The sequence below is a fragment of the Pseudorca crassidens genome, chromosome 1, assembly GCF_039906515.1.
Source record: "Pseudorca crassidens isolate mPseCra1 chromosome 1, mPseCra1.hap1, whole genome shotgun sequence".
Lineage (NCBI taxonomy): Eukaryota > Metazoa > Chordata > Mammalia > Artiodactyla > Delphinidae > Pseudorca > Pseudorca crassidens.
The window spans coordinates 10742488-10813554 of NC_090296.1; the positions used below are offsets into that span (position 1 = coordinate 10742488).

Sequence of the window (71067 nt, forward strand, 5' to 3'; positions counted from 1 at the left end):
AGCAAAGGAAACAATAAACAAAATGAAAAGGCAACCCTCAGAATGGGAGAAAATATTTGCAAATGAAGCAACTGACAAAGGATTAATCTCCAAAATATACAAGCAGCTCATGCAGCCCAATACCAACAAAACAAACAACCCAATCCAGAAATGGGCAGAAGACCTAAATAGACATTTCTCCAAAGAAGATATACGGATTGCCAACAAACACGTGAAAGGATGCTCAACATCACTAATCATTAGAGAAATGCAAATCAAAACTACAATGAGGTATCACCTCACACTGGTCAGAATGGCCATCATCAGAGAATCTACAAACATTAAATGCTGGAGAGGATGTGGATGAAAGGGAACCCACTTGCACTGTTGGTGGGAATGTAAATTGATACAGCCACTATGGAGAACAGTATCGAGGTTCCTTAAAAAACTAAAAAAAAAAACCTACCATATGACCCAGCAACCCCACTACTGGGCATATACCCTGAGAAAACCATAATTCAAAAAGTCATGTACCACGATGTTCATTGCAGCTCTATTTACAGTAGCCAGGACAGGGAAGCAACATAAGTGTCCATCGACAGATGAATGGATAAAGAAGTTGTGGCACATATATACAATGGAATATTACTCAGCCATAAAAGGAAGCAGAATTGACTTATTTGTAGTGAGGTGGATGGACCTAGAGTCTGTCATACAGAGTGAAGTAAGTCAGGAAGAGAAAAATACCATATGCTAACACATATATATGGAATCTAAAAAAAAAAAAAAATGCTTCTGAAGAACCTAGGGGCAGGACAGGGATAAAGACGCAGACATAGAGAATGGACTTGAGGACATGAGGAGGGGGAAGGGTAAGCTGGGACGAAGTGAGAGAGTGACATGGACATATGTTTGCTACCAAATGTCAAATAGATAGCTAGTGGGAAGAAGACGCATAGCAGAGGGATATCAGCTTGGTGCTTTGTGTCCACCTAGAGGGGTGGGATAGGGAGGGTGGGAGGGAGACGCAAGAGGGAGGAGATATGGGGATATATGTATATGTATAGCTGATTCACTTTGTTATACAGCAGAAACTAACACACCATTGTAAAACAATTATACTCCAATAAAGATGTTAAAAAAAATTTTTCCTACTGAACTTCAGATCCACAGAGCCCATGATGTATTGGACTTCTCTTCATATACAACCTACAGTCATCTTAAACTTCACATGTCCAAATCAATGCTTATCATCTTCCTGCAAAAAATGTTATTCATTTTGTAATCCTTAACTCACAGGACAATGTGGGAATTCCAGTTTCCCAAGCCTCCAGCCCAGCAACCTGGGGGTCATCTTTGATTTCTTCCTGTCCTCTTCACAACCAAGCACTAATTCCTGTCGATTATATATGTTAACATTTCTCCAATTTGTCTCCTTTTCTCTACCCATCTTCCCAATTCCTTGGCTCAGACTAGAAAAGCTGGTCTTTCTGTTTCTCCTCTTCTTATCCAACCCACACCCTACCCCCCCCCCATCCATCTTCCCCTCCTCAGCCAGGGTGATCTTTCCAAAGGGTAATCTCATCAATACATTACCTGTTTGTAATATTTCACCGTTACCCACCTCTTTGAATAATCTAACATCATGGTGGGTGATGCCAATAAGACGACCAAATAAACATCCCCTGATTGTACCCCCAGCCTGCAACAACAATACTTTGGCGTCCATCAGGCTGTGGGATCCAGCGCCATACACAAGGGACCTGGGAGGAATCTTGCCCTCCTGTGTGTCAGGTAACATTCATTCAGACCTCAGTCCCAGCTGTGGACCCTGAAGTGACCTGTCAGCTGGCTTCAGTCCCTCTTGACTGTGGTCTGGGATCCCCTGGAGAACACTGACTTAGAATATTACCCACAGACAAGAGAGCCTTGTGAATGTCCGTGAGTCTGGTGGAGAAGTTCCGGTTCACCCTGGAACAGAAACAAATTCTAAGTTTGGATGCACCCGAGAGAGTAAGAGGAACAGTTTGACTTATCCGTCACCGCTCTCCCAAGACAGCACAGCTTGATGCCCAGAGAGCCCTTCTCAGCCCGTGGTTTCTCCCACTGGGGAAAGTAAGAGCATGTGAGTGATTGCCTACCTTCCCCACCCCTGTGGAATGCTGCCAAAGAAGCCCATTTCTCTCTTGTGGCATCCAGAGTACTGATTCCTGAGCTGCACCACCTGGGAGCAGTGAGGGGTTGGAATAACATCAACCAGGGCTTGGAACATATCACAGCGTTGTGTAGCCTACAAACTGTGTCACAGACTCCATCAGGATGGCCACAAGCCACTGGTAAGCCTTACCCACGAATCCCCCCAGCTTGTCCACAAGGTACCCGCAGTGCTCTGCATGCCCCACTCCTACCCCATGGCCAGCTTCCTGTGCACACTCCCAGTGGCAGCAAGAGTGAGCTTTCTGGAAGAGTTTGAGAAGGATTGGTGTTAATTCTTCTTTAAGTGTTTGGTAGAATTTGTTACTGAAACCATCTGGTCCTGGGCTTCGCTTTGTTGGGAAATTTTTGATCATTGCTTCAATTTCCTTAATTATATTGATCAATTCAGATTTTCTACTTCTTTGTCATTCAGTCTTGGTAGATTGTATGTTTCTAGGAATGTATCCATTTCTTCTAGGTTATCCAAAATGTTGGCATATACTTGTTTATACTAGTCTCTTATAATCCTTTGTATTTCTGTAGTATCAGTTGTAAAGTCTGTCTTTCATTTCTGATTTCATTTATTTAAGTCTGCTCTCTTTTTTTCCTTAGACTAGCTAAAGTTTTGTCAATTTTGTTCATTTTTTCAAAGAAGCAGCTCTTAGTTTCATTGATCTTTTCTGTTGTTTTTCTGGTCTCTGTTTCATTTTTTTCTGCTCTTTGTTTTCTCCTTTCTGTTAACTTTGGCTTAGTGTGTCCTTTTTCTAGTTCCTTATGTGTAAAGTTAGGTTGTTTATTTTGGATATTAACTCCTTATCATCTATCTGATAAGGAGTTAATATCCAAAATATATAATGAATCCACAAAACTTAATAACAATAAAGTAAATAATCTGATTTTTAAAAGGGCAGACCTGAATAGACACTTTTCTACAGAAGACGTACAAAAGGGCAACAGGTACATGAAGAGAGGTTCAACATCACTAATCATCAGGAAAATACAAATCAAAATCACAATGAAGTGTCACTTCACACCTGTTAGAATGGCTATAATGAAAAAGAAAACAGATTAACAAGTGTTGTCCAGGCTGTGGAGAAATGGGAACACTTGTATACTGTTAGTGGGATATAAACCAGAAGAGCCACCATAGAAAACATTGCAGAGATTCCTCAAAAAATTAAAAGTAGATTTTCCACAATGATTCAGAACTTCTATTTCTGGATATATATCCAGAGGAAATGACATCACTACCTCAAAAAGATATCTGCGTTCCCATGTTGATTTCAGTATTATTCACAATAACCAAGTTATGGAAACAACCTAAGTATCTGTTTAAGTGTGAATGGATAAAGGAAATGGTACATACATGGATGGATAGATGCTTGGATGGGTGGATGCATGGATGGATGGATGGATGGGTATAGATATAGATATAGATATATATGAGCATTATTCAGTCATAAGAAAGAAGGAAATCTTGACATTTGCTACATCATGGGTGGAACTTGACAGCATTACGCCAGGTAAAATAAGTCAGACAGAAAGAGACAAATACTGTAGGATATCACTTATATATGAAATAAAAGAAACAAACTCATAGAAGCAGAGAGTAGAATGTTGGTTGCAAAAAGCTGAGGAGTGGTGAAATGAGGAGATGTTAGTCAAAGGGTAGAAACTTCCAGTTGGAAGTTGAGTAAATTTTGGGATCTAGTGTACAGCACGGTAACCACAGTTAACAATATTGTATTTATGCTTGAAAGTTGCTGAGAGAGTAGCTCTTAAATATACTTACCACACACAAAAATGATAATTATGTAGGGAGATGGAAGTATTAAGTGACCTTATTCATAAGATATAAGTGTATGAAGTCACTGCTTTGTACACAATAAACTTACACCATGTTACAGGTCCATTACATCTCAATAAAGCTGGAAAAGAAAGAAAATTATTGACATGCTTTACAAGACATGGTCTTGTCTCTGTTGGTCCCCTGAGTTCAGGAGGTACCCGAATTTCCCCCAGACGCTGTGATCCAGACCATAGGATCTTCTTCTGCTCCAGGAACACAGCACACTCTCTCTTCTTTCCTGACAGCAAGTCTCCTCCTCGTGTCTGTCTTCTCTGTACAGGACAGCATTTGAAGACAGTGCTTCCAGGAGGCCAAACTCAACTTCCCCAGCCTGGGCTCGATCCCTGAACTCACCAGCTATCTGTGTGTGCCCATCAGAGTGGCTGCCGCATCCACATTCACCGTCTCCTTCCCATCAGGCTGTGGGCTCTATGGAGGCAAATTCCAGCTTGACCTTCTCTACCCAGAATGTCCAGCGCCAGCCCAGTGCCTGCACGTGGAGGACTTTAGATGTTGGCTGAATGACAGAGACCGAAGACATGTCTTTTCTTGTGTTGGTGCCTTTTCAGCCCTGGATTCCTTTCTGGTTAGTGATGGAGGGAATGGATGACACAGGAACCAGGGAGTCGTTGCAGGTGGTCAGTATCGGGAGGCCCGTCAAGGCCAACAGTAGGCGACCAGCAGGTAGGTGACCTTTTGGTCCCATGGGAAGGAGAAGAGGAACGCTAAGCCCGAGGCTCAAAGATCTGGAGCCCAGGTGTCCCCTCAGAGGAGGGCTCAGCCTTTCTCCAGTAACATCCAGACCCAGATGAGGATGAGCCCTGGGCTGAGGCACCAGCTCCTTGCACACCTGGACCCAGGGCAGGAGGGATGCAGCCCCGAGCCTCCTCCAGGGCGCTGCTAGGCAGGCCCAGCAAAGGGGCGAACAGCCACGAGCACCTGGGCTCAAGCAGGTGAGGAGTAATTCACACAAAAAGACGCTCTCAGAATGTACTGCCTCTGGAACCATCGGACTCGGAAGAAACATCTCAGTGACTTCCTGTCTTCTTACACATGTTCATGCATGTACACACACACACACAGAGTCTATCATTGATTCCACGGAACCACGCACCTGGGGTCCGAACCCAAATGTGTCCCCTTCCTGCTCCTCCTGCGGGGGGTCCTTCCTCAGGGGATGCTCTGTCATCACCCAGGAGCCAAACCCAGATGCCCCCTTTTACTGCCATCTCCCTACATCCACTCACAGAAACATGGGTTCTCCTCCCAGCCTTCCACTCATCCCTGCTCTTCTGCTCCAGCTGGACCCACTTTGGCCCCATTTCCTGCAGCATCCCCTTTAATGTCCAGCCTGCATCCCTGTCCTGGCCCTGAATTGCTTGTCTACACAGCAGCTGGAGTCATTTTTCTACTATGCCAATCTGCTCAGAGAGACCCTCTGTTCAAATTCCTTTAAAGCTGCCCAGGGGTCTATGGAACCTTTCCAGCATCCTTACCGAGCTGCCAGGCCCCCAGTGGTCCAGCGGCTCCATCATGGCCCCATCACCTCTGCAGGCCCTCCGCTTCCTGCTCCAGGTCTGCCCAGCTTCCTTCGCGTTCTTGAAAATGTCTTTCTCCTGCCAAGGACATTCTCCTCTCTGTTTACCCTACCGCATTTTATTCTTCCTCTGATGGCAGCACAAAAAGCACGTCCTCCAGGAATGGCTCGCCGACTTCCCAGGCTGAGTTCGATCCTCTTCTGTCAGCCTCCAGAGCCTTGTTTCATCACCCATGTTTCGCATCAGTTCCTAAGTCCCATGAGGGTCACTGCTGTGAAAATCTTTGAGGGCAGATTCATTCTGTGGTTTAGAGTGTTTCTCTGATCCGGGAGGTTGGGATAACATCCTGCCGGCAATAATTAGTAGCTGTGTGGCCTTGGGGGAAATGACTGAGCCTCTCTGTTCCTCAGTTTCCTCAGCGGTAAAATGGGATGAGTAACAGCCAGTATCTCATGTGATCATTTCAAGGACTAAACGGGTTATTCCAGGCAAAGGTCTGAGCAGGCTGCCTGGCAGAGAGATCTCAACCGTTCAGTTGTGGGTGACGTCATCATCTATGCCGGGAGCTGACCTTCCTGGAGATGACACAGCCCCTGATCACATCAGGGACATGAAGAACCAAGTGGGTTCCTTTTATTGCAGGTGTGTGTTTATTGACCTTTTGCTCCCATACCCCCGTTCTGGCTGCTGAGGGGATCCTCTGTCAGGCGAGTATGTGGAACTCGTCAGGTGGTGGAGTAGCTCGTCTGGGAACCTGGAAGTAGTTGGTCTCCCAGGTTGAGGTGCTCGGGGGCAGCAGGGGAGACCCTGGGGGGAGGCCCAGCTCAGCTGCAGGAGTGAGGGGTCCAGGGGCTGTGCCAGAAGAGGTGAGGGTCAGAGCCCCTGCAATGTCAGCACAAGGGCACATCCTGGGCCCTGGGGGATGGAAGAGTGAACCTGGACCTGGGACCAGAGCCCCCGGAAGTGGGCATCGGGCAGCAGGGGCCCCTCCCAGCCCTGGGCCTGAGGTCCAGTGGGCTTGGTCACAGGCACAAAGCCTGCTCCTGGGCTGGCTGGTGAGGCTGAGACAGAGGGGCCCAGAGTCTGGGGTGGACTGAGAGTGTGTGGGAGGTCGGGGGGCTTGGCCTCGGGGCCCAGGCTGCCCATGGCATGGGATCACGTAGGTAAGGGTGGAGACACACGGGAAAGAGTCCAGTCCAAGGAAGGTGGCTTATTGCTTTCGTAAGGCTCAGAGCCTCTTACTGACCAAGGCACAGACTCCCTGTGCATGTGGAGCCCCCAGCAGAGTCACTGTCACCTTCCCAAGGGTGAGCAGGTGGGACCAGGCAAGGGGCTCCTCGGTGCACAGGGGCCAAGCTGCCCCCAGGGACCAGGGCTACTAGCTACTTAGCGAGGGGACCTGCCACTCAGAGGGGAGGCCCAGGCTTGACTGGGTTTGATGACTTTCCCCAAAAAGATGATGCTCTGATTATCTTTGTGAATTACGGAAATCAGAAAGGGCCTGCCAAAACTAGCAATGAATGCTTGTAAGGTTGAAGTCATCATCTTGATTCCAGTGGCAGCAGCTCCTTCCATGCCTTCCTCGCCCACATCAAGCATGGCCTGGCGGACCACCTGTGGAGACCCCAGAGCATTACCCACTGGACACAGGGGAGTAGGATGTGAGCAGCTGCCTGACCCCCACTAAGGGGACTGGCATTCATTCACCTGATGCTGTCTGTCACCGTGCTGTCAACCTGTTCAATTTGTCCTCGCAACAAACTCTCAGCTAGTTTGCAGTCATGATGCGCAGATGTGCAAAGCGAGGCTGCGCGTGCTGGGCCCAGGGTCAGAGAGGCAAAGAGCAGGGGCTCCCTGATGTGGATCCCTCTCTGTCTGAGTCCAGAGACTGTGCTGCCCCAAAGCACCCCCTGGTATAGGGGGAGGGGCAAGGCAATACATTTTCTCACAGTCCACTGTCCACAGTCCCTCCCTGTCGAAGCAGCAGATGGGTGGGCACTGCTTTTGCTCATCTCCTGCCCCAGTGGAAATGTCCCTGAGCCCTTGGCTACTTTGCGTAGGATGTGGCTTCCCATCCCTGGACCCCGCAGGCCCCTTGGCACATACGCCTCCTTTACCAGGTCCTTTGGCAGGTGGGGTGCAGGGGAGACCGCAGGGCTGCCCAGCCTCCCCCATTCACTCTGACTTCTCTGCTTCTAGGATTGCGGTACCAGGGCCTCTGGTATTCTTGTCTTGTGCTCTTAGGGTATTTCCATCACGATGGCCCTGTAGCCATTGTTAGTACCTATAACCTCCTACCTGCTCTGCTAGACTCTGCACGCTGGCTAAGAACTATCACCCTCATTTACAGATGAAAAAACTGAGGGGTACGAGATTTTAAGTATTTGACTCTATAGGCAGTGAAGAGTAGAGCTTGGCATGGGGTCCACTGCTGATTTCAGATCTTTCCCAATGATAGACTTCCGGGTCACATTAGATTTCAGGGAAAGTGGGCACAGCTCCCCACCATGATTGTAACCCAACTCTCCTGGGCTTAGGGAGTCCCAGGCGGCATGAGTGAGTTACAGGAAATTCAATGAATTTGAAAATTCAAAATTAGCCAAACATCTACCTGTCTGTCACCATTCAAGCTCCTATAAGAAGGATGAATTGTCCAAAGTTTTAAAGACTCACCTCGGAAACCCCCAGCTTGTTGACCTCTGTGATTCCTGACAGGTCAGACTCGTGGTTGAAGACTTTCTTAATACCCAGCTGGGAAAGTACGTTTCTCAGCTTATAGTCGCTGGAGATGGAAAACCTTGGCAAGTTGAGTTCATCTATCCGTCTAGGAAATGAGGAAAATAAACTGGAACTTCTGCTTGACTCAGAGCCCGCCTTTTCCCATCTCACAGCTTGGTCTTCTGTGGTTTCCTCTCCAGCTACTCCCTTCTCCCTGGAATAAGGACTCCTTTCCTCAGTTTCTAGACCCCTCGGGGTAACTCTCCTTAATTCGTTAATTATCCATCATGTCGGCAGGTATCTAACGTGCTAGGCAGAGCACAAGGGCTGGGGCTCAGGCGGTGCCCACATCTGGCCCTGCTTCTCCCTGTAAGCCCGTAGGGCATGGGAAGCACCCTCCTCCAACAGGGATTCCACAGCTTCTGGGAGACTGTGCTGGGGCGGCTGCTCCATGGGCACCAGGAAGGCTTCCTGCAGGAGGTGGCATGGAGCCTGAGTCCCGGAGGAGTGAACGGAGCTGACTGGGTGAAGAGGAGTCCAGGAGGCAGGAGGATGCACTTGCAGGAAAGAGGGAAGAAAGAAGGGCTGCCCCACAGCACAGAGGCAGCCTGAGTGCGGGCAGTGGGGAAGGGAGGGGCCGGGAAGGGGCTTGGGTGGGACGTGGAGGGCTGGGGGCTGCATTCAAGGGCCTTGGGAACCTGAATCAACCAATCCAACATCTCTATCTTGTCTTCCCAGTGAGCTCCTTGAGGGCAGGGATGCATCCGCTTCTGAGCAGAGGTGGCAGCATGTTCTTGGAGCAACAGATGCCTCCTCTCTCTTTGTCTCTATTTCCCTTAAGACTCTTGTCACAGTGTCAGCTCTTACAGATGCCAAATAGGAGGAGGCTGTGGCTCCCATTAAACGTTGAGTCCCTTGGGAGCAGGGAGGTACCTATTCCTCCTCATAGGCCATCTTTCCTCCCTCCCTCCCTCTCTCCCTCCCCCCGCCCTTTATCCATTCATCAACAGATTCTTAGTGAGCGCCCTCCATGGGCCAGGAACGTGTAGATGCTTGTCCCCCCAGTGCTTGTAAATCAAAGATGTCTGATGAATATTCTATCCACTTACAACTATTCACTGAGCCCCCGCCCTGTGGTAGCTCTTGGTACTGGAGGAAGGAAAGGGTTGGGAAGGGAGTACATGCAGGGGGAGGGTGGGTCCCGTGTCCTGGAGTCTCCTGGGATCTGCAGTGAGGAGGGGCTGAGAGTCAGGCAGCCCCAAGGCGCCCGGTCCCCTGGACAGGGGTTGGGGAAGGGACTGCAGCCTCAATGTCACGTCTAGGCAGGTCTCTCATTGTTTGAGGTTTATAACATACTTTCCACACCCGTGACCCCCTAGGATCTGCATAGCTGCCCACAACCTTCCCTACCTCCGCTGCAGCAGACACTGCGCCCAGAAGTGCCTCTCCCTCTGCTGTCCCCCTTGTTATTGGTCTCCTGTGTCTGCACTCAGTTTATCCAGAGCCTGACCCCTTCCGCCCTTCCCGGTTCCTCCTGGTGTATCCCCAGCGGCTCCCCTGGGTGAGTCCACTGGGCGCCTGGCTGGCCTCCCTGCCTCCATGCTGGTCCTCGGCTGTCTGTTCTCCACTGGACGACCTGGGTGATCCGTTTAAAACATGACTCAGATCGTTCACTCTTTGGCCCAAAACCTTGTGATGAGTCTCTATTTCCCTTAGAGGGGGGCGCGTCGAGGGGTTTGCAAGGCTCCAAGTGACCTGAATCCCCCCTGGGGTCCTGACCTCTCCCAACTTTCCCTCTCACTCCCTCTGCTCTGGCCTCACTAACCCTCAACCACACCAGGCTCCCTCCTGTCTTAACAGGTTTTGCACTGGCTGTTCCCTCAGCCAGGAACGCTTTTCCCCACCATATGCACATGACTCAATCCCTCACCTCAAACATCACCTAAGGGCCACCCTGCTTACAATCACAAGCTACTTGCGGGCCCCATTTTTTCACGATTTTACTGTGCTTTACTATCCCCACCTCCCCATTTCTCCCCTCTCAAAGTAGCAAATAATTTACTACATTTATTTCCTGTCTGTCTCCTCCAACTGCAAAGTAAGTGCCCGTAAGGCAGGGAATTTACTGCTTTATTCGCTGACCTACCCTCAGAGTCTAAATTAGTCCCTCAGACGTAGCTTAATCTTCATTCATTCATTCAATCAGTGCTGAATGGTTGAATGAATAAATGAGTGAATTAATGTTTAGCCCGTGCAAAGCTGATGCTCACGTCTGTCTCACCTGAGCCCCCAACTGATCCCAGTCCCATCCGCCCCCCTCCACCTGCAAGAGGTGGAGCCACGGAGAGAACAGCATGAGTGTCGGGGGTTGTGTGAGGATCCTCAGGACTCAGCGCATGTCAGTGTCAGAGGAACCCTCAGCCCCGCCCCCTCTGATGTCATCATCTTAGAGAAGGAACAGCTCAGGCCCAGAGCCACACAGGCAGCCAAGGGCAAGGTCAGCCCTGGACGGGCCCTCCCACCTCTGCCCCCGCCCCTGGACATTACTGAGGCCCGGGGGCTGCGGGTCCGGAGTCCTGGAAGAGGGGGAAGGGCCGAGAAGGCAGGTGGGCCCACAGCTCCGGGTCCTGGGGACAGTCACCTGGGCTGCAGGGAGTCTCTCCACCTCCTCAGCGTCTCTGGGAGCAGCTTGGCCTCCAGGTCGTGCATTTTGCCCTCGTCAGGGAGGATGAAGGGCGCGCTGTCGTCGCTGGTGTACCTGAGCTCCAGCGCGGGGCAGGCAGCTCCTCGTCCCGGAAGTAAGGCGTTTCCAGGCCCCCAGTGGTCATCATGGGCACCTCCACTGTCCTGTTCTCACTCACGTGGACTCTGACTTATGAGTATGGCTGGGATCAAAGGGCTTCTTCCACTGGGCTAGAGGTGGAGGGACAGGTGAGGGGTCTGTGGTGCAAGGGCTGCAGGCGTCTCACTCCTCTGCCCTGGTCCCTGAGCAGGGGAGACCCTCCCCACACCAGCAGCCCCCCACGTGCCTCTAGGGATGGCCCTGCTAGGTTTGCACATATACCTGGGCAGGTGGGTAGGCCCTTGGGGACGGGGGTGAGCCCAGAGGTCTGGATTGGGAAGGGGGACATGAAACAAACCTGGTTAATTGTGCTACGTGAGAAACCAACAGGAACAGGACAGGGCAAGGGAGAGACGGGGTGAGGCTGGGACTGCAGAGAAATGGGAGCTCCTGGTCCTTAAAGGGAACAGTGTTAGTGACCAGTGGCTAGTCACTGGCTTTGCAGGGAGGACACATGTCCCCACAGCCTTGTGAGCCAGGCTGAAGCAGGAGCCACATGGGTACCAGGAGGGTAGGGCGGGGTCAGCAGAGGAGAGAGCTGGGGTCTCCCCGCAGGAGGATGGAGCATTCAGTGATGGGGGCTTCTTGGGGAGATTAGGGCCCTGGGGCTTCATGGAGTGTGTATCCGCCCCCGCTTCCTGCTTTGTTTCCAGCCCTGCCTGTGTCCCCAGAGTTAGAGGCAGGAGCAGAGGGAATGCAGGGCTGGCTGGGGTGCCCCTGGTGGGGAGATCTGGGAGGAGAAAGTCCTAGACCAGGGCAGGCTTGTAGGAGAGGAAAGCACAGGAGACTGAAAGAATAAACATAGCAGGCCAGGCCTGGATTCGTTTTCCAGAGAAATGGGATTCTACGCCTTCATTTACCGAGGAAAACACAGACCCAGGAGGGCTGGCCACGGCTGCAGCCAGGAGCCCCCAGTACAGGGCTAACTTGTCTCCCCAGAGCTAGTGTCTCCTAGGCACGTGACCACCCCCTGCCTCAATGATCATTCCTTCTGTCTTTATCTATGCCGTGTCCCTATTTGCACTGCTGGCTCTATGTTTGAAATCTATCTGCCTTCTCTCTGATCCTTATGAGTTTTCAGGCTGAGGTTTGCAATCTTGAGTTTCTATCAATGGGACTGGGCACTGGGCCAGCTAGAATCTGGGAAAGAGTCTTGGCTGGATGCTGTCCTCTGAGTCTTCCCTCAGATGATGGCCTTGCCAGTTCCACCCTCATGGTCATGAAAGAGCACAACTGAAGTTCCTTGTGCTGGCCAGGCTGCTCAGAGGCTGTCACACTGTGAAGACGGCCACCAGCCTCACCTCAACCACCAGAGACCAAGTCCCCTTAGACGGAGCCCGTCAGACACAGCCCACAGTGTACACAGCTGAGGCCTTCCTGAGCATGTCCGAAAGCATCTCATTAGGGAGGAACCTGGAGTTCCCGGCCACCCCGGAGAGAGCTGAGACGAAAACTCCTTCCTTCTGGCAGCCGGGCAAGTTTAAATCAGAATAAAAAGTCTCCCTGTGGCTCAGACAAAAGGGTTAGTGTCTCCCCTGCACTTAAATCCCGCACAGTCAGCTGTGGTTTGGAAAACCCCGAAATAGACAAAGCCTATGATCGAGGCAGAGCCTTGGAGCCCAAGCCCCCCTCAGCCAGGAGCAGCCTGCTCTGTAATGTTTTACCGAACGACAGAGTTGGCAGAGGCTGGACAGAAATTGCCCCGAAGACACAAAACCAGAAGTGTGTTTCCTTCTGAATTAAACAGGGCACCCACCTTTAAAGTAGACGTAATTCACCAGGACCATCACTGTGCTCTGGGAAACATTTTTGAACAGCTCCACAATTTTCCCCTGCGTTTTATTCTTCACGTAGTCATTGATGAGCTTCTTGGCAGTGTCGGAATCCCGGAAGTCGGTGGAGAAGGCCTGGGAGGCACACAGCGCCCAGGCATCTTCCCTGAACTTGTCCAGAAGCTTCAGCTGCTCCTGGACGAACATGGCGTTGCCCACGCTCAGCTGCAACTAACTGGTCGCTGGGTCGGCCGAGCGTCTGCAGGAGGTGCTGGAAGCCCTGGTGGATTTCTGTCTCAGGGCTCTCTGTGAGGTTGAACTTGAAGCCTTCCAGGGGCTCCGTCAGGGTGGGTCCGCGGGCCCCCAGGCACAGGAAGGCCAAGGCCATGGAGACGCTCAGGGGGGAGAAGATGACATTCTCATTGGAGGTCTTCAAAGCCAACTGCTTGTAGAGGCTGAAGGTGAAGTCGGTGTTGCTGGAGACGAAAGTGTGGTCGTCCATAGGTGCCCCTTTGTGTTGGTCCTCTGGGGTCACATCCTCCGGGTCAAGCCCACCCCCTGGGAGGCAGTGGACACTGGAGCAGAGCCCAGCCACCAGGAGCCCCAGAGCCAGGAGGGGAGACATTCCCTCTGCCCTCATCTCTGAAAAGCAAAGCTCCTTTAAGTCTCGGTGTGTCAGATGATGGCCCAACCGCCACCCAGTGTCCCCACGTGGTCTCTGCTCTCTCTGCCTCTGCTGCTTTGTGACCTCCCAGTTCTAGGCACCCTCCTGGGCTCCCAACATACATGAGGAGGCTTTGGGCTCCCTCTCACCCTTTGAAGCAAGTCTTGTAATTGTTACCAATTTCCCCAATGGAGAAACTGGGCACAGAGAGGGAAAGGGGCTTTTCCAAGGTCACCCAGCAAGGAAGTAGAGGAGCGAGGGCGAGAAGCCTGGGTTGCCTGGCTCCAGTGGAGAGCTGGTGATGGGTTTGAGGTGCTTTCCAGTGAGAACCCATCCCCCTTCTGCTGGGAGAGCAGCCACCGTCAGAGGGGACTAGGCAGCAGGGGCTCCGTTTCCACTATGTCCCCTGTCTGCCCCCCAGGATGGAGCCCTGGACTTAGAGGACACAGCACCTCTCCCAGCCTCTTGATGACAAGTGTGTGACATTAGGGGGGCACTCTCATTGTGGTACCTCGTTGCAGTGAGGGTTCAATGAGAGAGGCCACCGCAAGCAGCGGGACCAGCGCTGGAGCCTAGGTGGCCCTGATAAGGGTTGCTGTAAAGATCAAAGGAGGGTAGAGTGTTCTTTTCAGCCCCTGGCAGGTGGACACATGGTGGTTGATTCCACCATAAACCTGTAAAGGCCTCCTAGTGGGGAGAAGCAGCGTGGTCTCAGAGTGCCAGAGACCTGGACAAGGATTCCATTTTGACCACTAGTGAGTGCTGTGTGGTGACAAACAAGTGACTGAGCCTCTCTGAGCCTCAGGTCCCATCTCTGTCCATGTTGAATGGCTCAGGTGACATAAAGTATGAAGGTGCTGGGTTCATAAGAGGAGTTCCAGAGGTGTCATCTCCTCCACATGCCACCGTCTCTAGGACCCTACAAGCCAGAGCTGTGATCCCTGAAGACAGGGGACAGAGGACAGAGCTACTGCATTAAAGTCCGAGAGAGGCTTAGCTCAAAGCTGGAGGCCTCAGCAAACAGGACTGCTTACCTTCAGCCTCTGGCCCCTCATCTCAGAGTTCAGAGGAGAAAGGACTGCTGGGGGGCAGGGGAGTGAAGGGGAGGGAGCTGAGCTGAGGCCAGTGGAAAGGCCTTAGGACAAGCCTGGGGACAGAGGCGATCAATTGCCCCAACTTTTAGTTTACTCAGGGCCAGTGCCGTCGTTTCTTTCAAAAAGAGTTAAACATTTTCCTCTAAAATTATTCCTGGAGAAATAGTGCTTTTGTTATTTGGCTGGATTGGAGAGCTGGCTCTGTTTCTGAGCAGTCTGTCTTTTCAGTTGCTGGACAGACGCACCTTCCTGTCTGCTTGACCGGGGACCCTATAGGGACAGTGGAGCCCAGGAAACTCCCCTAGAGGCCCCGCAGCCTCTGCTCAGAGGGACACTGTGCACTAATTCCATCCACCCGGCTCTCTGAGAGCATCACCTGTGCCAGGCAAGGAGACGCACTGCACGGCCCTCGGGAAGTTCTGACCCTGACGGTGGATGCACAGCTGTATAGGGTGCACAGCTGGCTCGAATCAGAATCCCACAGAGTCAAAAGCCAAAATGTTCCCAGAAGCCCTGGTAGCATGTCCCTCCCTTTGCAGGATGAAAACAGACCCAGAGGACTGGTCTTCAGACGGGGCAGAACACTCCCAGCATCGGACATAAGTCCCCCCACCTCCCTCCTGCCTCACGTTCCACAGGTCCCGTACAGGGTCCTAGAACCACCGTGGAAAGGGGGTCCCTTTGCTCTCAGTGTGGGAGCGTCACGGATTAACCGCCTGGGAGAGCGGGACGTGGGGAGTGGATCCAGAGCCGCCGCCTGCCCGGGATGCTGGATTCTCATGGGTGCTGCTGTCTATTTATCCCACAAAGAGCTCCTCCCCTGCTTGCACAATGTCTGCGGGGACAACAGTGTTCTGTCCTCAGACTGGAAATGGGCAGATGACCACTCCTAGTAACAGGATTTATTACATCTATTTGAACAACCTTGTTACAGAAATCGCTAACGTTTTGTCTCTTAAAAGAAAACTGAAAATAAACAAATAAAAAAAATTTCCCTTGAGAGTGTTTTCTCCTGTTAAGAAAACTCATTTAAGTATGTGTGAAAGCTCAGAATATAAAAATAAGGGACATTGAAAAATATACCTATTGATCGTTAAAAAAATATATTGGTCTCGTTAGTTTTCCCCATGTTTATGATAACTTCACTGAGAACCACATAAAAACCCAGAGAATATAGAGAAGGACATTGGGAAATATTCCCTAGAATTGTGTCACTCTGGGACAGCCCCACCAAACATTATGCTGTGTTTCTTTTATAAGTCACTTTTCTTTGATTTGTGTATGTGTGTGCACCTGTCTGTATGTGATAGGAATGTCGAAACACAAACTCAGATATGTTTTTAATAGGTAATGCGCTTTGTCTAGAGCTCGATTTACATTCCCAGAGAGGGAGTGTGAGCTGGAAGGCCTCCGTGCTAGGTGTTGAGAGCGCAAGTGTCAGGGTTCTCTGGTCTCTGGCGCCATCTGTCTTTGGAGGCCTGCTGTGTCTGGGCCTTTGTCCTTACCCCTTCACTACTAGTTCACCCTAAGAGCTGGTTAACCTTCATCCCTGGCCTTGAGGTCTCCTTAGATTTCTCTTTGAGCTAATCCCAGGCCTTTCTAGAGCTCAAGGGAAAACCCTTCCCTTTTACCCCTCTTAGTCACAACCCTCCCTCCATGACAACTCTTGACAGACCTCTGTGACCCCTGGGGGTTCCACCAAGCATAGTTTGGAAACCACTGGCTTAGTGGTGAGGGTATGGCTTTAGCCTGAATACCTGAATCAAGAAAGTACTACTCACCAGGTGTGACCTCAAACAATTTACTGTAAATCCCTCAACATTAATCTCCTTGCCTCTGAAGTGCAGGTACAAAATTTCCCTGACGGAGGTGTCTATAAATATTAAGTGTAATAATACTGAATGGAAGCTCTAGTAGGACAGGATTTGGTTGGAGGGCTGTACAGCGCTTCCCTCTTTTACTACTTAGTAAATATTTATTGACGGTAAAGCATTGATGGGACTAAGAAGATTTTGGTCCCATCCTTCCTGAAATGACAATTTATGTCCTTTCAAACACCAAATAGTTCCAGAATAGTTACATATTTTTAAGCTACACAGTATCCAAAAATATAGTGGCTGAAACAAGACTGCAGTTTATTTCCATCTCATGTAGGTCCAGATGCCGGCAGTGGGTTGACACGGTGGTCCCACCATGTCAGGATTCAGGCTTCTTCTATCTTGTCGCTCCGCCATTCCTCACGTTTATTTGCCATGTCCCAGATGGGTCGTTGCTGTGTCCACCTTCCAGGTAAGGACAAGAGGGGAAGGTAACAGCACACCCTTTTCTTTGAATGGAATGTTCTAAATGTTGTCTGTAATTTCCACTTCTGTTCCACCAGCCAGAGTTTGGTCGTATGGTCACACCTACTGCAAAGTTGCAAAGGAAGCTGCCCAGTGCAGTCAATATTCTACGTTGGGTGCCATGTCTTAGCTAGAAATTGGGAGGGGGGAGAAAATGAGAATAGACGTTAGGCATCACTACTAACATGGTCCCAACATTTCCCCCGAGTGTTCCCAAATTCTCTGGCCCCAGGAGAGCCTTCATCTTCCTTAAAACTGAAATGACTTAGTCTGAACCTCCAGTCAATGTGAAGGCAGAAAATTTTTCTACTTTTTCCAAGTAACTCTGAGGATGTTTGAAGTGGTCCCCTCCAGGTCCTCTCTGTACAGGCCACTGAGGCTACAGGATCACTGAAGGATATTTACCTCCTGAGTCAGCAATCTTTTTTGAATATTCCCTCCTGGGAGTCCAGGGGACCCTGGCAATATTTCTGGACCACACAAAAGGGAAAAAAAAAGAGAAATTAATGGCATACTTGTGTCTTAAGAGATACCCCTGCCCATAGGGATAGAGCTTTGACACCCTTGCTATATTCAAAATGTGGTCTGCAGACCAACAGCAGAGAGCTTGTAGAAAGACAAACTCTTGGGACATACTCCAGGCCTATGAATACGGAATCTCTGTCTCCTGATAATCTCCCCAAGTATTCATATAGACCTTACGGGCTGATGGGGCACAGCCATGTAGCCTAAGCAGGTTGAAGGGAGCAGGATGCGCTGACTATGAAAACACAGAAGCCTGCAACAAGACGAGTTTTTTTAGAGTCTTAGGAATTGCGGTTTGGAAGATACCAATTCAGATAAAACCAAAAGAGTGTTCCAAGGAAGAGAAAGAGTCAGGAGCTTAGGGCTTCCCTGGTGGCGCAGTGGTTGAGAGTCCACCTGGTGATGCAGGGGACACGGGTTCGTGCCCCGGTCCGGGAGGATCCTACATGCCGCAGAGCGGCTGGGCCCATGAGTCATGGCCACTGAGCCTGTGCGTCCGGAGCCTGTGCTCCGCAACGGGAGAGGCCACAGCAGTGAGAAGCCCACGTACTTCAAAAAAAAAAAAAGAGTCAGGAGCTTATAAAGACAAAACCCACAAGGCTGTTAATGTTATCTGGCAAGAATTTTGATTGACTTTGACAAAAGAAAGGAAATCATTGTCCTTAAGAGATAGGTTGTCATGATTTTTTAAGGGTAAGGTTCCAATAAGTAGATAGGTCGTCACAAATTACTTTAGGGTAAGGGTCTGATATGTATCTTGAGTCTGAAGACTGGGCAGATGTTCTAGATGTCGATATTAAGAAAATAATTGGTCAAAGTTCAGAACCCATTTGAGCAGAGACGTGCATAAGTCACAATTCTGAATTCTTGACTTTCCGTTCACATTTCCCCCTTATGTTCGAGATCTTTTGGGAGAAAGCACTGGTGATCAACCATTTGTTTACTTGGCATCAGCGTGGACTTCTTTGGTGCTGAGAAGACTTATTCCCAGAGAATCATGTCCCATGGAGGAGGAGAAGAGGTGGTTGTGCAGGAGACATGCTTTTAGAGAGCTTATGGCCACATTTGAGCAATAAGGGGCCATCTAGGAAGTAAGTCTTGGGCAGCACTCAATAGAGGAGAAATTCATGGCTCTCCATTAGGAGGAATCTTATGGGAGTCATCAGTCACCTCCAGATGTCAAGCTATCATTATTCTCTTGGAGGCTGTCATAGTACAACAGTGGGAAATATAAAACATAAGAAGTTGAAAACCAACACTGAACAAATTAGAAAAATGATTAGCATGACTAGTTGCAATCTTGATTAAAATGAGGCACCAAGTCCAGCTGAAAAAGATTTCTAGATGTCAAGGTTTAAGTCTCTTTTTGCGGTTTAAAATGTCTCTGATGATGGCATCGTGCGTTTAGGTAATCGTTCTGAGTGACTTATACAGCAACAGGCACAAGGATTGTCTATACATGAGCTATTATGGTGATTTCCCTGAGGTTTATATCAAGCTGTACAATTTTAGCTTACCTGGCTTCAGAAAAAGGGCAGTTTTATTTCTCAATGATTCCAAGTCAAAAAGATTAGAGGAAAAACTGGAAACTGTACTTTGGAGAGTCAGAGCCAGATATTGGAGGAAACTAGAAGAATTCAGGATCTAGTTCAGTTTACAGGTAAATACCAAAACATCAAAGACAGTTAACAGCACCAGAATCTATTATCCACAAAGGTACATTACTGAAACATAATTTTTCTCTCTAAAATCACCCTCATCCTACCAAATATTGCCAAGTTAAGATTAATTTTTAGTTAACATAAGTCTGGGATCAATAAACTTGTCCTGTTTATTTATCTATGTGTAACAAAAATAGCAACTGATCACATAAGCTCCTTTAAATCTGCTTTCCTGGAACTTTTCATTAGGAATCTCAGAATGAACCTTTAAGGTCCTCTCAAGCCCAGTAAAGCCAAGTCATATACTTGCCATCAGACTTTGCCTGCAATACCTATAGATTTAGGTGAATCCCTCCCTTCTTGAGATCCCCCAAATATCTTGAGCTTCCTGCAATTGCCAGGAAGTGACCTTCCTTACTCACCTGATTAGACAGCTGGGAACCCTGTGAGCAAAGCACCGGACTGTTTTTCCAAGGGGATTGTTGGCTACATAAAGTCAATCTTAGTTCCTTAAAGCTGGATGGTAATATCTGAATTTATGCATACTCTTAAATATGGCATTCCAAACAAAGCCTTGGTAATAAATCAATGTTTTTCCAATTGTGTCCTGTTCTAAAGAGAGCAGACTATTTTGAATTTATGTAAATGACTAAATTGCCATGAAAATAAGAATAGTCATTAAGAGTTTCTGAGTCCTGGAGAGTTCAGATGGGGAGAAAAAATAATGTTTCATCTTTGTTTACAAAGCTATACAATATCAAAATGCTGCAAGTCATAGATGTCTTGAGAGAAGAGGGTTCCTTAAATCTGGTAGAATGAAACATTAAAAAATAGGGAATATTTAAACCAAAAAGTCATACAAATTATTATCATCTTCATCAGTTCACTCATTCCCATGAATTTAATTCTTGATTTTGATCTTTTTCCCCAGTTTTATGAAGCCATCAGTTTCTCCATTCGAGTTCTGTAAACTCTTATCCAGTTCAGTGATATGATCTGAAAGTTTATCAGAAAACTATACTCCAGAGAAAGTATCGGAGTCCTTCCTATGAATGTCTCTGAAGGTGAAACATATTTGTAAAAGCAGCAGTGTAAACAATAACTCTCTGTAAATGAAAAAAGACTTAAAAATACCCAATATTTAAGATCTGAGAGTTTGTTATAATGAAACTGACAAGAAAATTTGGCATTTCTGTGACACAACATTGGAAGAAAGGAACTAGATTTATGACTGATAACATTATACCAGGATGTATTACTTTTCCAAGAATTTTGCATAGTTTCTGAAACAAAACATGTTTTTTTTCAAGCTATCAAAAGATTTGGTGAAACTATTTTAAAGTAGTTATACCAAAATACACAATTATTCTTAGAGTTCACCTAAAAACTCTCATCCCATTTACATTTAATTTACTTATGAAAATTTTATCACACCAAGTTATATTTCTTGCTAACAAATTTTATATTAAAATTGGGTTCACTAAAAGTATTATACTTAATGTTGATAACTCTAAAGACACAACCATATTAATTAAACTAACAAACTTAAATTAGCTTTTTAAAAAATTTTTATTGGAGTATAGTTGATCCAAATGTTGCATTAGTTTCAGGTGTACAGCAAAGAGAATCAGTTATACATATACATATGTCTACTCTTTTTAAGATTCTTTTCCCACATAGGCCATTACAGAGTACTGAGTAGAGTTCCCTGTGCTATACAGTAGATCCTTATTAGTTATATATTTTATATATAGTAGTGTGTATACATCAATCCCAACCTCCCAGTTTATCCCTTACCCCCTGGTAACCATAAGTTTGTTTTCTACATCTGTAATTCTATTTCTGTTTTGTAGATCAGTTCATTTGTACCCCTTTTTTTAGATTCCACATATAAGCAATATCATATATGATGTTTGTCTTTCTCTGTCTGACTTACTTCACTCACTATGAAAATCTCTAGGTTCATCCATGTTGCTGCAAATGGCATTATTTCATTTTTTATGGCTGAGTAATATTCCATTGTATATATATACACCACATCTTTATCCATTCCTCTGTTGATGGACATTTAGGTTGCTTCCATGTCTTGGCTATTGTAAATAGTGCTGCAATGAACATTGGGGTACATACATCTTTTCGAATTATGGCTTTCTCCAGATATATGCTCAGGAGTGGGATTGCTGGATCATGTAGTAGCTCTATTTTTAGTTTTTTAAGGAACCTCCATACTGTTCTTCATAGTGGCTGTACCAATTTACATTCCCACCAACAGTGATGAGGGTTCCAGCATTTATTGTCTGTAGATTTTTTGATGATGGCCATACTGACCAGTGAGAGGTGATGACTCATTGTAGTTTTGATTTTCATTTCTCTAATAGTGATGTTGAGCACCTTTTCATGTGCTTTTTAGCTACCTGTATGTCTTCTTTGGAGAAATGTCTATTTAGATCTTCTGCCCATTTTTTTGATTGCACTGTTTGTTCTTTTGATACTGAGCTGTATGTTCGTATATTTTGGAGATTAATTCCCTGTCAGTTGCTTCATTTGCAAATATTTTCTCCCATTCTGAGGGTTGTCTTTTCATTTTGTTTATGGTTTCCTTTGCTCTGAAAAAGATTTTAAGCTTAATTAGGTCCCTCTTATTTATTTTTGTTTTTATTTTCATTAATCTAGGAGGTGGATTGAGAAATATCTTGCTGCAATTTATGTCAAAAATGTTCTGCCTATTTTTCCTCTAAGAGTTTTATAGTATCCAGGCTTATATTTAGGTCTTTAATCCATTTTGAGTTTATTTTTGTGAATAGTGTTAAGAAGTGTTCTAATTTCATTCATTTACATTTAGCTGTCCAGTTTTTCCAGCACCACTTATTGAAAAGACTGTTTTCTCCATTGTATATTCTTGCCTCCTTTGTCATAGATTAGGTGACCATAGCTGCATGGGTTTATCTCTGGGCTTTCTATCCTGTTCCATTGATCTATATTTCTGTTTTTTGTGCCAGTACCATACTGTTTTGATGACTGTAGTTTTGTAGTATAGTCTGAAGTCAGGGAGTTTGAGTCCTCCAGCTCTTTTTCTTTATCAAGATTGCTTTGGCTATTCGGGGTCTATTGTGTTTCCATACAAATTGTAAAATTTTTTGTTCTAGTTCTGTGAAAAATGCCATTGGTAATTTGATAGGGATTGCATTGAATCTATAGATTGCTTTGTGTAGTATAGTCATTTTCACAATATTGATTCTTCCAATCCAAGAACATGGTATATCTCTCCCTCTGTTTGTGTCATCTTTAATAACTTTCATCAGTATGTTATAGTTTTCTGAGTACAGGTCTTTTGCCGCCTTAGGTAGGTTTATTCCTAGGTATTTTATTCTTTTTGATGCAATGGTAAATGTGATTGTTTCCTTGATCTCTCTTTCCGATCTTTAATTGTTAGTGTATAGGAATGCCAGAGATTTCTGTGCATTAATCTTGTATCCTGCAACTTTACCAAATTCACTGGTGAGCTCAAGTAGTTTTCTGGTGGCATCTTTAGGATTTTCTATGAATAGTATCATGTTATCTGCAAACAGTGACAGTTTTACTTCTTCTTTTCCAATTTGTATCCCTTTTATTTCTTTTCCTTCTCTGATTGCCATGGCTAGGACTTCTAAAACTATGTTGAATAAGACTGGCAAGAGTGGACATTCTTGTCTTGTTCCTGATCTTAGAGGAAATGCTTTCAGTTTTTCACCATTGAGAATGATGTTTGCTGTGGCTTTGTCATATATGACCTTTAATATGTTGAGGTAGGTTCACTCTAAGTCCATTTTCTGGAAAGTTTTTATCATAAATGGGTTTTGAATTTTGTCAAAACACTTTTTCTGCATCTCTTGTGATGATCATATGCGTTTTATTCTTCAATTTGTTGATGTGGTGTATCACATTGATCGATTTGCAAATATTGAAAATCCTTGCACCCCTGGGAGAAATTCCACTGATCATGGTGTATGATCCCATTAATGTGTTGTTGGATTTGGTTTGCTATTATTTTGTTGAGGTTTTATGTGTCTATGTTCATCAGTGATATTCGCCGCTAATTTTCTTTTTTTGTGATATCGTTGTCTGGTTTTGGTATCAGGGTGATGGTGGCCTCATAGAATGAGTTTGGGGGTGTTCCTTCCTCTGCAAATTTTTGGAAGAGTTTGAGAAGGGTAGATGTTAACTCTTCTCTAAATGTTTGGTAGAATTCCCCTGTGAAGCCATCTGGTCCTGGACTTTTCTTTGTTGGAAGAATTTTAATCACACTTTCAATATCAGTGCTTGTGATTGGTCCATTCATATTTTCTATTTCTTCCTGGTTCAGTCTTAGAAGGTTGTACTTTTCTAAGAATTTGTCCATTTCTTCCAGGTTGTCCATTTTATTGGTTTATAGTTGCTTGTAGTAGTCTTTTATGATCTTTTGTATTTCTGTGATGTCCGTCGTAACTTTTCCTTTTCTATTTCTAATTTTATTGATTTGAGTCTTCTCCCTTTTTTTCTTGATGAGCCTGGCTAAAGGTTTATCAATTTTGTTTATCTTCTCAAAGAACCAGCTTTTAGTTTCATTGATCTTTACTATTGTTTTCTTTGTCTCTATTTCATTTATTTCTGTTTTGATCTTTATGGTTTCTTTCCTTCTACTAACTTTGGGTTTTGTTTGTTCTTCTTTCTCTAGTTGCTTTAGGTGTAAGATAGGTTGTTTATTTGAGATTTTTCTTGTTTCTTGAGGTAAGATTGCATTGCTATTAACTTCCCTCTTAGAACTGATTTTGCTGCATCCCATAGGCTTTGGATCATCGTGTTTTCATTGTCATTTGTCTCTAGGTATTTTTTTATTTCCTCTTTGATTTCTTCAGTGATCCATTGGTTATTTAGTAATATATTTTTTAGCCTCCATGTGTTTGTATTTTCTACCATTTTTTTCCCTGTAATTGATTTCTAATCTCATAGTGTTGTGGTCAGAAAAGATGATTGATAGATTTCAATTTTCTTAAATTTACCAAGGCTTGATTTGTGACCCAAGATGTGATCTATCCTGGAGAATGTTCCATGTGCACTTGAGAAGAAAGTGTATTCTGCTGCTTTTGGATGGAATGTCCTATAATTATCAATCAAGTCTACCAGGTCTAATGTGTCATTTAAGACTTGTGTTTCCTTATTAATTTTCTGTCTGGATGATCTGTCCATTGGTGTAAGTGGGTTGTTAAAGTCCCACACTATTATTGTTTTACTGTCAATTTCCCTGTTATGGCTGTTAGCATTTGCCTTATATATTGAGGTGCTCCTATGTTGGGTGCATAAATATTTATAATTGTTATGTCTTTTTTTTTAATTGAACCCTTGATCATTATGTAGTGTCCATCCTTGTCTCTTGTAACAGTCTTTATTTTAAAGTCTATTTTGTCTGATATGAGTATTGCTACTCCAACTTTCTTTTGATTTCTATTTGCATGCAATATATTTTTTCATCCCCTCACTTTCTGTCTGTATGTGTCCCTAAGTCTGAAGTGGGTCTCTTTTATAAAGCATATATACAGGTCTGTTGTTTTTGTTTCCACTCAGCCATTCTATGTCTTTTGGTTGGTGCATTTAACCCATTTATATTTAAGGTAATTATCGATATGTATGTTCCTATTGTCGTTTTCTTAATTGTTTGGGGTTTGTTATTGTAGGTCTTTTTTCTTCCCTTCCTCTTTTGTTCTCTTCTCTTGTGTTTCCCGCCTAGAGAAGTTCCTTTAGCATTTGTTGTGAAGCTGGTTTGGTAGTGCTGAATTCTCTTAGTTTTTGCTTAACTGTAAGGTTTATGATTTCTCTGTCAAATCTGAAGGAGAGCCTTACTGGGTAGAGTATTCTTGGTTGTAGGTTCTTCCCTTTCATCACTTTAAATATATCATGCCACTCCCTTCTGGCTTGCAGAGTTTCTGCTGAAAAATCAGCTGGTAACCTTAAAGGGAGTCTCTTGTATGTTATATGTTGCTTTTCCCTTGTTGCTTTTAATACTTTCTCTTTGTATTTAATTTTTGTTAGTTTGATCAATATGTGTCTCAGCATGTTCCTCCTTGGGTTTACCTGTATGGGACTTTCTGTGTTTCCTGGACTTGGGTGACTATTTCCATTCCTATGTTAGGGAAGTTTTTGACTATAATCTCTTCAAATATTTTCTCAGACACTTTCTCTTTTTCTTCTTCTTCTGGGACCCCTACAGTTTGAATGTTGGTGCATTTAATGTTGTCCCAGGGATCTCTGAGAATGTCCTGATTTCTTTTCATTCTTTTTTCTTTACTCTGTTCCACAGCAGAGATTTCCACCATTCTGTCTTCAAGGTCACTTATCCATTCTTCTGCCTTAGCTATTCTGCTATTGATTCCTTCTGCGGTATTTTTCATTTCAGTTATTGTACTGTTCATCTCTGTTTGCTTGTTCTTTAGTTCTTTTACATCTTTGTTAAACATTTCTTGTATCTTCTCAACCCGTGCCTCCATTCCTTCTCTGAGATTTTAGATCATCTTTACTATCATTACTCTGAATTCTTCTTCAGGTAGATTGCTTATTTCCTCTTCATTTATTTGCTCTTGTAGGCTTTTACCTTGCTCCTTCATCTGTGACATATTTTTTTGCTGTCTCATTTTTTCTTTCCTTTTTTTTATGAGTGGGATTGTGTTCTTGTCTTACTGGTTGTTTGGCCTCAGGCTTCCAACACTGGAGTTTGTAGTCTGTTGGGTAGAGCTAGGTCTTTGTGCTGAGATGAGGACCTCCAGGAGACCTCACTCCAGTGAATATTCCCTGGAGTGTGAGGTTCACTGCTAGTCCAGTGTTTGGACTCAGAGCTCCCACTGAAGGGGCTTTGCCCTGACTCCTGGCTCGTGAACCAAGATCCTGCAAGCCACATGGGGTGGCAAAAAAAGAAAGAAAAAGGAGAACAATTACAAAGAATAAAAATAAAATTAGGGCTTCCCTGGTGGCACAGTGGTTGAGAGTCCACCTGCCGATGCAGGGGATACAGGTTCATGTCCTGGTCCAGGAAGATCCCACATGCCATGGAGTGGCTAGGCCCGTGAGCCGTGGCTGCTGAGCCTGCCCGTCCGGAGCCTGTGCTCCGCAGTGGGAGAGGCCACAATGGTGAGAGGCCTGTGTACCGCAATAAATAAATAAATAAATAAAATAAAATTAGACTAGGAAACTAACAGATATGTTAGAAAGAATATAAAAATAAAAATATAGATGAAACAACAACCAGAAGGCAAAACAGAACCACAATAGTAAAAACAGAGGAGAAGAAAAAAAAAAGGTGGAAAATGTCTTGACTGTGGACTGTGGGGCCTAGGCAGGGGCAAGGTTTGGGTGGTGGGTGGGGCCTATGCTTAGGACCCACATGGCTGGAAAAGGCCCTGGGGAGGTGGGATTGGGGCTTAGGCTCAAAGCAACAGAAAGGGCCCAGGCATACCTCTGGTCTCAGAAGGTGGGGGACCCCACCTGAGAACCGAGCAGGCTTCCTGGGCCCGAGTGGGTGGGACAAATGCCCTCTGCTCCTCTCCCACTCCTCTGGTCCTGGAGGGCCCCTCCCACCTGCCTCTCCTATTCTCCCCCAGCCTCCCTCCTACGTCCCCAGTACCAACACAACCTAGAGGGGGCCTCTGAGGGTGTAGGACACAGCTGAGAGCCAGGCAGACTTCCAGGGCTGATTGAGCATGGGAAACGCTTGGCACACTCCCCCTTATCCAAGCCCCCGAGGGTCCCTCCAGGCTTAGGAACCCCTCCTCCCATCTCAGCCAACCCCAGTGGTGCCTGTCCTGTCCAACTTCCACTTCTCCTCTCCCTTCAGTCCCTCCATGTCCTACTGGTTTGTTTAGGGGTTCTTCCTATCTCCTTGGGTGTTGAGGTCACCCACCAGCATCTGGCAGGCACCCTAGTTGTGGGGAGATGCGAACTCTGCATCTTCCCACACCACCATCTTGACCTCATGCATTTTTAATTGACTCAACTGTGAGGGCAGTGATTTTGCTGGATTCTGGGGATACAGTAAGCTGGTCATTTTAGAGGTACATCCACAAATTCTTTGATAATCCTGCCTTCAAGAGATGGAGTTTAATTACCCTCTCCTTGAGCTGGAGTGGACTTAGTGGCTTGTTGCTAATGAAAGGAATGTGAATGAAAGGATGTGGTATCATTTCTGAGACTGGGTTATAAAAAGATGCTACTTCTATCTTGGCTTCTCTCTCTCTCTCTCTCTCTCTCTCTTTCTCTCTCTCTCTCTTTCACACACACACACACACACACACACACACACACACACACACACACACACACACATGCAGACTCTAGCGGAAGCCATGTCTGAAGCAGCCCTGTGAATAGACCCAAAGGCAAAGAGCTGAGGCCTCTTGCCAACAGCCATGTGAGTGAGTCTGGATGTGGAATTCCAGCCCCGGGCAGGTGTGCACAGTATCACAAGAGACCCTAAATCAAAACCACCCATCTCAGCCCCTCCCAGATTCCAGACCCTCAGAAACTGTGAGATAATAAATGTTTTGTTGTCCCAAGCTGTAAACTTTTAGAATGATTTATTATACAGCCAGAGATTAACCCAGATCCACTTCACCTGCCCACTTGGCTCTCAGGATAGGGAAAGACAGTAAACCGGGACATTTGAGTATTATGGAAGAAAGCAGACACAGCATGGTGTGTGTCATACAGCTGATGCCTCAGTAAATGGGTGTTCCCTCAGCCTTTCCTCTTTTTAAACATGTTTACCCGTTCTTCCTTCACCACACAGAGGCCTGGTCATAATGAGGATGTAATCACAGGTGATCTAATCTTTATGTTAAGAACTCAAATTCTCACAAATACCTTCTGAGGGAGGTACAGTTATTCTGTTTTACATATGAGGAAATTGAGGTACAGAGAGATGAAGCGAATTCCCAAGGTTGCAAGGCAGTAAGTGCCTAGCAGGGATTCCGCACCAGACCAGCTGGCTTTGGAGCCCACAGCGTTGTCCTCTCCAGGAAACACAGGCCTACACCTGACTGCCCTGTTCCCAGCCTGACTTCAGAGACACCACATGCAGCCCATGGGAAGGTGGAGGCATCCTGACTCTGCTCTGGGCCAGCCCATGGAAAGATCTGGCACCTGGTCCAGAAAACGTGTGTAATGGATCAGGATCCTAAGGTGTCTTCCTGGGACAGACCACACCATGTCCTCCACCTGCCTCTGGTTTGTAGAAAAACTTTAGCCTCCTAGGCCTTCCCCGAGTTCCAAAGAATAAATTTAATCAGGGAAGTGAGAAAATGCAGAAGCAAAGGAAAACAGTCAAGCAAGACAAAATAACCATAGTTTAGCCGTTAAACAAAATCAAGGATCTTTAGTTCCTCCTCAAGGGCTATAGATAATATTCTGAGCCATATCCTTTGAGTTATTTTGCAGATACTGAAACTCCAGCAGGTGGAAGCTGCCCATTAGCACACAGACCCCAGACCAGTTGAACCAGAAGGTTGATGATGTTGACTCCAAATTACCTCACCACCAACCAATCAGAAGAATGTCCATGAGCTGATCACGTACCCCACAACCCTCTCCCCTCCCCTTGTCTTTAAAAACATTTCCCTGAAAGCCATCAGGGAGTTTCTGGTCTTTTGAGCACTAGCTGCCTTACTCCTTGCTTGGCGCCTGCAATAAACGCTGCACTTTCCTTTACCACAACCTGGTGTCAGACTGGTTCGTTGCCCATGGGTGAGCAGACCCAAGTTTGGTTCAGTAACACAAGGACAGTAATAGTTTCTGACTTTAGGGACCCTGGAGCATGAAGTCACCTGCAGGCTGCGGGACTCTTGGCTAATGTGGGTGCTGTTGACCAGAAGCCCTCGCATGCACTCCACTTCCTCCTGCACCCCCTCGGCAGCCTGGTCTGGCCTGAGACCCTCTTCTATACCACAGGGCTCTCCACTCTCCTTCACAGGTGGTTTCCTGTCACATCGATCACCTCCTGCCTCTTACCTGGGGTGCTGTAGCTCTCTCCATGTTTCAGAGATTTCTGGTAACCAGAATTTTGACATAGCTCCTCCTTGGCTTCTCTCTTTGGTGATCTATCCCACTGACTATGCCCTAAATAACCCCCCACCCCACAGTTCTCTGCTCCCCATCTCAGTGAACAGTGCCTCTATCTTCCCAGCTCAGCCAGGAACCTGGAGTCATCCTCCCTCCTCCAGCCTCCCCTTTAGTGAGGGGCGAGATCTCCCACTTCCACATCCCTGGAAACCACTTCTTATTCTCCATCTCTGCTGCCCACACTCTGGTCCCAGCTCCTGGCACTGCTCCCTGTGTGAGTGACCACTGGGTTGTCTGCACTCCTCCCCGCCTGCTCCTTCCCAGTCTGTTTTCTGCAAGGTCCCCAGAACATCTTTAGGGATACAGGCTCTTCAGGGCACTCTTGTGTTTGAAGTCTCCACCTCCAACCCCAGGCCTCCCTTCCAACCTCTGGTCCAGCAGCACCCACGTGGTCTGGACCTGCCCACCTCTGCAGCTGGGACACCAGCACCAGGTCCCCAAGCACATTCCTGAGTGTAGAGCTGTCCCTGCAGAGCCCACATGTCCCTCAACTCATGCCAGGAGAAGGGAGGGTTTCAACTCCCTTTATAAACAAGGGGACCTCTGAGAACATTCTGTCTCAGGCTTCAGTTGGATGCAATCACCCATGAGTCAACCACTTTGTTATACCTAGGGCTGCACAGCATGTGGCAGGAAGCCCTCCCTGGTGCTTCTTGGTGGAATAGTCCCTCCTCTGACGCCTCCAAACCCGTTCCCACTCCCCTTACAGCAAGAGCCTTTGCCTGCTGTCCCCATGAGGTGACTTCCCCTCAGCTCTGCAGGGAGCACTGTTGGCTTTTGGCTGTGGGGATGGCTGCTTCTCGCTCACCCTTGTTCCCTACAGACAGAGCTGCCAGATTTGGCAAACGAATTCCTGGGACCTATCCCACAATTCCTGGGACATACTTATCCTAAAAAATGATTCATTATCTGGAATTCATATTTATCTGGGTGTCCTCTATGTTATTAGCAGCCCCACCTGCACGATGCCCTCGGGTAGGGGTCCAGGGCTCAAGGAATAGGGGGTCTTAGGCAGTGGCCTGAGGACTTGCAGAGGCATAGAGTCTTCGGCGGCCTCCTACTTGGCCCCTTCGTTCACTCACCCAACATTTGTTGAGGGCACTTTGGGTCAAGGCCCGTGCCAGGCACCGGGGTGAACCCTCAGGGATTTCCTGGTGTGTGAGAGACACAGAAACATAGAGAGATGATAACTATACAGTGTGGGAAGTGGTGGAGGGAGGGAGGGGTGTGGGGGGGGACCAGAAATGGTCTGGGGGAGTCAGGAAATCTCCACCACGGAGGGACCTCTGGGCAGAGTCCTGAGGATGTGCCTGGGTTTGTGTTTATTACCAGCTGTGGCTCGACAAGGACTAGCTGGAGAAATGCTTAATACTAAAGAGTGTCTGGGCCCTAGGGGTGTAGCGTATAAGAGTCTTCAGGCCCTGAAGCCGGATGGTGGCAGCTGCACGGAGGATGGGGCGCAGATTCCCTGCGGCCCGAGCCACATCGGAAACCCCGTGGTCTTCTGTCTGCCTGTGCATCCGAATCCTGAGGGGGGGTCGTTAAACATGCTGATTCTTCGGGTAAGGGCCAGGAATAGGCATTTCTAACAAGCTCCCTGGGTGATGCTGGTCACAGTCTGAGAAATGCTGCTGTAGGGTCAGGGCCCCTTCCCCTGCCTGGTTTCCTCCAAGCCTTCAAACAGCCCCGTTACCATCACCCCATCGGGCAGTGGGGGAAATGGACACATGTGTTTGCTCAGCACACCTGGGAGCAGAGGCCGGGCCCTTGTCCCATACTCCTTTACCCCACGCCCACCAAACCCATCTTCCCAACCCCCAGCCCAACCCACCCCCACCCCGCTCGGGTCCCTTAACATCTGTGAAGGAAATGTACCTGTTGATCAAAGCCACGAATGGTTCATAGCAGCCTCTCTGGGAGACTGATGGAGAAGCAGGAGCACAGAGAGGGGAAGACTCTGAGCACCATCCCTCCCGCCCCACCCTGCCCAGGTACACAACGAATGCTCTGGTACAACCAGAGGCTGCAGCTGTAGTAGCTGCTGAGAAGCCACCCATCTCCAGAAGGCTGTGTGCACCCACGTGTGCACATATGGGCGAGTTAGCAATGCGGGCGTGTGTAGGAGCATTTCGTTATCTGTACTCTGCGTCTTCACAGAAAATCACCATCAGGAATGGCATGTGGTCTCTCGTACTGGATTCTCCCAAGTAGCCAAAGCGCTTTTGCGTCTGTAGATGTTGCCACCTCGGGGCCACCTCGTTCCTTGGGGATTGGTGGCAGATAGCCACTTTGGGGTGCAGCTCTCTAGGAAACAGGAGAAGGTCACTGACGTCACCCACTTGCCATCCCAGCCCCTTGCACAGGTGCCTCTCTGCCTCTTCATTAACTGAGACGATGTATGCAGAGGGCTAAGAAGAGTGCCAGGCACACAGTAGGTGGCATCCAAGTGCTACCCAGTGTTAGGAGTGCCTCCCCCGCCCCCAGCACCCTGCACAGCCTAACAGGTGCTGGTGAAGAGCGAGCCTCCCAGGCTCCAGCCACCTGTGTCCCGTCAGTTCCGTGAACAGGACACACTCTCCCACCTCTGGGTCTTCTTCGCTCACGTTGTGCGCAAGTAACGTTCGCTCCGTTCACTCCTGCTTGTCCCTCAGCTCTTGGCTTCAATGCCACCACCCCAGAGCTCCCTCTGGAGCCCCAGCTGTAGAAAGTCCTTGGCTATCTCTCTTAGCGCCCTGTTCTCCTCCTTAACTGGTCTCCTGATTCTGCCTTCACAACCCTAACCCCACACCTATGCTCTTCCCTACTTTTTTTTTTAACGTTTCACTAAAAAAAGTCAACTTTCTAGTTTGAAACAACTTTAGATATACAGAAAAGTCGTAATGACGGTGCAGAGAGCTTCTGCGACATAAGCATCTTACAGAGCCACGGTACATTTCTGAAAACTAAGGAGTGAGCCTTTTTACTGTATAGACTCATTTGGATTTCACTTTTTCCACTAATGTCCCTTTTCTTCTCCAGGATCCCATCCAAGAAACCACATTACACTTAGTTTCCAGGTCTCCTTAGTTTTACCTGGCCTGTGACAGTTTCTCAGGAGTCTTAATTTGTCCCAGCTGCCATAACAAAATACCACAGGCCGAGTGGCTTCTACGTGGTGGAAATCTACTCTTCACAGTTTTGAAGGCTGGACATCCAGGCTGGAGATCCGGGAACCAGCATGGCCAGGTGAGGGCTCTCTTCTGCTTGTGTCCACACATGGGAAGGAGCAAGAGAGAGCTCTGGGGTCTCTTTTTTTCTTTTTTTGTTTGTTTTAATATTTTTTTCTTATTAGTCATCCATTTTATACACATCAGTGTATACATGTCAATCCCAAACTCCCAATTCATCACACCACAACCCTCACCTCTGGGGTCTCTTTTTTTTTTTTTTTTTCCAGTACGCGGGCCTCTCACTGTTGTGGTCTCTCCCGTTGCGGAGCACAGGCTCCGGACATGCAGGCTCAGCAGCCATGGCTCATGGGCCCAGCCACTCCACGGCATGTGGGATCTTCCCGGATCAGGGCATGAACCCATGTCCCCTGCATCGGCAGGTGGACTCTCAACCACTGCACCACCAGGGAAGCCCATCTGGGGTCTCTTTTAAGAGCACTAGTCCCGTTCATGAAGGCTCCATCCTTATGACGTAGTCATCTCCCCATGACACCACCTTCTAATACCATCACACTGGGGGTGAGGATTTCAACATGTGAATTTTGAGGGAACACAAACCTTCAGTTCATAGCATCAGGCTTTCCTTGTTTTGCATAATCTTGGCACTTTTGAAGAGTACTGCTGGTCAGGTATTTTGTTGAATGTCCCTCAGTTGGGGTCTGTATGCTATTTTCTCATGATCAGAGTGAGGTTATGTGTTTGGGGGAAGATCCCACTGAGGCAATGCTCCCTTCTCATCACCCCATATCAGAAGAAAGAAGATGATAACACAACATACCACTGGTGAAGTTGACCTTGACCACACAGTCAAGGTATTTCACCCAAGGTCGTGGATGTCAGGTCTCTCCACCTAGCACTACTGTTCTTTACTTCCTGCTCTAATTGTCAAACTCACTCTCCATAGCATTTGCCATCAACTGACATGCGATGTATTTTACTTTTCTTTTTTATTCTTTGTTATTTTTTTTGTTATGGTCACTCCATACTAGAATATAGTTCCTCCAGAGCAGAGATCTTTGTTGTTTTCTTCATTTATCTCCAGCACCTAGAGCAGTGCCAGGGGATATTCAATAAACATCTGTGGACAAAAGAATTACCCTCACCAGAGTTTGTAATTCTGCTCGTTTGTTTGTATACTTGGTTATTGCCTAAGCCCGTGTCTGCTGGGCTCAACATTACACCCTTTTACTAGCTCCTTGCCTGATTCCCTGTAGGCACCCCATGAGCAATGGCCTTTGGATGAAAGGGCTAAATAAACAAGTGTAGTCTGGGCAAGGCTGTTTAATGGGGCATGAAGTGCTTCCTCTGGAGACCAAGTTCATTCTTTTTGGTGTGGGTTTCTGCAGGGAGAGGTGGAGGAAGGAGTCCTGGGCCCTAGCCCTGTTCCCTGGTACTTTATCTCACCTGATGAATGAGGTCTATCCCAGGGAGGGGCAGGCGGGGCTGATGGAGAAGCAGGTGTGGATGGGTGTGAGCGCCCCCTAGGGGGATGAGTGAAGCATCTATGGTATGCACAGATGGGAGAGTGAGGGGCAGGAAGAGGTCCAGGGACTGATTTAGGTGTGGCGTGGATGGCCAAACTACCCTGAAATCAGGAGGAGAAAGGAGACAAAACCTGGGCCTCATGTGCAGAGTCCCTGTCACTGGACCGCAAGCACTGTCCCCTCTTTCCTCCTTGCTCTCCTTCCCACTCCCTGCCCTGGTCCAGGCTGAAGTCTCCACAATTTGCCATCCACACTGTAGCTCACTCAGCCTCATGCTCTCTCCAGCTGTTCCCTTGGCCTGGAAGTCCCAGCTCTGTTCCCAAGTCTGCTGTCTGTGAAGCCCTACATGCTCTTCAAGATCAGCTCAGAGTCACTTCTTCAGCAAAACCTTCCCTGAGACCTCAGAAGTTAACTCTCTTTCTCTCTCTCTGAGTTGCTCTATCAGTTTGTTCAGCCCAGGATCGTGTGACAAATGACTTACATGACCTGCCGTGACTCCCAGCTCAGAGCTTCCTTCCATGATACCCCAAATCGGCCGCCCTGAGCCCGGCCCGATCCCCACACGGGAGCTGTTTTGTGACTGTTTGCTGAGTGAACTTTAGATAGCGCTGGACCTTGGCCTTACACACATGGCACAGCCAGGACCTCCCCCTGACCTTGGACTGGCTGAGTAAATTCTGAGAAAAATATTTGCCAAAAAAGACCAGGTGTTGCGAAAGGAAAAGGCACACAGGAGCGGGTCTGGCTCCATGAGGAGGCCCCATCCTCCAGAGCTTCCCAAGCCCAAAGCAAAAACGCAGACAAGGCGTCTGGCTCTGGTTGCAGCCATCTACCCTGCCGCCGGCCGACATCTGTGCCATCTGGGTCCCCGAGCCTGGGCCTTACACTGTCACCAGCAGGGGGGCTCTGGGCAAGCACTTATGTTGCCCTCTGTGAAATGAGGACGCTGAGGTTGACCTTACAGGGTTGCTGAAGGATTAACGACATCACAGATGCAAAGTATCCCCACTGCTGGCATATAGTAGATGCTCAGTACTTTGAGGGGTGGTCAGAGCTTGGGGTTCTGACCCCGTTAGTTCTAAGGGGCACCCACACAGTCCAGTCTCTGGGGTCAGAGTGCTGGCCGCAGGTTCATGGAAAGCAAGTTTTGGGCATGTAAGTTGGGGCGACAGGCACTCAGGGGTCAGACTTGGGGGCAGCTAATTAGGGGAAAGTCTGAGACTGAGTGAAGGACTCATTCACTCATTCATTCATTGATTCTTGAAAGGGTCCAATCCCCTTTATTTGATAGACAAGGAAGCATGGTGGGTTTCGTGAAGGAGGAGAGTGAGCCTACCTGGATGACAAGGGAGCTGGTGCCCGGATACACTTGACCTGGGCTTCTGTTTCTGGCTCATGTCTCCTCTGCGGCAGAGCCCGGGGCTGAGAGGGTGGTCCGGGGGCCACACTCCTGGGGTCAAATCCTGCCTCCACCACCAAGGAGCTGTGAGACTAGGTATATTACCTGTTCTCTACAAGCTTCACCGTCCCTATCTGTAAAGTGGGGATAAGAGGAGTGCCTGCCTGGTACAGGATATTGTGAGGGGTAAGTGCAACCATTCAGATTAAGCTCCTAGCATCAGTCCTGGAACATAAGCTATTAATGTTGCTGTTCCCAGAGCTACTTCCAGAAGGACAATGACACCCAGTGTTTGCAAAATGCTTTATTGTTATTGCTGACACTAAAATCCACAGTTAGTCATCAGGGTCTTCAACTGGTACTCTAGTATTTGCAACAGGCCTCCATTCTCCCACCCCCAGCCAAGCCCACGAGGTTGTAAATGTACCCACAGGATGGTACAAACCTGAGATGGCCGTGTCCACCCTGCCGTCCACCTGCTTTCCTTAAAAGATGGGTGGCACTTGGATGCATTGAAATCACCTGATTTGTGGGGAACATTCTACACTTTTTATATGATTTCAAGGATCCTCCAGTCCTTGACCTGACCCTTCATCGTATACGTTGGGAAACCGAAGTCCAGAGAGCGACAGTATTACCCAATGTCACACAGCTGGGACAGAAGCCCCACTTCATACCCCCATTCCAGTGTCCTTTCCAAACCATGGCAAACTGGTAGCTGGTATTACAGACAGGTGGGGAACTAGGCTTGGGAATATGCTTCCTGGTGGAAATATCTACTGGAACAATCCTCCTGGATTGGATTCTGAGCTTCTCTCTGCCACTGGCATGCTGTGTGGCCTCTCTGGATCTCAGTGCTAGTCTCCATGGATGAAGGGTGAGAGCAAAACCAAATGTTCTCCAAAGCACCCGTCTTGCAATCGTGTGGAAAGAAGCAATCATCAGTATTTCAATGTTATTGTTATTATTATTATTTGTGGAAGCCTCATTGGTCAATTAAACCTGTGTATATCACCAGCTCCCAGCAGATACATGGCCATAGTGCACCCTCATCTTCCACTATGGAAGCCCGTGCCTTTCAGGAGAAATCCCCATCTCAAGGGCGAGTCACTTTGCCGAGGAAAAGGATGTGTTTGTTGTTCTCCACAATGAGCATCAGAAAGGGCCTGTTGAATACTACCTTTTGAGAGCTCATCCGGGCAGATCTGAACATGAAGATTGTCCCCGTGGCTGCAGCCGCTTGGGTTCCCGACTCATCCACCTCCACCATGGCTTTGTGAACCATCTGCAGGGGAGACATCAGGCGTCACCGAGCCACCAGGGGCTGGGAGATGCCATCAGGGGGAAACAGACAAGTTTCTGCCAGCAGCATCACTGTGAAAGTTTCTGTGCTCCTGAGCCATGAAGCAGATAGGAGATGATGTGATTGAACAACTACTGCGCACCACGGCTTACAGGTGAGCGCATGCATGTCTTTCATTGAATTCTCACTGCATCTAGCAGCAAGGGTGTGACTCTCCAAGTTTATAGAGAGAAAGGAGGCTCAGAGAGGTCGAGTAATTGCTGGAGGATGCTAGCTCCTTCACACACCAGCTGGTGAGTGAAGGAGCTAGCATCCAATTCTTAGTTTTGATTGCTTCAGACAAGACACCTTCCCCCAAGGCACGGTGCTGGGTAGGGTTTCCCCTTGTTCAGAGGACAAGATGCAAAGTGAAACCTTTGCTTCCTGAGGGAAAAGAGGAGAGAGAGAGAGAAAGGATTTGGAATGAGGAATGGGATGGAATAGGATAGGATAGGATAGGACAGGATAGGATAGGATAGGATAGGATAAGATAGGATAGGATAGGATAGGATAAGATAGGATAGGATAAGGTAGGATAGGATAAGATAAGATAGGATAAGGTAGGATAGGATAGGATAGGATAAGATAGGATAGGATAGGATAGGATAAGATAGGATAGGATAAGGTAGGATAGGATAAGATAAGATAGGATAAGGTAGGATAGGATAGGATAGGATAGGATAAGATAGGGTAGGATAAGATAGGATAGGATAGGATAGGATAGGATAGGATAGGATAGGATAGGATAAGATAGGATAGGATAAGATAGGATAGGATAGGATAAGATAGGATAGGATAGGATAGGATAAGATAGGATAGGATAAGATAGGATAGGATAAGATAGGATAGGATAGGATAGGATAGGATAAGGTAGGATAGGATAGGATAGGATAGGATAAGATAGGATAGGATAGGATAGGATAAGATAGGATAGGATAGGATAGGATAAGGTAGGATAGGATAGGATAGAATAGGATAGGATAAGATAGGATAGGATAGGATAGGATAGGATAGGATAAGATAGGATACGATAGGATAGGATAAGATAGGATAGGATAGGATAGGATAGGATAGGATAGGATAGAATAAGATAGGATAGGATAAGGTAGGATAGGATAGGATAGGATAGGATAAGATAGGGTAGGATAAGGTAGGATAGGATAGGATAGGATAGGATAAGATAGGATAGGATAAGATAGGATAGGATAAGGTAGGATAAGATAGGATAGGATAGGATAGGATAGGATAGGATAGAATAAGGTAGGATAAGATAGGATAGGATAGGATAGGATAGGATAAGATAGGATAGAATAGGATAGGATAAGATAGGATAGGATAAGATAGGATAGGATAGGATAGGATAGGATAGGATAAGATAGGATAGGATAGGATAGGATAGGATACGATAGGATAGGATAAGATAGGATAGGATACGATAGGATAGGATAAGATAGGATAGGATAAGGTAGGATAGGATAGGATAGGATAGGATAGGATAGGATAGGATAAGATAGGGTAGGATAAGGTAGGATAGGATAGGATAGGATAGGATAAGATAGGATAGGATAAGATAGGATAGGATAAGGTAGGATAAGATAGGATAGGATAGGATAGGATAGGATAGAATAAGATAGGATAGGATAAGGTAGGATAAGATAGGATAGGATAGGATAGGATAGGATAAGATAGGATAGGATAGGATAGGATAGGATAAGATAGGATAGGATAAGATAGGATAGGATAGGATAGGATAGGATAGGATAGGATAAGATAGGATAGGATAGGATAGGATAAGATAGGATAGGATAAGATAGGATAGGATAGGATAGGATAAGATAGGATAGGATAGGATAAGATAGGATACGATAGGATAGGATAAGATAGGATAGGATACGATAGGATAGGATAAGATAGGATAGGATAAGATAGGATAGGATAGGATAGGATAAGATAGGATAGGATACGATAGGATAGGATAAGATAGGATAGGATAGGATAGGATAAGATAGGATAGGATAAGATAGGATAGGATAGGATAGGATAAGATAGGGTAGGATAGAATAGGATAAGATAGGATAGGATAAGATAGGATAGGATAGGATAGGATAAGATAGGATAGGATAGGATAAGATAGGATAGGATAGGATAGGATAGGATAGGATAGGATAAGATAGGATAGGATAAGATAGGATAGGATAGAAATTTCTGAAAGCAGGTGCTCAGGAGCTTCTGAGCTCACCTCAGACACCTGGATGTTGGAATGGTTGGAGATGCCGGTCAGGTCAGCATAGGAGGTGAAGACATCTCTGATCCCCAGCTTGGGGAGGACTTTCTCCAGCTGATAGGAGCCCTCAATGGAGAACTTGGGTAGGTGAAGCTCAAGCTGTCTGGAAAGAGAAGACCTTTCTTGGACCCTCCCAGAGCACTGGCTCCCTGAGCTCACATTCCTGCCATCTCCTCTTGGTTTCATAATGCTCCTCCAGCACGTTGCCTACAATGGAACCCATCCTACTCTACACTTGGACCTGGGCTGCCCCCAGAGGTCACTGCCCACTCCGACGGCCCCACCAGAAAACCCAGCTTCCAGCCCTGGTCCCTCTAACTGGGTCAGGCCAGAGGGCTGGGACTTCACATGATGCCTCTGGGCTGGGAGGCGGCTCCCAGGCCAGGTGAGTTCTCCCACCACTGCCGTGTGGCCCTGCAGGTGTGCAGCAGCAGGCTGGCCCTGGAAGAGTGTGAAGAATACCTCTTCATGGGCATCTTGAGCCACTTCCTCAGTGTTTTCTCTGTCAGGCCATTTTCCACCTGTCCCATCCCGCCCTCGCGGGGGAGAATGAAGAAGGCGGTGGCGTTCCCTTGGTAGGGGACCCCTACCACCCTGCAGGAGAGGTTTCGGTCCAGGAGGTAGTAAAACTGATCCTCTCGTTTCATCATGGGTACCCGCACCACCGTCTCCGAGGTCACGTGGAAGTCCTGCTCGTGGGTGCTTTTGCGGTTGAAGCTTGTCTCCCACTTAGCTAAAGATTAAAATGGAAAAGGAATTAAACATTCTCAGCTGCCAATGAAAAGTGTGCAGACACTAAACCTACCAAACAGACAGCATCCTCTCTGGAGCAGTCTTATGGGCAGAAGTGACTGCCAAACCTCTTGAATATAAAGACGAGCCACTTCCAAATTCGGGGGACAGGCTTGAACTTTTTGTGGGGCTTTATTTCCACATTTGCAAAACAAGGAGGTTGGTTTTCGTGTCTTCAGAGACCCTTCACCCCTAATGTCATTTGTCTGAATATCTGATGTTTCTACTCAAGGTCAAACATCCCAGTGAAAAGGGTAACTAATATGTACGGCTGACAGCTACACTATATCTGGGTGAGCTATTCTCTTTTTCTGTCTTTTCCCAATATTTGACCTCAATCTGGGTTTGGGAGAAAGGTTGGAAAGGTTCCTGCAAAAACATGATTTTTCCTGCTGAGAAGTCTGTGATGATGCTTCTTGCTTTGTCTGCTTGGGACATTTTGTTCAAAGTGGGACAAGTAATTGTTTCCATTTTCTTACTAGTTATCAAATATAGATCCCTCCCGCATGCCCCACTTAGATTATTTCACAGCTGTCCTCTGCAGCCTAGCCCTGGACCAGGGGACAAGAAATCTTAGAGCCCAAGCCTGATACTCACCATCTGTGACCGCGGGAAGAGGGGGGCTTGGTTAACAGTTTAACTATTTTCCTCTATCCTTTTCCCTCCCTGCCCCTCCCCCATCCCCAGCAGGCCCCGCGCAGGATGCTCAGCAGCTCAGTATCTAGAAGGAGAAGCAGGTGTACAAGCTGAGATGAGTAGCGATATTTACAAGCAATGCCAGGGAGATAAAGATGGGGGGGGGTCAGCTCTTGGGGAGGGGGGAGAGGACTGTTCAGGGGAACAGGCTCTTGTTCCAGGATTTCTCGGTTGAGGAAACAGCCCCTAGGAGGATATGGGTACAAGAGAGCATCTGGGAAATGCCCTCTCAGGCCCTTCTAAGGCCCACAGTCCTGCCCTGAGTAGCCATGCTGTCAGTTTCTCTGGCATCGTGGCCTTGAAAAACTCATGCTTCAGAGCCTCTGTGGAAGCTGTTGCTTTAAGTGCCCCCAGGGGCACGAACAGGAACCAGCTCTTCCCCAGTGGAGGAAACAGCATCCGGGGACTTTCACTCCACCTTATGCAGTAAGAAGACACTGTCTCACCCAGCTGCTGTTGGCTTCAGTCTATCAACAGGGATCAGAAAAGAATAAATCCACTCCCACTCTTTCATGGGTGTGGGAATTGGCTTGGTTTTGTTTTTTGACAAAAGCATCTTAAAAGAGAAAGCTCAGGGCCTTACCTTTAAAGAAAATGTAATTCACTATGACCATGACCTCAGTGCCATCCAGGCCCTTAACCAAGTCCACAATCTTGCCTTTCGTTTGCTTTGCCACGTAATCATTGATCTGCTTCTGGGCCCCTTCAGGGTCCTCAAAGTCGGTGGGGAAAGTGTCTGCCAGGTACAGCGTCCTTATGGCGCCCAGGAAGGCCTCCTCCATGGGCACCGCGGGCTTGGTGAACAGGGCGTTGCCGAGGCTCAGCTGGAGGCTGTCTCTGGGCCGCTCGAGCTCCCACAGCAGCCGCTGGGAGGCGCTGTGGAGCTCCTCCTCCTGGCCCTCCTGGGGGCTGAGGCCCAGGCCCGCCAGGACCTGCGCCTTCGTGTTGCACCGCGCCCCCAGGGAGAGCATGGCCAGGCTCACGGAGATGCTCAGAGGGGAGAAGAAGATGTTCTGGTCGGGGGCAGCTGCGGCCAAGGCCCTGTAGAGGTCGAAGACAAAGTCCCGGCTGCGAGGGGCCACCGTGGCGACTGCGGGCGACAGCTCCTGAACTCTCTTCTTCTGGGGTCGGCGCAGGGCGACCATCCGCGGGCTCAGGAGTACCAGGCACAGGAGTAAACGGAGCCGCATCGTGGCTGCCCAGGCCTGAAAGGGAGGGTGGGCAGGTCACAAGCAAGGCTGCCATTTCGGGAGGCGGCACCATCAACCAGCAGCCTCAAAGGGCAATGCTGAACCAGAGAGGCTGCGAGTGAGCGCTTAGGTAGCGCGGGAGGGACTGCAGCACAGATACTTGAGGACATGGGCATCGGTGGGTGGGGAGAGCGGGCACCAGGCGGAGGGGAGAGATCCCACGTGGGGACTGGCCCCCAAGGCGAGAAGCCTCCCTCACCCACGTCGAGGTACGCGTCACAGGGGGATGGGCCGTGGGGCGGAGGGTTCTCCCGTGTTCGGCCAGGTTAGCGTCCCTGAGGTTACCGGGACCTGGCAGCCTGTTTCCATACATGGCCCCTAACCCTCACTTCCTTCCCTGGGTGTAGCATTTGCAAGACCTCGTGTCCTTCTCTGAGTTCAGGGCAGCTACCCGCTGTGGCCCCTGCCACACTGCTGGATTCGTCCCTGTGCTTTTGGAGCACCTACTCCATGGCGTGGTGGCTAGCGTGCCAGCCTCCTGTGGTTCATCAGTGAACTTCCCCAGGGGCTTCCCCAGGGGCTGCTCCAGGACCCCTCAAAGCCATCCTTGTCCGTCATCAGAGGCACCTTCCCCCCTTGAGGAAATTCCGCCCTCTTAACGTGAGCCCCCCAACTTCCCTTCTCATCTGTGATGGGCTGAATTGTGTCCCCCAAATCCATTCATTGACGTCCTAACCCGCTGTACCTCAGAATGTGACTGTATTTGGAGACAGGGCCTTTCAAGAAGTAATTAAGTTAAAATGAGGTCGAGCGGGCCCTGATGCAACGTGGCTGGTGTCCTCATAAGAAGAGGGCACTAGGACACAGACACACACAGACTGAGGGGCGACCACGTGAGGAATGTGAGGGCACAGGGAGGAGGAGACATTCACGTACAAGCCGAGGAGAGAAGCCCTAGGAGGAACCAGCCCTGCTGACCTTGGACTTCCAGCCTCCAGGACTGTGAGACCATAAATGTGTGTTGTCTGAGCCCCCAGGCATCTCTTCTTCTGTGTCTCCCCCAGGTGAGGAGCCCCTCAGCTTCCTTTTGTCTGTCTACAGCCTCTCAGGTGGGCCCTGGGGGCTCCTGCATCACTCTGGCCTTGTCCTCCGCCCACAGTCTCTCGCATGACCACCTTCCTAGACCCCTCCTCTGCGTCCAGTAACCCCTCCTGTGCCCGGGCCTCCTAAAGCCCTCCTTCCACCCCCGTGAACAGTGCAGAGACTCTGCAGCCCAGCAGCTGGGGTTCAAGTCCCAGTCCCACTGCTTCCTCCAAAGTGTGATGTGGTACAAGTCGGTTACACCCATGCCACTGCCCCACCTGTACAATGGAGGTCGTGACAGAACCTCCACCAGGGGCTGGGGCTTTAATGACCAACATACGTAACGTGCTTGGAGCAGTGCCCAGTGCAGACATGCTGTCCAGGTGTGAGTTGTTGGTGTGGCAGCGACTGGCCAGAGCCCCACCCGAGACCCCCGTTTCCCCAGCTGTACCGTGGGGTACATGCTTTCACACACACACTCTCGTGGCAGCCTGGTGGCGGCTGGACAACTAATTCCCACGGTGGCCTGACTGACCCCTGATGAGACCTCGCGCTTGGCGTGCATCCCCCGGTGGACACCGTGTCATCAGGTGCCCCAGGCCCAGGGCGAGCACAGACACAGAGTCACAGACCCACGCAAAACCAAACTGCAAAGAGCCCCAAAGAGCTGCATTGGAGGTGGCTGGCGTGGGGGACACCAGGGAGCTCGGGGATCGGCAGTCCTGGCCGTCTTTGTCTGAATGAAATTGACGGACTCAAGCAAGTCATGCTCACCACCCCAGCCTCCCAACTGCACCTGAGCCCACAAAGGAACTTCATTTAGCCGATTCTGTCTGCAGAACCTCCAGCTACCCTGAACCAAATATAGCGGCCCGAGCAGTCCCCATGCCCGTGGGAGGCCCGAGTGCATCGCCAGCACCCGCCACTGCTGGGTGCTGCGCTATCTTGACATATATCAACTGCTATAGCCTCTCACCCGCCCACGGAGGCAGGTTCTGTCACTGGCTCCATTTTAAAGACAGGTCATCTGAGGCTCAGAGAGGATGACTTGCTTGCTAGTAGTGGCAAAGCTACTAGGGTTCAGACCTAGTTCTGACCCTCACAGCTCATGCTCTGAACCGCCACACCGTTTAGCTCCCCCAGATCCCTGGTCCCCCTCCTCTGTATCACAGCCTCCGGATCCTGTATTCTTGGCCTCCACGGTCACCACCGATAGCCCCTACTCTGCAGAGAATTAAGAAACAGGCTTCCCGTGCTGACACTCCCTTTTTGTTCCCACTTTGAGACTTGCCTTCACGGAGGTCTGTAAAGGACATGGGTGGGTGGTGTGATCTCTGTGTCCTTTAGCGTGCAGAGTGTTAGAATCATCAATGTAGCAGGAAGCTGCTGAAGAAGCAGTTCAGCTCACCAACCCCCCAGCTCCCAGACACAGATTAACACCGAGCTGATAATTACCCTAAAAGAAATACTTTCAAAGAATAGCTACAGACCGCAGAGGAGTTTTCTGCTTAGACGGAGCCCAGGGGCAGCTGGCGGGGGAGCAGGAGTGAGAGTTCCAGTCTCCCATCCTCCCACCCCTGCAGCCTGGTGACCTTGAGCCAGGCCCTTCCCCTCTCAGGCTTCAGTTTCTTCATAAAAACCTAGAGGTCTGGTGCCATGGCTCCACCACTGCCTGACCCCCCTGAAACACCAGCGATCTGATGGGCCAGAGCCACTTCTCTGAACGCCCCATGAGTCCCCGTAGAGAGCAAGGGCTCAGCTTCCCTCTGGCTCCCCTGGGCTGCAGGTTTGGGACCCAGAAAACCTTGCTCCAAGTAGCTCTCTCTCTCTCCCTCTTATTGAATCCACTGTTTATTAAGGACCTGTTAGACACTCTATAAATATTACTGTATTTCATCTTTACCAAAAGTGTTATTAGCCCCATTTTACAGCCAAATAAACTGAGGCTTAGCAAAATGGAAAAGCTTGTCCCAGCCAGTGAGTGATGGAACCAGGTTAGAATCCAGATTCTTCTGACTGGTGTACACGCTGCCTCTCGGCTGCCTTTTATGGCTCTGAGGAATGACACATTGTTCCCCCTCCTCTGTGGCTGCTGGTGAGTATCCCTGGGTCTCCCCCAACCTGTTCACACGAATTAGCTCATTTACACTCCTCCACAGCAACATGGAGTTGGTGTCCTTGTCACAACTGTACGGAAGAGGAGACAGAGGGTCAGAGAGGTTACTTCTGAGAAAATGGAGGCCCAGGGGTGCTCGTTTCAGGTTTCCTAGTTTCTAAGCCCAGTCTTTGCCATTACACTCCTGGGCCTCTGGTACAAATATACAGCTTACAGAGTTTTGTGCCAGCTTTGAGCCAGTGGAGTGTCTGCTCCAGGCTCTGTGAGCCTGGCTCTCAGGACACCAGCCCCCGCAGCGGGCCGGCAGAGCCTGGCCTGGCTGACCCTCTCCTGGGCCCCTGACGCCAGTGTGTCTGCAGAGATGCTCCCACGTGTCAGAGGGAAGAGAGCAGATCGATCAATTTTATCTGGCATCCCAGGCCAAAGGGACTTGCGGCGACAGAGGGTGGGCATGGAGTAGGCAGGCCCCGGGCAGTCCTTCCCCTGGTCCCCCACCATCCAGATCCAGAATCTGCTGGCGTGTATTCCAAATGTTAGGCAACAAAGTCCCACTGAGGTAGACTTTGGCCTCAACCATGGGAGGTGTGCAGCTCAGAAGGGTCTGTCCACTATCTGCTAATTACGCAAGGAGATAGATACAAGATGTGGAGCCCAGGCAGAGAGCAAAAGACAAAATCACAACTTCCCCTGGATCCTATAGACCAGGGGGCAGAGCTTCCTGGAATCAGTGACCTGGGGGACTTTCCTAAGATGGGGACTCCCTCCCCATCTCCAGACTATCAGCAAGGCTTGCCAGTTTCTAGCTCCGAATCTGCCTGCCTCTCCCAATTTTCCCTGCCACCATCCTAATGGAAGCCTTTTTTTTTTTTCTTTCACCTGGACCCCACTTCTCCTGGGCCCGAGAGCCATTCTACATACATAAGTACATTCTGAAAGAATCCCCTTCAATCACAAACATGGTCAAGCCACTCCCCTGCCTAAGAACATTCTTGCTGCCCAGTAGCTTGGTAAAACCAAACTCTGATTTGCACGATAACCCATGAGGATGCGTGCAGTCGGGCTCTGTCATGCTGTCCCCAGCCTCACGTGACCAGCTCTGTCTCCCAGGGCACACTTCTTCTTTTTCAATTCCTAACACAGAAGCCCCATCCCAGCCATGGGCGCTTGCACACTCTGCTCTCCCTCCTGGAGCCCTTTCTCCACCTTTCTCACAAGGACCAGTTTCTCCCTGAGTCCAGGCCTCTACTTAACTGTCACTTCTTGGTGGTACCTTGTCCACACGTGACCACGCCCTCTCCGCCGTTATTCTCTATAACAGCCCCTTTGATTTTTTCTCTCATGGCTCCATCAGCTACAGAAGTGCAATTACGTATGCGTGTGCTGTTGACCCCTCTTGTTCCGGCCTCTCCCCCACTAGAACATGTGCTTGTAAGAGAAGACCCGCATCTGTGCTGGTCCCGCCGTGACACTTTCAGTCAAGGGGTGATGCTCAGACACCCCTGTGAATGAATGGATGAGTGGATGGATGAATGGACCCTGTCTCCTTCTCTGTAGTTCGGAGGTGTTAGACCACACGCTGGCCACCGAGTTGTGGGAATGAGCCAGGCTGGGCGTCCCGGGCTGAGCCCTCGTGGCCCTGGGGCTAACATGCCAGCTGACCTTGAATAACTCAGCTGACCTTGAATAGCTCAGCTTCAGTTTCCTCTTTCTTTTTTAAAGCCACTTTAGTGAGGCTGGACTGACACCCCAAAACCTGTACATATTTAATGTAGACAACTCGATGAGTTTGGAGAGAAGTACACATCCATGAAACCATCACCACCATCAACGCCTGAACACATCCATCACCTCCCAAAGTTCCCTCCCGCCCCCTTTATTCTTCAAGCTGCAGTTTCTGGATCTGTCAATAAGGATGTTGGCCCAGGGGAGCAGTTTCCCTTTTATTGTTGCATTTCATGCCAAAAGCCCCATCCTTAGAAAAACTGAAAATTTCACTCACTTCCCATCCACATTTTGTTTATCTAACAAACGGCAAAATGGCATCTGGAGCTCTAACAACCACTCTGGGTAGCAGCCTCTGGGCAGGGCAGCCTTATCTCAGGGAAACAGATTATATTTGAACATTTTTCCTGGTTTCTAAAGGTCCAAGGTTCCAGGCACAAAAAACAGTAGACGCTATGGTTGATCGAGCACGTCCTAGGTACCAGACATTTTGTCCCCGTTCAGGGTTTCTCAGGCATTTGGAATCAGATCATCCTTTGTGGTGGGGGCTGTCCTGTGCATCGCGGGGTGTTCAGCAGCATCCCTGGCCTCTACTCTCTGGAAGCCAATAGCAACCCCCGCGCCCCAGTTATGACAACTAAAAATGCCTCCACACCTACCAGATGTGCTCTTCACAGTCACACCGTGCAAGGGGTGCAATAATTTGCATCTTATCCACTGAGGAAGCTGAGGCTCGGCCAGATTTAGTGCCACCCCCAAGACCACACAGCAAGGGGCGGGGTGTCCCCCACTTCTCTGCTCCAGAGGCCCTGGCTCCCTCCCCACCACTGTGTCCTGCTCACCCTGGGGCACCTCCAAAGTTTCTAAGCCCTCCAAATCCCGTAACTCCAGAGCCCATTCCTCGCCCTTGAGCCCACGGCCCTCCATCCACTGTGCCTGTACTTACTCTGTCCAGTGGCCGAGCGTGCACACGGCAGAGGCGACGGTCGGTTGGGCTCGGTAAAGAGCAGAGGGCTGGCTGGACTGGAGCCAGCATCTGTTACTGACTAGAGCAGGGCCCTGACTCCGCCCCTCCCGTGGCCCCGCCCCAGCCAGCCTCGCCCTGTCCTATCCTGGCAGGGCTTCTAGGCCTACCAAGCCAAAGCCATCTGAGCTCTGACCAGGGCCATCTCGTCATTGCCCCGAAAGCCCTACACCAGCCACCACCTGCCAGCAATGGCACGAGCATCCCAGGCAGACCAGGATGGACAGGTGACCAGCTGCCGGCTGGTCCAGACGCAGGGAAAGAGACATCCTCTCAAACCTCCTCCCTTCCTCCGGGCTGATCCTTTTGTTTCCTGCAGCCAATTTGCTGCAGATCTGGAGGAGTGAGGACCCAAGCTCTTCAAAGTCTTGTGTGCTTACTAGATTCATGGACCCCCATTGCCAGATCCCCGTGGAAATTAGATGGATTGAGAAGGTCTCACAATGGCTGAGATGAGGGATCACTGTATCCACCCCTCTTATTGCACTCATAACTGAACCGAGGCTCAGAGAGATGATGGAACTTTTCAGAGATGTGCATCAGTTAGGGACAGAGCAGGGCTGAGTGCCCAGGTCGCTGTCTCCAAGGCCAGGGCTCTTTGCTAAGCAAAGGTCTGTCTCCAGGATTTCTGTGGGCTCACTTGGACTGTCCTTTTCTACCTTGAAATTGGGGCTTCAAAACTCAGCCCCACACTTTCAAGAACATTTCCAAGTGCTAGGGTGTTGGCTCAACCCTTGTTTCATTTCCAAGATCCCCATGCCTGGGGCTTCCTAATACCGGGGTATCCAGTGTGTGGCCATGACCCAGAGGTTGTGTGGGTGACTGTCGCGTGTGGAGTTGGTGGAGGAAACAGAGGGCCAGGCGTTACCCAGAGGAAGCGATCCTGGCGCTCAGCAACCAGGGTCGCTCTACAACCTCTGAGATGTCCCCCTTCTCACTCCCTGATTCCAGGCCCAGTTATGGCCCATTACCTCTTTTAGTCCTTACAACCACCCTGCAAAGGGCATAATACTGAACTTTATCTCAACCTAGAGATAAGCACAGTCACTACCAGGCATCAGGTGCTTGCTTTGTGCCCTCTGCCCTTGCAACGCGCTAGATGATGGGCACCAGCATCCCCATGGAATCTGTGAGAAGACGGAAGCTGAGAGAGGTTAGGTGATCAGCCCAAAAGTACACAGCTAATAGGGAGAGGCATTAACAAGGAGGAACTAGGTCCCTTCTGTCCAGGTTTTGCTTTCTGTCCATTGTGCCATGTGACATAAGCAAGAATCCTTCATCTCATGGTCTAGAGATTCCCAAACTATGTTCTATAGGGAGGGAATCAGTGTTACCTACCTATAGTAGGATGGATAGCAGTCCCCCAGAGATATTCACATCCTAATACTCAGAACCTGTGAATGTGACCTTATATAACAAGAGGGATTTGCAGATGTGATTGAGTTAAGGATCTTGAAATGGGGGGGGGTATTATGGATTTCCCAGGTGGGTCCTAAACGTAACCACAAGGGTCCTTCCTTATGTGAGAAAGAGAGAGAGGAGAGAGTGAGAGAGAGGGGTGGGAGATCAGAGTCAGAGGAGGTGATGTGATCAGGAAAGCAGGAGGAGAAAAACAATGTGATGAGAGGCCGTGGGCCAAAGCACTCCAGAAGCAAACCCTGCTAACATCTTGATGTTGGCCCAGGAACCCGTTTGGACTTCTGACCTCCAGAACTGTAAGAGAATAAATTTGTGTTGCTTTAAGCCACTAAGTGTGTCATAATTGGTTACAGCAGCAACAGGAAACTAGTATAATACTCCCAAACAGATTCCCGAGGAAACTATGTGGGAAAGATGGGACTAAGCAGATGCTGAGGGACTTCTCCAGCCCGTGTGCCTGTCCGTGGAGACAGCCCACGTACCACGTCCCAGTCCTTACATTTTAAGGACTATCTTGAGAATTTGGGGAACGGGGCAAACCCTGACTGCCTATTGTCACTCGGCAGGGTTCTGAAGGAATGGGGGCTGGGAATGGGTCCATTTGGAGAAGTTTTGAGGGTGTCTCAGGGCCTGGATTAGTCTGCTCTGGCTGCCAGAACAAAATACTACAAACTGAAAGGCTTAAACGGCAGAAATGTGTTTCTCACAGTTCTGGAGGCTGGAAGTCCAAGATCAAGGTGATGGCAGGGTTAATTTCTGGTTAGATCTGTCTTCCTGGCTTGTAGATGGTGCCTTCTTGCTGAATCCTCACACAGCCTCTTCTGTGTACATATGGGGGGACAGAGAAAGAAGGGGAGAGAGAAAGAGAGGGAGGAGAAGCAAGCTCTGGTGTCTCTTCCTCTTATAAGGATACTAATTCAGTGGGATTAGGGCCCCATCCTTATGACCTCATTGAACTTTGATTACTTCCCTAAAGGCCCTTCCTCCAAATACAATCACGTTGGGGGTTCAGGCTTCAATATATGAAGTTTCAGAGGACACAATTCAGTCCATGACAACTGGGGTAGAGAGTAAGATGGGCCAGTGGCCAGAATATGGGAATTTAAAGGACCTGGTAAGTCATGCTAGATTTATTTTTCCATTGACATCAAGAGCAAGAAAGAGCACAATTCCCAATAGGCGAGCTTCGCCCTGGACAGAGTTGGGTTCTGTCACCCCCCTGAGTGTGTGTGTGACAATGTGGACCAGAAATGCCTTTCAGTGGGGGCTCTTACTATTCCGCCTGCCTGGTCCCCACCACCGTCAGCTCACTTTACCTGTTCAGGTGACCTGCCAGCTCTGGCAGGCATGTGAAGTTGTGACCCTGCTTTAGAGGAGAGTTGTGATAAAATATAAAATGAAATAACAATAGCGAACATTTGTGGAACAGCAAAGTGCTTTACATACAGAACCTCACCCAGAATCTACAGTAGGTTTACATGTTAGGTAGCATCATCTCCATTTTACAGGTGAGGGAACTGAGGCACAGAGGGATGGCCCAAGTCCCACACCGTGTCATGGGTTCAACTGTGTCCCCCCAGAATTGAAGACTTAACCACCAGTATCTCAGCATGTGACCTTATTTGGAAATAGGGTCATTGCTGCTGTAATTAGTTCAGATGAGGTCATACTGAACTAGGTGGGTGCTCAATCCAATAAGACTGATGTCCTTATAAAAGGGGGAAATCTGGACAGAGACACACACACAGGGAGAACGCCATGCGAATATGAAGGCAGAGATCTAGAAGCCAAGGAACACCAAAGATGGCCAGCAAACCCCCAGAATCCAGGGGAGAGGCCTGGGACAGATGCTCCCTCACAGCCTCAGAAGGAGTCAACTCTGCCATCACCTTGATCTTGGTCTTCTGGCCTCCAGAAGAGTGGAACGGTACATTTCTGTTGTTAAACCACTCAGATGTGGTCCTCTGTTAGAGCAAAACTAATACACTAACCAACTAGTATACTCAGTGATTGGTAGATTCCAGGTTCAAACACAGGCATTCTGACTCCAAAGTCCAGGTTCTACGCTCAGATGTTCTGTGGCCTCTTGGTAACTCCTGGAAAGAGCTTGTCACTGTGCCTCGCTCATTGCAGGCGCACAGAGCTTGGAATCCATTAGTCTCAGACCTGCTCTGTCTCAGAAAAGGACTCCTCACCTTCCCAGGCAGCTAGGGATGAAGCAGACACCCTCCTGCCCTTCACATGTTCACACGTTCACCCGCTCAGTCAGAGCTAGGGGCTCCCAGGCCTGTATCTTCCGCAGATCCCACGTGCATCCACCACCCCGCCGCCCACTGCTGCAGCTGCTGTGGGATTACATGCCCACTTACAGGTGCAGAAACTGAGATCTGGAGAGGTAAGTGCTAGCCCCTCAGCACAGGTAACGGAGAAGCTGGAGCTGCAGGCTTTCTGTCTCACCCCAAATTTCAAGTGCCTCTTCCTCCACTGCGGACATCCCTCTGGCTTCCTGGCTAGTGGCCAATCTCCACTCAGTAACTCTTTGTTGAGTGAGAGAATGAATAACTAAATGAACCCATGATGCTTCTCTCCACACCTGCTTACGAGGGCCATGAAATTCGTCCCTCCACTGGCACCTGGGTCCCCCAGGCTCCACGATGACACTCCTCATGACACTTACTTGCCTCCCTCTGCCCTCCCATCACAAAGTACAAAAAAGATTTCGCCTTTCCTGCGAGAGGAGAATGACAGAAATCGCTAGCATACCCACCCGGTCCCAAAGAAGTGAGTGTGCCCCCCAAGAGGTAAATCATAGGTCACACACAGCCCCGTAGATCTCTTTTTTTAATGCTCCAAAAGGGCATTTTGAAATCTGAGAAGCTGGACTAAATATTTACCCAATCAATTCCGGGGATGTGTCAGGGGGTGGTGATGCAGAACAAATAGCTCGAGGACCTTGCTCAGGGCACAGCCTTTTCCATTCATTCATTCATTCATTCAATCACCAACTATTGGTTGGGCCTCAGCCACATGCCAGACCATACGATCAGCACTGAGGCCAGTTCCTGGGGTGAGTGAAGAGAATGCAGGGTGAACAGGGTCCTGCCTCTGAGATGTTCCTTCTAAGAGGGACGAGGGTTGGCCGGGATGCGGGGCAGAGATTAATGTCAGCCAATCATGTCTGATGGTAGGATGACAGTCTGCCTTAGGGAGGGGAGGAGGCATTTGTTGGAAATCCTGGTAGACTCTCAGGGATGGGGAAGGGAGATTTCTGGGTGATAGGGATCTGTGGGGACCAGAGGCCCGAAGGTGGGAAGCTATGGGCAACCTGGAAAGACAGCAAGAGTTTCCGTGACTGCAGTCATGGGGTACATGAGAGCAAGAGGAGGGGCTGGGGCAGGAGAGGCAGGCAGGGACCAGATCAGGGAGGACCTTGACTGCAGTTAGAGGAGTTTGAACTTTATCCTGTAGGCAATAGGGAGCCATTGAGTCCTTCTGAGCAGGGGAGGGATGAGCTCAAGCAAAATAAGGAGGCATCACCCTCAAGGCTAAACTGGGGGGTGACTGCCCCCCTTTTCTCCCCTTTTTCACACCAGGGCTTGATTTTCACACATCACCCCAGCGGTGTCATTGCCATAGTAACCCTAGGCCTGCATCTTCTTGCAGGCTTGTCTGGGACTCTTAAATCCACCCACCCCCCACCTCTGCAGGGGCAGACTGGGGAGTGCGTCAGCCTGGGCCTGACTTTATTTCTGGCTGTTAAAAAACAGAATCCAACATCCCAGCGGGCGCAGGGGGAAATGGACCAGTTAAACCAGGGGGCGGCAAGAAGGGTGTGCGTTCCTCCGAGCCTTGGAGGGCGCTAGGTGCTGAGTACTTGCAGGTCCTTGACCCTGTAGCCTGGAACTGGTGTGATTAACCCTGGGCTGGTCTTGCTGAGCGATGTCCTCCTGTGGGACCTCCCATCTGTCAGTGACTCCTGAGGCTGCCCCGTCCAGCTCAGAGCCATGTTGCAGAGGCAGACTCCTCAGAGCCATCATTTCGTTTAATCCGTACAACTACCCTCAGTGGTGGTGGTGGGGGTTCTGCCACTTTCCGGGGTGGAAACCTGTTCAAAGAGGTTAGATGATCTCTGTGAGGTGTCATAGCCCTGAGGAGCTGGGTGGCAGTCCACACCAGTCTGATACCACCCACATCCCTCACCTTCACCAACAACTTCTGCCCTGGATCCTCAGCAGCTCCTGCGTCCCCCACTCCAAATCCAGAGCTGCTCAAACTCAGCCCTCCAGGCCAAGTCCTCCTGCTTGTAACAGACAAGCCAGCCCTGGAGGGCTATGGCTTCGTGGAGTTGACAACCTTTCCCAGAAAGAGGATGCTCTGGGTGTTGGTGGAAAAGATCTCCGCAAGGAAGGGCTTGGTAATTGTCCCGGGACCAGAAGGTGACAAAGCCACTGGTGGCTGCTGCAGCCTGGGTGCCAACCTCATCCACCACCAGGATGGCTTTGTGGAAACTCTGGGAAGGAAATCACAAGCGTTACCTCTGAGAGAGCATGAGCTGGGGCTTAGGGAAGACTAGGGGAACTAGAGAGCACTGAAGATCAAAGCCACTTGTTGGGATATCACAGCAAGAATGTCTATACTGGGGGGAGGTATTGAGCTGGATGACCTCTTATTTATAAATAGCCGTTGCAATCATTAACTGAGCACATACTATGTGCCTATGCTCTTTTTAATCTTCATAACCATCCTATGAGGTCAATGTATTATGTCTGTTTTATAGATGAGGAAAATAAATCCAGAGACTGGGTAACCCTTTAAGGTCATAAGAGGCAGAACTGGAATTTGAACTCTCAAGCCCAAGACTCTACCCTCTAGTGCACCTTTGTTATATGTAGCTGAGGTCATAGGTCCCTTTCTCTGGTCTAAGAAATTTATGATACACACACACACACACACACACACCTCAGCCTCATCTGTATCCTGCCTCTGTTTCTGTCATTGCATTTGTCACTCTCAGTTGCCATGATCTATGAGGGCACTGTCTCCTGGACTTGACTGGAAGAGCTCTCTGAGGGCAGGGACCTGATGGACCCTAGATCTGCAGCACCGACCACCACGCCCAGCACATAGTGGGTTGCTTCTTGGGCTCCCTATGCCCGTGGATGATTAAATAAAACTTGGACTCTGAGACTTCACGTGGTGGCAGGGAGAGCACCCATCACCCAGCACCTTCCAAGAGGTGGAGCTTCCCCTCTGAGGTCTCTAGGAGTTGATATCCATTGATGACTTACCTTGGACACCTGCAGGTTTAGCTGTTCAGTGATGCCAGACAAGTCAGCCTGCTACGAGAACAAGTCCGTGACGCCCAGCTTGGGCAAAATCTGATCTAATTTATAGGAGCCAGAAATGGAGAATTTGGGGCTATACAACTTGAGCTTCCTGTAACCTGAAAGAGGCACTGGGTTAAAACACTGGACTCAGGAATTAGCCAAGGGTCCCAGCCGGCTGTGCTCTCCTTGACTGCACTTGCTCACGGCCCACCGTGCATCTGAGTTCTGTGGTCACAAACACGCTTTGCCTGTGCCACTCCCTCAGATGAGTGCTGCCAGAGGCTTAAAGCCAGGCTCCTTCTTTGCCCTCAGGGCCTGCCGTCTGCAGGACCTCCTTCCTTTGGGAGTTCGTCTTCAGCAGAGGTTGTTTCCTGCAGACGTGCCAGGTGCCCAGGGAGACGCAAGTCTCCCGGTGTGGCAGTTTTGCCTTTGTCTCTGATGAGGCCCCGTGCTTTTCACTTGGTTGGGACCCATTGATTTCTTTGGGTGGAATTCCCCCACCACGTGGCCTGTGTGAATCTTCCATCCACATGTGGCCTTGGCCTGAGGTCTTTTTCTTATGTGTGGCTGGAGACTTTTCCTGCTCATAGCCCCATGGTGACGTGAAAGCTTCCCTGCTATTTCCTGGGGTGGGTGGAAACCTCTCTACATCAGCTCAGTCAACCATCTTGATGGGAAGTCTACCCATTCATTGCACAGGGTGGACCCTCAGAGAGCCAGTGTCACTTCACCCCAGACTTGTGCAGTACGAGGGCTACGTCTAGAACCCAGACTCCTAACTCCTAGTCTGGTTCTCTTTTCACTGATGAGAGCGAAATCACATTTTGGGTACAATAAGAGTGTTCCTTATTTAAGGAAACCCAAGGAAAGCTTTGAAGAAAATAAGAATTCTTCCATAATTTGGCGATCCCCTCCACTCCCATTTGGGGCACTGGCTTTCACTGGAAGGGTCCATGTGAAGGGCAGTGCTGCAGACTACACCGCACGATGCCCTGATGGTTTACCTCTTCTGAAGCAGATTACCTCCACCCTGTCAGCATCTCTGGAGTCAAAACCTCTTCCACCTGCTCCACGTTCCCTCAGTTAGGAAGGATGAAAAGGGCTGTTGCGTTTCCTTTGTAATCCATCCATAGCACCGAACAGAGCAAGTATCTGTCGGGAAGATACCAGTGGTGCCGGGTATCCTGCAGCATCACAGGCACCTTGACTACTGTATCCTCATCAACATAGAAGTCATGGGGAGAGGTCATCAAGGGGATGGATGGCGTCTCTCACAGAGCTGGAGGAAAGAAGGGAAGAAGGTACAGGGCATCCGTGGACCAACAAGCCGATCCTCCAGCCAGGGAATGCATCCCCCCATCGTCACTCAAAACTCACCCTCCACCATCTCAGCAGTTCAGCACCTGACCTGCCTGGGGAATGGATCTGGGGGTTCAGGTAGGTTCTAAAATAAGAGATCCCAGAGGATATCAGCAAGGTTGTTTCCTGTCTTCACTGATTACTTGAAATCATTGGACTTAAATAATTTTGCCAACCTGATGTTCGTATAGTGGTAGCTCACTGTGGTTTTGACATGCACTTTCTTGGTTTAAAATAAGGTTGAGTAGGGCTTCCCTGGTGGCGCAGTGGTTGAGAGTCCACCTGCCGATACAGGGGACATGGGTTCCTGCCCCGGTCCGGGAAGATCCCACATGCCGCGGAGCGGCTGGGCCCGTGAGCCATGGCTGCTGAGCCTGCGCGTCCGGAGCCTGTGCTCCGCAACGGGAGAGGCCACAACAGTGAGAGGCCCGTGTACCGCAAAAAAATAAAAATAAAAAAATAAGATTGAGTAGTCTTTAGTATGTTTATGGATCAACTAGAAGTTTGGGGGGATTTTTTTTGGGTTTGGGGGTTTTTGTTTGTTTTTTGATTTTTTTTATTTTATTATTATTATTTTTTAGTTCAGTGCCAGTTCACTTTTTTACCCATATTTCTATAGGGCTGTTTCTTAGTGATTTGCAGGAGTTCTCTGAACACTAGTTGTCTATCAGTTCTGTGTGTTGCCAATGTGTTCTCTTCCTCTCTGACTTGTCTTTTCACTTTCATAATTGTGTGTTTTGATGATTGAAATTCTTCACTTCATGCAGTGAGCATACCAGGTTTTCCCTTTATGGTTAGATCTCTGTGTCCTGCTTAGGAAAAAATTTCCTACCTCCAGGTCATGAAGATACTCCCCTATTTCATCTACAAGGTTTACTCTTACCTTTTGCATTTAGGACTTTACTTCACCTGCAGTAAATGCTTATGATCTGTAGGATGGAGGAGTACAAAATCATTTTTTTCCATGAGGATACTGTCCCAGGACTGCTTTTTCAAAATCTATCCTTTTTGTCAATGCTCTATCATGCAGGCTTTGTCAAATATCAAATGTCCATATATCCATGGAGCCATTTCTGGGTTCCATTCTGGCCTCTCTGTTCTGTCCCATTGGTCTATGCATACCACACAGTCTAAATTAATACAGATTTATAACCAGCATTGCTCTCCAGCAGACAGGTTCTCTCTTTTTAACTATTCTTGGCCCTTTTCTCTCTCATATACACTTTAGAATCAGCTTATTAACTGGTACCAAAAAGAATCTTTTAAAAACCTGTTGGGATTACTTTAAAATATTTCAATCAACTTGGGCGGGAACCGACATCTTTTCCATGTTAAGTCTTCCTATTCATAAATACGGTATATCTATTTTTTATTTGTCGACTTTAATATCTCTCAATATAATTTTATCTACAGAGATTCTGCATATCTTTGGTTTGTTTCCTTCTAGGTACTTTTCATTTTTTAAGATAAGCCACATTTGTTCTACTACTGTCACCATGTGACCTAGACTGAGGTCTTGGGGCTACATTTGTGTCCCCAGAGTGATGGGCAGATGTGTCAGAGGGCAAGATGTCTATTTCTGGAGCACCTCCTTCCCTGTGCCAGGATCACTAACACAACTGCAGTGAGGTCTCTTTCAGGAAAAGAGCACCAAAATCTTCATTATTTCTGGCCAGAGCTTTGGGTGTGGTGATGGTGTCTATTACACATGTAAATTATATTATATTTTAAATGGAATGGAGTCAATAGAATATTGTGCAGCCACTAAAATGAGATCTAAATAAAGTTTTCAATAGCGTAAAACTACACACACACACACACACACACACACACACACACACGAGTGCATGTGAAAATTGATAACATCCGAATAAAGTCTATAGATTATCACCAACATCAGCTTCCTGGTTTGCTATTATACTACAGTTACATAAGATGTTATCTAGAGGAACCTGAGTGAAAGGTACATGGGACCACTCTGTACAACTTTGCAACTCCCTATGAATTTACAGTTATTGCAGAATTTTTAAAAAAATTTTTTTAAAGTTTTCAGTGGTGCCTGAAAATTCCACATGTAAAACTGCAAGCAGTGACCAGTTTGGATGGATTATAAGTCTGGGACTGTTCCTCAGAATCTGTTTCCTGTAGATTCAAGGTGGTTACAGCAGGGGATTGAGAGGCAGATATGAAGCAGCCATTGCCCGCTGAAGGCAGACGAGACGATGAACAGACCAGAGGGGCTGCGAGCTCCAGCTCACCTATGCTCTCCGCCAAGTTCATTGTCCAGCTCTACCCTGCTGACCAACAGGGTCTCCAGACCACTGCCAGGTGCTCAGCCTGGGCCTCTCCCCAAGCTCTCCCTACATGGAACCACTCTGGTGGCTGGATGTGCCTGGCATGTAGATTTCCTGATAAGTTCCAACTTGTCCACAAGCTCCAGTGACTTGTTCTCTGTCCCTCCAACCCCCTCTTCCTCCGGACCTTCACTTCCCCAGTCCTTCCCACAAACATGCCAGGACTAATTCCTCTCACAACCCCCTTTCCCTCCCCACTCATGGTGACTATGCTTCCTGGATGGCGCCCTAAGTGATACACACTGTACAAAACTGTTCCTACCTGTGATTTCAACTTTATTAACATATGTGTATGAATGGAAGACTGGAAGGAATTAGGCTAAAATGTTAATGTTGGTTCCCTCAGGAAGGTAGGATTCTGGGCAATTTCTAGTTTTTCTTTTATACTTATATGTATTTTTAAAGGTCTTCAAAATTGTTGTCATTAGAATAATTACAAATACTCTATTTATTGAGCGTATATAATGGTCAGGGGTTGTCAAACTTCTTCTGCAAAGGGCAAGAAAGTAAATATTTTACGCTTTACAGGTTATTCTGTCTCAGTAGCAACGGCTAACCTCTGTCCCGTGAAAGCAGCCAGAGATAATACATAAATGAATGGGCGTGGCTGTGTGCCAATAAAACTTTATTTACAAAAACAGGTGGCCTTCAGGTTTGGCCAGGAGCTGTGGTTTGCTGATCCCTTCAGGCCCTCTTCTAAGGAGTATTCAAATATGTGACATCATTTGATTCTCAGAAAAAAAACTTTGAAGCAGGGACTCTTCTATCCTTATAAGAGTCCTTCAGGCAAACAACCTGCCCTGTTTGTACTGTTGGTAAGTGGCAGAGCTGGACATGAATCCAGCAGTTCAACTTGTCACCATTGGGTAGAATGCATTTCATACATTGCTGTTATTTTTTTAAAAAAATAAGAAAATAGGGCTTCCCTGGTGGCGCAGTGGTTGAGAGTCCGCCTGCCGATGCAGGGGACACGGGTTCAAGCCCTGGTCTGGGAAGATCCCACGTGCCACGGAGCGTCTGGGCCCGTGAGCCATGGCCACTGAGCCTGCACATCTGGAGCCTGTGCTCCGCAACGGGAGAGGCCACGATAGTGAGAGGCCCGCACACGGCAATGAAGAGTGGCCCTCGCTTGCCGCAACTAGAGAAAGCCCTCGCACAGAAACAAAGATCCAACACAGCCAAAAATAAATAAATAAAGGAATTCCCTTAAAAAATTAAAAAAAAAAAAAAGAAAATATGTCTAAAGATATGAAGGGGTGGAAATCAATACTACCCAAACTTAAATATCTGAGGCTCTAACATTAAATTCTCAGAAGGCTGCTCAAACCTATCAGACCCAATCCATCCACTTTCTGTTCTGCGGGAGTTTCTTTCTGATATGTGATCCTTCAACGAATTAGGGGGAAAGGGAAGATGTAGGATCCACCAACGAATTGACTCTTATCTTTGAAGTAAATGTAATTCACCGGCACCATCGTGGTATCCGCGCTGAGCTCGTTGACCAAATCCACAATCTTCCCTCGAGTTTCCTCCCTGACTTGGTTGTTGATAAGCTGAGTTGTGCCCTCAGAGTCGTCGAAGTTGGTGTGGAAGAGTTTGGACTCATAGAAGGTCACGGAGTCATTAAGGAATCTTGGAAGGAGCGGCAGCTCCAGGCTCAACAACGGGGTGCTGTCCACACGTATCTCCAGCCCGTCGGCCGGGAGGTGGAGAGTGTGCAGAAGGTTCTGGAAGCCCCTGTGCATGTCAGATACTGACACCTCTGTGAGATTGAAGCCGAGACCCTCGGCTGTGCTAGCGGACCCCCAGGGACAGCATGGCGTAGGCGGCGGAGATGCTCAGCGGGGAGAAGACGTTGCTCCCGTAGGGTTGGGAAGCCATCAGGTGGCAGAAGCGGAGAGCAAAGGCAGTATTGCCTGCAATGACCTTGGGGGAGGCCTGACCTGTGCCCGGAGCCTCCTGATGGGGGCAGTGGATGTGATCCCGGCCGTGATGCCCGGGATGCCGCTGACCTCGAGAAAGGACCAGTAGTCCAGCCAGACGGAGGAGCAGGCAGTCGGCAAGATGCACCTTCTGTGCTCTCAGGTCTACAGGATGAAAGAATGTGCCCAGGAAACTCCCCAGCAGAATGCCCAACCCCACTGAGATGCCAGGCAGAAGGCAGGGCCCCAGGGATCTAAGCGATACTCTCAACTCCTGCAAATGAACTTGCAGGGGAGTAGCGAACACCCAGTGCGCCCACGCGTGCGGCGCCGCGACACGGAGCAGGGCTGCAGATTCACAGAGCAGCTCAATGCCCACCATCCCGTTTCCTTTCCCATCTCTGTGAGCTCTGCGCGGCACTGGACTCCATTCTCATTACAGAGAAGGGGAAACAGAGACTCCAAAAGTGACTTAACCAAGTCACCAAACTGGTAAATATCTGAGCTAGAGCACAGGTCTCCGGACTCTCAGCCTGGGCTGCCTTGCACCATGTGAGTTTATTTCCTTAGCCCAGTGACCCATCACGTCAAAGGTGCTCATCGCCGAAGGCTATGTTAGCGACTACCCCACAGACATCCGTGGTGTGCTTTACACTTTGCAAAATCGCTTTTATGCCATTTTGTTTGACCCTCTTATCCAGGTAGAGGTCAATAGAGCTGGTATTCTTGTCACCACTCTGTACAGATGAGATCACTGATGCTCAACACATGATGTGTCCAAAGTCTCAGGGACAGAATTGGTCCCTTTCCCTAATGAACTTAACCTGCCCCAAACGGGATGCTCAATTTTCTCCACCAAATCTTCTCTCTGCCCCATCAAATGGCCCTACCATTACCTAGTTCTCAGCCCCAAACCCAGTTGTCACCCCTAACATCCATCTGGCCTTGCATCCATCCCACCCCATTCAATCCCTCAGTCCCTCTTGACACTCATTCAACCCTCCATCATTTTTCACCCAGACCAGAGGTCAGGAAACTTTTCCTATAAAGAGCCAGATAGTGAATATCTTTGGCTGTGGGGACCATACAGTCACTATTACATCTACTGAACTTTGCTGTGCTCGCTGGAGAGTGACCATAACAAGGAACACCCCCCCAAACATGGCTTCCTACCAACCTATAACAACCACTCCTCACCCCCTCTCACACACTTCTCTCCGGCTTTGCGGTGAGATTACCCAGAAGCTCTGACAGGAGCTCTCCAAAAGCAACTGGAGCCAGAAGACCTGGGTCCCCAACTGTACGTGGCCTTGCGGGAGCCTTTTCTGGATCTGAGCACCAGTTCCCTGCCCAGTGCAGCAAGGAGGTTGGTGCAATCATATGTAGGGGTCTTTCTAGCCTTTGTCACCTCTAATTAGGGTGACCAATTGTTCCAGTTTGCCCAGGACTTTCCTACTTTTAGCGCTGAAAGTCTTGTCCCAGAACTCCCAGTCCTAAGCAAACCGGGACGGTTGGTCATCCTCCTTTTAGTCTCTACTGTGACCCTCGTAGGGTTACTCACAGCACAGTCAATCCTGGAGTGGCCCCTGGGTGCCTGTCTGAGCTCTAGATGTGGCTTGGATGTATCAAGCCCAGGAGGATTGGAGAAACCTCTCTGCACCACCTACCGCCTCCCTGATTAGGTAATTATTAATGAACCGACCCATGGGTACGGTGTGGAGTCTCAATATAGAGAGAAACCTCACTGCAAGTTGGCTCACCTCCTCCCAGGAGAACCCCCTTTCCCTCCTGGGGGGACCAAGAGAGTTCACCCCTTCCTGTTTGTGTTATTGTTGAGGTTCACCTGATACTTGCTTTTCCTGCGGCTCAAGGGAACCCCTTAGTGGGCCTGGTCTCCACTCTGACCCTCAATTGCAATGTGAACTTAAGTACTACCGTCCCCCTCTCTGGGTTTCTGTTGCCCCGCACCACCATTTCAGCCATATCCCTGCCCCTGCAAATAAAGAGTTGGGCCAGACCAGGGGCAGCAAACTCCAGCGCCTTCACGAACTCGGGAAGGCAGCTTCCGGGGCGACATGGTGGGAAACAGTGGGCACGCGGAACTGGTATCAGCTCTCTGTGACCAGACAAGACCCATATAGAGGCTAGATCCTTCCCAGGGCTTCCAGTGTGCAATCCTGGACTACGTGATTTCTGAGAAGCCTGCCAGCTTTATAGCGGCATGGTTCTGTGATGGAACCTCCTAAGATGTCACATGGTAGACTGCAAGGACGGCGCACCCCAGGAGCAAAGGCGGGAACAGACGCCTCCTTGGTCCAGGAATCCAATCGCTCATTTCCTCTCTAATCACGGAGCTGCAGCTGCTCTCCTGTAAGTAATCAGGGAGCTTCAGCACCCTTGGATCATTCTGGGACAGCTGCAGGCAGGGGTGATGTCTGGCTGTTTCTCAGGCCATATGGCTCAAGGAGGAGAAGACTTCAGCTGATCTCTGAATCCACTCTTTCCTTCCTTCATTCATTCAATCAATCATCCAGCTCCTTGCTGAGCTCCTGCTATGGTGAACGGCATTGTTACATTCTCATTGGCTGGATACACACACTGTAGGATATAGTCGTGAAGGGTAAGTTCAGGAGTTAGGATTGACTGTACAGGGAATTACTCTGGCTGCAGGTGGGGACAGAGGTTAGGAAGGGTGTCCTGGGGAAGGGACATCAGAGCTGAGACGGATGAGGAGTCCCCAAGTTAAAGGAGAGGGGTTAGAGCAGGGAACAGTGTTCCAGATAGGGGAACAGCATGAAAAAATGTTCTGCAGAAGAATGAATCATGGAATAATGATGGGTGCAAAGACCCCAGTGTGCCTGAGGTGGGAGAGGATGGGAGAGGCAGCATCTGGGACACACAGGTGCACAAGACATCATCTTGACCTTAGGGGGCAGGAGACGAGGTGTGACCAAGAGCAGCAACAGCATGAGGCAGCCCTAGGCATGGCCATACGCCTTAGAGCAAGGGATTGGAAGGGAGAGACAGGGCAGGCTTCATGGAGGAGGGGGCATTTAGGTTGATCCTGGTTTGGTCTGATTCAAGGGCATTAGACTCCTCTCTCTGACTGTGCAGAGCAGTATCATCTTAGCCATGAGGATTTCCTATCTGATCCTGAGCAGGTGATTCCAGAAGGTGAAAGTCATTCTGAACTAAGAGGGAAGGAAGGGGTTGAGGATCTGTTCTCTTCAAGGGCCAGCTGAGTCTTTCAAACTCTGTCTCCCTCCCTCCCATATCTCCAGCCCCCACCAGGCCCTTCTGTGAGCACTGCTGGTTCTGTGCAGGTCTAACCAAAGGCAGGTAGAACACACAATCTAGACTTTGAGCCCCTCTGGACCCGTCAGCTCAGAGCCACCTGGGTCTCAGCATTTAGGGTTGTTAAGGACAGAGAGGTAAAGGAGGATGGGGCTTTATGAAAGCTGGTGCAGATGTAGGGATTTGCAGCAGGCTCTCGTGATGGGGACACACCACTTTCTGACACTTGGTGGCTGACCGCTTCTAAGCCGCATCTCTCCTTCTCCCCCTTCTGCCCCACGTCTGGGCGAGCTGATGAGAAAGCCCACTGGTAGTTCAATCCTCACCCCAGCCCCTCCCACCAGCCACTGTAAAAGCCCCAAGCCGGCCTCCCATCCCTGCTTTCTAGGGCCATTTTTGGACCAGCTTGGGAGCCTGCCTTGTCCTCCCCAGCAAGTCTCATTATGTGAACAATAAACCTCCCCACGCCCTCTGGGTGCACGTGTGGTGTCATCAGTCTTGACCTTCAAAACAAATTTTAGGTGGGGGTTTATTATGGCATGAATTATGTGCCCCCCAATCATATGTGCCCCAGAATGTGACCATATTTGGAGATAGAGGTCTTAAAGAGGTAATTAAGGGCTTCCCTGGTGGCGCAGTGGTTGAGAGTTCGCCTGCAGATGCAGGGGACACGGGTTCGTGTGCCGGTGCGGGAAGATCCCACATGCCGCGGAGCGGCTGGGTCCATGAGCCATGGCCGCTGAGCCTGGGCGTCCGGAGCCTGCGCTCTGCAACAGGAGAGGCCACGGCAGTGAGAGGCCCGCATACTGAAAAAAAAAAAGAGGTAATTAAGTTAATATGAGGTCATGAGAGTGGGGCCCTAATCCAATATGACTGGTGTCCTTATAAGAAGAGATTAGAGAACCTACTCTATAGCACAGGGAACTCTACTCAGTGATCTGCGGTGACCTAAGTGGGAAGGAAATCTAAAAAAGAGGGGATATATGTATATGTATAACTGACTCACTTTACTGTATGTCAGAAACTAACACAACACTGTAAAGCAACTATACTCCAAATAAATAAATAAATAATAAAAGAAGGTGAGGCTAGGACACACACGTACAGAGGCAGAAAACCATGTGAAGACACAGGCTGTAAGCCCAGGAGGGAGGCCTTGAGCACAATCATCCTTCATGGCCCTCAGAAGGAACCAACCCTGTTGACACCTTGATCTGAGACTTTTAGCCTCCAGAACCACAAGACAAAAAGTGTCTGTTGTTTAAGCCACCTCTGTAGTCTGGGCGCTTTGTTACGGCAGCTGAGCCGACTAAGACAGGCTTCATCCTGCCTCTGGTTCTCAACAAACTCCTGTCTCTAGGATTTGCCCCCAGGGCCATAGCCAGACCTCTGCCTCTGTCCCCCGATCTGGAGCTGGTGGCATAACTGTGACTGCAGTTTTGGCCGAGCCTAGAAAGGCCTAAACCCATGTGTCTGAGCCCTGGAGTTGTCCTTCCTGTAGTTCACTTGCTCTACATTCCGCTGGCTTCCATGAAGTTCTCCAACAGCCTTACCATCTTTCCAATAAATTCTACTTTTTGATTTGTCTAAGCAATCCAAAGTGCCCTAAGACTCTTTGCAAGCAAAAGGAGTATAACTGGTACAATTGTTAACATATTTTAATGGGGTTTCCCTGGTGGTGCAGTGGTTGGGAGTCCACTTGCCGATGCAGGGGACGCGGGTTCGTGCCCCGGTCCGGGAAGATCCCACGTGCCGCGGAGCGGCTGGGCCCGTGAGCCATGGCCGCTGAGCCTGCGCGTCCAGAGTCTGTGCTCCGCAGCGGGAGAGGCACAACAGTGAGAGGCCCGCGTACCGCAAAAAAAAAACAACAACACATATTTTAATGAATAACAAGTTGCTGATCTCTTAAGTTGGGCTGATCTTCTCCCTCAATTTTGTCCTTAGGAAGAGTTTACACAGGGTTTACTGAGCAGTAAGCCCTTCCTTTGTATTAGCCCATCATTTGGCTTAGATATGGGGTAAATAATTGCAGTCCTCAAGTTAGTGGCACTGGGTGAGGCCCTAGCTCACGTGCCCTGCAGTATGCCTTTATCCAGGTCCTTTAAACAGGGCCTGGGAAAGGATCAGTCCCCGTGATGGATTAAATATGGCTGCACGGTCTGTGCTGCTCCTTCCGTCAGGAGGTGGGGTCTATTTCCCCTCCCTCCCTTTGAGTCAGGGCTTCCCCTGTGACTTGTCTTAATCCTTTGGGGCATAGGTGATGCTGTATAAACTCCTGAGGCCGAGACTTGAGATCCGCAACTTCTGCTTTCACGTGCTGGTACGTTCTTTCTTGGAAGCCAGCTGCCATGTAAGAAGGCTGACCTGGAGCTCCCATGCTGTAAGGAAGCCCAAGCTAACCAAATGGGCAGGCGGTGGGGGAGAGAGAGAAGGGGGGGAGGTGTCACGTGAAGGAGCATTGAGGCAGCAGACGCGTGGATGAAGCCTCCAGGGACCTCTTTACCCAGCCCAACCACAGTCTGAACACAGCCAAGCGAATGACCCCAGCCAGCACCCTGTAGAGCAGAAGAACCACTTGGCCAAACCCTGCCTGAATTTCCCACCCATCTAACCCCGGTAAAAGTGAGAAAGTGATTGTTGTTTCCAACCACTGAGGTTTGGGGTGGTTTGTTACATAACAATGGATCTTCCAAACAGTCCCAGACTTCGGGTTTTCCTAGAGCAGTTCTTTTTCCTTTTTCTTTTGGAAGAACTCTGAAGCACAGGTCACCTGACAGACACTAAGTAGCAGGACACCACACGGGACAGGTGATCTTCTCAAGGGTGAGGAAGGCGGGAGAGGAGGCACAAGTCCATTCACAGAGTCATCAGTCATTTACTGAGAACCTACTATGTGCCTGGCCCTGTGCAGGGCTCTGCGAGTTGAGCCTTGAGGAGGACAATGTCCCCGCCCTCATGGAACTTACATCCTAGTCCAGGTGATGGACAGGAAACAAATAAACACATAATACAATTTCAGATCAGTGCTGAAAGGAGCATGGGGAGAAGAGGAGATACAGACTGATTGTGTCACAGGGAAGAGGCAAATCTGACTACATGTTGGATCTGTTTCTTTTACTTTAACCCTTGCTTCCCGTTGCTTTTGTTCACTAAAAGGATACTGTCTACATAATGGCCTGCCTTGAGGAAACCTGCCCCTCTGCCTGAATGTTAAACCAAAGTACCTTTGTTCAGGGAAACATCTGGACCCTGTCCACCTGTGGATGGCTGCAAGAAAGAAAACACATCCCCTCCCTGAGGCTGGCCATTCCAGGGGATCTTTGCAAAACTTACGGCCTTTTTACTTTACTTTCTCGTCTCCTCCCCATCTCTGTGCTATAAAAGAAACTGGCATCCAGACCCCGATAAGATGGTTATTTAGAGACATTAGTCTGGCATTTTCTTGGTCTGCCGGCTTTCCGAATAAAGTCGTATTCTTTGCCTCAACACCTCGTCTCCGATTCATCAGCCTGTTGTGCGGTGAGCAGAGCGAGCTTGGACTCAGTAACAACGGGCTGGGCAGTCCACCCTGAGGAGGTGGCATTTGAGCCAAGACCTGCATGAAGAGAAGGGACACGGACGAGCATGCAGACAAGGGTGGCCGGAGTCCAGGCCGAGGGGAAAGTGCGATGCCCAAATCAAACAGGATGTCACCGATGAGGCAGGTGTCGGGGCATCTGAGCAACCCCAGGGGGGCTCTGAATCAACAGCTCCCGTTGCCACAGACGCCTTCTCAAAAAGAAAGTTGAGTCGCCCTTCCTCATTCCTCAATCACCACAGAAACCCTGCCAGAGGGAACCGGAGCAGGGGGAGGAGAAACCGGCGAGGGAGACCAACCTACCAACGTCCCACAGATGTACAGGCAGAAGTCAAATGCATCAGAGACAGTTAGCTGACAATTAACTCGCATCAGTTGCAATGACTGCTTTCAGTGCAGGGATGGCTGGGTTGCATGTGCCTGGTGATGGTTGGATCACAGTAAGTTAAAAAAAAAATACAACCCTAGAAAGAGGCTGCAGAGTCACTCAGCTGGCAGGCTTCCTGGGCTCTGATTAGTCAGATGCCTGCGAGCCCCGGTGCTGCTGAGAATGTGCTGATAACATGAACTTGAACAGGGAGGTGTGAAAGTAACAGGCTCCCCCAGCTGAAGGCAGCGAGGGCAGCCGGGTAGCTGGGAACGGGAGTCAGGAGGCTCGGGTTCCAGTTCCTTGATGGTCAATGGTCTCTGGGTGGCCTTCAGCAGGTCCCTTTCCCTCTCTGGCCTCAGTTTCCCCATTTGTAAATGGAAGTGGCTGGACCAGTAAGGGCTGCACACTGGGCCTTCTTGGGGACCAGGCTGTTAACAGGATAATGAGGCAAGTCACAGGAGCACCGCAGGAAAGCATCAGTGGCCAGGGCCACGTCTGCCACGTAGTAGATGCTCAGTAAATTCGTTGAAGGTCTAGATAGACCTGGTGCCTGATCTAATGATGGCGCCAACAGACCTTCTGATTGTCCCAGGGGAGGTGGAAATCTGGATTTCTTTTTTAATGTGAACTATCCCAATTTTAAAACGTGGGCCCCTAATTTAAATGAGTTTTTTTTAATCCATCCATTTCAAACAGTACGGCTTCTACCGGTTCAACCTGTTTGCTGCCAGTTTGCAATAACCTTGGTGCTAGCAGATTTTCAAGGCCTTTTCCAGCTCTGCATTCTTCGGAGGAAAATATAATGTTTATGTCACACTTGATTCGTTAAAGGGTTTGAGGCTGGCTTTGGGGACCTCCCCAGATTTAAAGTTAAAAGTTAAAAATTAAACAAATCAGACACACCGTCAGGAAAAATATAAATGAAGTTGGAATGCTGATCAAAGCAGTGATAAAAAAGAACAAACCTGGAGCGCTTACCCTAGCATTTTGAGATATTATCAAAGTCACAGTGAATTAACAGAAACAGAATGCCACAGCTAGAAAGTCAAAGAAAGTGCTTATTTATGAGCTAGAAGTTTTCACAAGGCTATTTGCCGCTAAGCTTCCTAGAGACCAAAGTCACGAGGGTCACGTTCTCTTACATGGTTTTCACTGCTCATGTGGGCAAGGAAGCTGGTTCTTCATAAAGCAGCCCCTAACTTCTCCCTTGGGAACGTCTCCAGCTCCCTCTGGCTACACACCCTTCCCTTCCTCTTCCTAGGATGCGGAGGAGAAGGGCTGTCAGGATGGCCAGAGCAGGGAGCTCAGGAGCTGCCTCCCTTGGGTCCACTGGGAGAGAAGGAAGAGGCTCAGGCCTGTCTCAGGTCCAGGCTGGGGGAGGATGATAAAAGGGGAGCCTTCAGATTGCTCCAGGTCCAGCCCAGTGCGTCCAGATAAAGATCGGCCTGAGATGCGCAGCCGCAGATGCACTGTTGGTTTGCTCGCTTCCTTAGCTCGTGCTGTTGTCCCACCTGGGTGACTGTCTCCTGTTCCTGCTGACCAGGAGCCCCTCCCTTCCCGATCCCCCCACTCAGCCCCCAGCACCAAGTCAGAGATGTTCCTTCTAGATGCTCCTTCATACCACTGTGGATGCTGAGGTCAAAAATGGCCGAGCACCAGCCATGCATATACTTCAATCTAACACACAGAGCTTCGTGGCCTGCACTTCCCACCCAGCATTAGACTGTCATCCCCCGCATTACAACCTTCTTCCAAACACCCAAAATATCGCCTCTTCAGGATCTGCCATCGTCTATTTAGGCAATCCCCTGCCGCTGGACATTTCAGTTACTTCTGAATTCCTTTTGAGCCTAAGGACATTATGGGGGATGCACATCCTTAGACCTAAATGCACGTCCGTTCCCCATCTCTTCCTTAGGACCGAGTCCTTGAAGCAGGATCTGGGCTGTGATCCTACATTGGTGTCCAAGGGCTGCTTAACAAAGCACCGTAAGCTAAGTGGCTTAACCAACAGAAATATTATTCTCTCGCAGCTTTGAAGGCAAGAAAATCCAGACTCAGGTGTGGACAGGGCCAAGAAAAAGCAGCAGACTCACAGATATAGAGAACAAACTAGCGGTTACCCATAGGGAAGGGAAAAATAAGGTTAGGGGATTAAGAAGCACAAACTATCATGTATAAAATAAGCTACAAGGCTATATTGTACAACACGGGGAATGTAGCCAATATTTTGTGAAATACACATTGAAACTGTCAAAAAATACAATTAGCAGAAACTAACACAACACTGTAAGGCAATTATACTTCAATAAAAAATAATAATAAATAAATAAAAATGTGGAATAGGAACATAGACATCCAGATATTTTAGAGCCAGCTTTCCTTTGTCAAAAAAACAGCACTACGTATAAGGGCAAGAAAGGAGAAGTGAGTTCAAGCCGGAAGTCAGATACTCAGACAGAAAAGGCAGCCCCGAGGTAAGGAAGGTAATCCATTTAGTTTTTCCCTTCTTTACGCATTGGCCTTCAGCCAGCTGGGGAGGAGCATGGTGGTAACCTTCACGTGGTCCCTGCAGGTACCAGCAACTAATGTTAAACATAACCCCACATTCGAATCTAAAGAAGAGTGGATATATGTATATGTGGAACTGATTCACTTTGCTGTACACCTGAAACTAACACAACATTCTAAGTCAACTATATTCCAATAAAAATTAAAATAAAATAGTCAAACTCAGACAAATAAGTAAATGAACAAATAAATAAATAAAAGTGTTATAAAAACCTTAAAAAAAAAGCCAAAAACGTGTGGGCAGGGCCAAGTTCCCTCTAAAGGCTCTAGGGAAGGATCCGTCCTTGGCTCTTCCAGCCTCTGGAGGTACCATGCGTTCTTTGGTTGTGGCTGCATCCATGTGGCTTCTCCCATATGTCTCTTTGTGTCTCACATGTCACCCTGCCTTTCTCTTATAAGGACACCTGTCACAGGATTTGGGGCCACCTAGATAATCCAGGATGATTTCACCCTGAGATCCTTAATTATATCTACAAAGACTCTTTTTACAAATAAAGTCTTCTTCACAGGGGCCAGGGCTTAGGACAAGGACATACAATTCACCCCACTCCAGATACTCTTGACCAATTGCCCTCCATGGAGGAGCTCCCCCACTTCCCACACCAGTGACACATACCAGGATCCCCCTTTCTGTCACGTTTTTGCAATGGCCCTGGGGAAACCTTTTGCTTCTCTGAGCCTTGTTTCCCCTCCAGTACCCAGGGATAAAAGTCCCTGGTTTTCAGTGGGTCGGAGGAGATCGGGGGCTTTGGGGCTGTGCTTTGCCAGCTGGGGTCCAGTGCGGGTGTCTGCCTGTTACTCTTCATCCAAGGCAGCTTGTGCAACTTCAGGGCACCCTGGGGAGCACGTGGGACCTCACAGCCTGGTGTGTGGAGACCCAGAGGCCCCGGCTGTAAGTGCAGCCCGAGAAGGCAGCCCAGTAGCAGGCGGCCAGGTGCCTGGGAAACAGGTGGGGTGGCTGGAGGTCCTGGCCTCAGGAAACAGGTGACAAGGGCCCGGGCTCAGCATTGAGGTGGGGAAAGTGGTGGACAACGGCAACCCTCTCTGGGTCGATATTCCCTGAAGTTGAAAACTGAGAGGGTGGAGGAAGCCAGTACAGCTCGCTGCGCTTGAGTCTGGTGATTCTTAACTGACCTGCTTTACTGTGGGACCCAATTCTTTCACTCTCGGCAGGCCTACCCTCACATAAGCTGCCAGGGCTCCTTCCAGTACATGCCAGCCCAGCCCCACCGTG

The 71067-nt window shown here is 48.8% G+C and overlaps 3 protein-coding genes across 3 annotated transcripts; all 3 read right to left on the reverse strand.

The window, feature by feature from the left end:
* Nucleotides 1-8223: 8223 nt before the first annotated feature.
* LOC137223512 (serpin A3-8-like) lies at nt 8224-13534 on the reverse strand. The gene is given in 6 exon segments (XM_067735427.1): nt 8224-8386; nt 10922-11060; nt 11063-11152; nt 11155-11193; nt 12879-13125; nt 13127-13534. Coding segments are annotated over 6 exon segments (1086 nt in total).
* Nucleotides 13535-36133: 22599 nt separating this feature from the next.
* Nucleotides 36134-47644, reverse strand: SERPINA5 (serpin family A member 5). The gene is made up of 5 exons (XM_067735171.1): nt 47563-47644; nt 41089-41710; nt 39480-39750; nt 38973-39120; nt 36134-36676 (listed from the first exon to the last, which is right to left on the reverse strand). Exons 2-5 carry the CDS (start codon nt 41693-41695, stop codon nt 36488-36490), a joined length of 1215 nt encoding a protein of 404 aa, XP_067591272.1. The 5' UTR covers nt 41696-41710; nt 47563-47644; the 3' UTR covers nt 36134-36487.
* Nucleotides 47645-53388: 5744 nt separating this feature from the next.
* Nucleotides 53389-60403, reverse strand: SERPINA4 (serpin family A member 4). Its single transcript, XM_067728265.1, is given in 7 exon segments — nt 53389-53479; nt 53481-53569; nt 54348-54495; nt 55391-55410; nt 55412-55665; nt 59526-59887; nt 59889-60403. Coding segments are annotated over 7 exon segments (1479 nt in total).
* Between the last annotated feature and the right edge of the window lie 10664 nt (nt 60404-71067).

Coding starts and splice junctions, on each gene's coding strand:
- SERPINA5 (XM_067735171.1), bottom strand. CDS start 41,695: ATGCGGCTCCGTTTACTCCTGTGCCTGGTACTCCTGAGCCCGCGGATG. Junction 39,751..41,088: donor GAATTACATTTTCTTTAAAG/GTAAGGCCCTGA, acceptor TTTAATCTTTAG/CTAAGTGGGAGACAAGCTTC. Junction 36,677..38,972: donor CCAACATCCAGGTGTCTGAG/GTGAGCTCAGAA, acceptor TCTCCCCTGCAG/ATGGTTCACAAAGCCATGGT.